General features: G+C 46.6%; 3 protein-coding genes and 1 long non-coding RNA gene across 5 annotated transcripts; 2 read left to right on the top strand and 2 right to left on the bottom strand.

Moving 5' to 3' along the window:
• The first annotated feature begins 32752 nt into the window (after positions 1-32752).
• SLC45A1 (solute carrier family 45 member 1) lies at positions 32753-47744 on the top strand. 2 transcript variants are annotated; one of them, XM_059866846.1, is made up of 10 exons: positions 32753-32796; positions 33809-33885; positions 35976-36388; positions 37406-37498; positions 37948-38172; positions 39185-39924; positions 41123-41276; positions 42727-42903; positions 43543-43748; positions 44795-47744. In XM_059866846.1, the coding sequence occupies exons 3-10, from the start codon at positions 35989-35991 to the stop codon at positions 45074-45076; spliced, it is 2277 nt and encodes a 758-aa protein (XP_059722829.1). In that variant the 5' UTR covers positions 32753-32796; positions 33809-33885; positions 35976-35988; the 3' UTR covers positions 45077-47744. The 2 variants fall into 2 exon arrangements, with proteins under 2 accessions (XP_059722829.1, XP_059722828.1); XM_059866845.1 differs by lacking the exon at positions 32753-32796 and adding an exon at positions 32926-33694.
• A 999-nt stretch (positions 47745-48743) lies between these two features.
• MRPS16 (mitochondrial ribosomal protein S16) lies at positions 48744-49592 on the bottom strand. Its single transcript, XM_059866849.1, has 3 exons — positions 49503-49592; positions 49168-49425; positions 48744-49091 (listed from the first exon to the last, which is right to left on the bottom strand). The coding sequence occupies exons 1-3, from the start codon at positions 49513-49515 to the stop codon at positions 48958-48960; spliced, it is 405 nt and encodes a 134-aa protein (XP_059722832.1). The 5' UTR covers positions 49516-49592; the 3' UTR covers positions 48744-48957.
• Positions 49593-50264: 672 nt separating this feature from the next.
• On the top strand, positions 50265-53851 carry LOC132337871 (uncharacterized). The gene is made up of 2 exons (XR_009489288.1): positions 50265-50341; positions 50937-53851. It is a non-coding gene; the product is annotated as an uncharacterized LOC132337871 (long non-coding RNA).
• TMEM51 (transmembrane protein 51) lies at positions 52973-63374 on the bottom strand. The gene is made up of 3 exons (XM_059866847.1): positions 63306-63374; positions 55306-55753; positions 52973-54117 (listed from the first exon to the last, which is right to left on the bottom strand). The coding sequence occupies exons 2-3, from the start codon at positions 55650-55652 to the stop codon at positions 53706-53708; spliced, it is 759 nt and encodes a 252-aa protein (XP_059722830.1). The 5' UTR covers positions 55653-55753; positions 63306-63374; the 3' UTR covers positions 52973-53705.
• Between the last annotated feature and the right edge of the window lie 1544 nt (positions 63375-64918).

Here is a 64918-nt window from a genome sequence, read left to right as displayed (position 1 = left end):
ATTCAAGATTGTCAGGAGCTGAGGGGAGCAGTAGAGAAGTGTGCTGATGACTTAGGATGTGATTTCAGTGAGAACAGGGAAGAGTGCAGAGAAGCATCCCTGTTGGATGTGCAGCACAGATCAGATGCTGTGTCCAGATTAAGGAGCAAACACTTCAAGATCCTGCTTCTCCAGTCATCCAGGTCAGGTACCTAAAACAAAGCATGCTCTGTCTGCCTGCTGTGTGCATGCTCCTCTTCTCTCTATGGAAATGAAGCAGAGGTGAAAAATGAATTGTTAACACACACCAAACTCTTACTTCTCTGTAGGGTCAAGTCATGGCTGGAGCAAACGTGCATTGAGACTTGGAGTATTACAGATTCTGCTTAAACAGAGTTGAAAATAAGACTGTCTTGTAGACAGCATGGGAAGGAAAAGAAGAGATTAAGACTTGTGAAAAAGGTTTTGTGGATGTTTTGTCTTTTGCATATTCTTGCCTTTATTGCCTAGATGTCTGAACAGGAAAAGGGAATTCACTGTTAACTTGATAGGGCACATTGCATAAGTGTGAATATCAGGGAACAATTTGTGGCCTTTTGTTTGTTGTGTCTGTTTATAATTATCTGCTTTCTCCTTAAAGGGACCTTTGAGCTTTTTCTTCCTTTAGCAAAGAGATTACAAGGCTAGTGGAGTGGAGTATAGGTAATTTTATTTCATTTAAAAAAAAAAATAATCATTGTTAAGCACTCAGTGTGCTTGAAGAGTGGGAGGAAAACCAGAGATTTGGTTTGGGTCATTCTCTATCTGAGTTTACTCCTTAACTTATTTTATCAGAGACATGTTCCCAAAAGCTCAGAGTCTAACCAGACACAGTGATGCAGAGGTGGGCAGTGTTGTTTCGCAAGGCTGTGATTTTCAATGAACAAATATTTCTTGCCTAAAAGGAAGACAAAGTGTAACCTAAACATGAGGCACTTTCTTAGCAATTTTGCATTAAGCTTTTGTCACTAGTACAGGAAGTGCCTGGGGGGAAGACAAGGCTGTTCCTGGACTTTCTCGTTTTGTGCTTCCTGTGGTCAGCTTAAAATACAGTGCCAAATTATGTTTAGAAAGTTTTTAAAGAGGCAAGGTTAGCAAGAAATTACTTTGAACTTTACATAGGTAGTTGAGAATCACCCTCTGTATTTCTGTGTTATTGCTTCCTCAGTGAAACTCCTGGCTTCTTTTTGGGGGCAGGGAGTTCCATTGTAAAGAGCAATCTGATAAACATTATTGTTGGACAGAGCTGTGAAAAATGTGTATTTTAAGATTGGCTTTTTGCAAATATTAAAATGAATATAATATGTGTTATGTTAGAAAGTTGTGCTGTATTAATTTTCTTAAGTCGTGTGTTAAATATAGTTTTATAGTTAAAATGTAACTTTTGTAGTTAAAATAGAAACTATGTATGTGGGATTATTTTTTTAAAGAAAGAAATGAGCTACTTGCACCAGATAGCAGCCACAGGACACCTAAATCTTTCAGAGAAAAAGCATCATGGATGAGGTGTATGAATATGCAACAGGCTGTTGCTTTTAAGGGTTAATCCCCTGTTAACGGGGGTCCTTTTTTCGGCTTATGCTGCCCAGAAAGAGGTACCCGGATTGTCCCCAACTCTTTGTTTTATTGTCTCATATTGTCCTAAATCCTAATTGTCCAAATTTTTATTACTCTAATTATATTACTATTTTTATAACCATTTTATTACTATTAAACTTTTAGAATTTTAAAAACAAGTACTTGGCATTTTTCACAAAGCCTGAAGGCTTTAGTCCAAGGCTGTAGCTAGATCAAACAGGCAGTGCCCTGTGACACTTGTGCCAGCCTTTTCCTAGAGCTGCTGTGGCGTGGCTGTGAGCTGGCAGCTTGCAGAGCTGCCCATACCTTTGAACCTGAGTGCTGGGAATGAAAAGCACAGGGTGGATAGAATTTGTGCTCTTGTGCACCACTTGTATATCCCTGCAGTTCTTGCTTTGGAGTTCGTGCAGGTGATGTGAGAACAGCTGGTGTAACACAGCTGAGGTTGAGTGTGGATGCCAGCCTGGTCAGGGAGAGAGAAGCAGCAATCATTTCTCACAGGGGCTTGTGAGAATTTTGAAGGAGTTGTAAGAATCTGATAACTTGTTGGTATAAACAATCTGCAGGTGATGTTTTTCCACTTTGTCTTTCTGTTTTTCTCAAAGATGGTGTGTGAGAAAGATGTTTTTATTTAACTAGCCAATCAAGCAGAATGTATCGGATCAGTCTATATAAGCCCAAGAATCCTTTGTAATAAAGCTTCTTTTTTTTTCTCTTGCAATTCAGCCTCTCATCCGTTCTTGTGTCATTCTTGGCTCAAGAGTGACATATGGGCACAGAGCTGATGGGATGGGCAGTGCAGAGTGAGCCAGCAGGTGCCTTTCCCAGGTAAAGGTGAGGGCAGTGTGGGTGAGCAGGCTGCGGAGTCCCCGGGGAGTGCAGACCCAGCCAGTCCTGGTCTCTAGCACCGCGCTGTGGTGTGCAGGACTCAGCATGTCAGAGCTGCTCCAGCACTTCTCCTTCCTGCTTATTCATTGTCAGTCCAATGCTTTGGGCTATTTGTTGCTGCAAACCACAAATGCTAAGAGACAGCTCTTCTAAAATCTGTTTCATGTCTGAAAGCTGATTGACAAGATGGTTGGTATTTTCTGTGTCACAATGTGTACTCTAGCTCACGTTGCTTATTTTCTGTTCAGTTTGCCTTGAGTTGCAAGCACACCTATTGAGAGTATGAAGGTACATTTCAAAGCCTAATCTCTCAATGTAGCTGTAATTGTAGCAGCTGCTTTTTAAAACAGGCTTTCTCTGGCAATTCATGCCAAAAATGTAACCAGAGTTGGCTATTATACTTTTAAACACCAGGGTTTCTTAATCTGGTCACAGTTTACTGCCATCATGTTACTTAAGTAAAAGCACATTATGTATAGTAGTGTTGTAGTATGATCCTAGAAAAAAACTCATGATCCAAAAAAACTCATTTCCCTTCAAACCATGACACACAAACTTCAGAATTTGGAGCACTACCTTCTCCTCTTGGTCCTAACCATCTTTTTGCAACCTGAAAAATGCATTGAAAAGTAGTTTTACTGTGATTTCGTCACAGCAGGGGTGAATGGCCCCTCGATGATTTCTGACAGATCAATAAAGCTTTGCCTTCCTGCTGATGGGAAATAATCCCCATATGAAAACAAGTACTGAATGTGAATGTGTTTTGTAGATGTGCCCATGTCCTTCTGGCCTCTTCTGGGAATGCATGAATAATAAAATTAACTTCTCAGCATGCAGCAAAACCATGATTGTGGAACAGCATTTCATTTCCAGATTCCACCTACATGCTATCATGAACCACTTTGTAAAAAGAAGAGGCAATAAAGACTGAACAGGAATAAAGCTCTAGGGAAAATGAAGTTTACTTTTCACTTGCTTAGAGTGTGCACTGCAGTGTATGACTGTAGCATATGGATAGAGATGATATCCTGTTTGGGTGATGTTTACTTTATTAGCAGTATTTGGTATCCAGAAGGAGGTTTAACACTGATATGCCTTTATTAGTATTCAGTTAAATTTCTGAGGGGGAAAAATCAACCCAGATTAAAAACAAGCTAAGGTGCCTGGAAGACCTGTACAGATCTCAGTCTCTTGGCTAACACAGGATTTAAACAGCAGCACCCACAGTGGTTTTTAGAACACACCAGGATATATTGGTATATACCAACACAGTGCTTTAAAATGTTTTGCAGTATTCATTCTTAGGTGTTACCAAATGGTAGATAATATTAATCTTTGTAAGCAATAGTTTTGAGTATTTATGCTTGTAATCATAACAGTGTGGGGGTTTATTTGCTGTCACAACATCAGCTAACTGTTGTTTGCATTCAGTTGTGTGGCAATAAGCTGTTGGAAATATGTCCACCATGTATGTGTAAAAGTAAATATGGCTGGTGAAACTGTGTATGTTTGTCCTCAGTACCCTGAGCCTCACCTCTCTCCTTCTTACAGTATCTTTTTAATCAGCTGACAGCAGAGTTTGTGTAACAAAGCAATCAGTCTCGGAAATAGTTTTGGTCTTGTAGGAATCCTGACAAAAGTCTGTGATGTCCACACAGATGGTCTGGACAGCAAGTCACTTGCTAGTTCTCTGACTCACCCCCATAGATGAACAATTCTATAACTTTTAAATAATTGTTTGTGAATTATGTAAAGGGCTGTAAAGAAGATTTATGGCACTTATTTTCATGCCAGTGCTTTTCCCTGACTCTAATAGGAAATTAGTGAATGGTAGTCAATGGAGAAGAGCACTTTCATCAACATCTGCAGGAGCACTGGGATCTCACAGAGTAGAAGTGGCACAAAACATGACATTTCTTTGCTCTCTTGTTGGATTTTTTTGGCTTTGTGTTACCTTTTCATGCCAGTGTTTCTTTCCTTAATCATTGGACTTATTCACATCTTGATTATTACACTTAGTCCATGATTTTACCTTGTAAGGCTTGTACACTCTCTTATGTCTCAACAGCAGCCTCAGCACAACAGATGAGGTTGCACACCCAGGCTTTGGATCACAGCCTGAATTGCCATGCTGAGTCTTACAGAAAGCTCAAGTGGTGTTCCCAGCACCCTCTTCATTTTAATGGGGTCAGCACTGTGGGATGAACAGATCCCCATGCTCTACAGAGGTGGTTTCCTCAGGCTCTTTGCAAAATATATCTGATGCTTGTTCTGTGCTGCTGCTCCTCTATGCTCTCAAATTGCCCTTCTGAGAAGGTTCAAAAGATGAGGGGCAGTGTCCTAAGAGAGCACAGCTCATTTCTGTCTCTGACGTTCTGCTTTGCCCACTTGTTTGCATGAGAGCATGAGCCACTACCCTTTATTTAGTGTCATCAAACTGTAATGATTCAGCTCTGAAAAGCTGGATTTACAGTCAGCCAAATGAAACACACAAGTACATGTAAGTTTGTAAAGCAGAGGGCTTGTCCTTGTGGTTTTTAGAATAAAATATGCTGGTATGTTCTAAAAACCACTGTGGGTGTTCCTGTTTAAACTCTGTGTTAGCCAAGAGACTGAGATACATGGAATTCTTGAGTAATATGGCAAATACCCAATTTACAAGAAATCCCACTGACAATTTTTTTATTGTGTCATGGTCTTTTCTGAGAAATTATGAGGAGAAATGGAATATCTTTCACTTTGTACATGATCTAATGAGCAAAATTCTAATTCTGCTTGCATTATTTCTGTGACCTGAGGTCAGTACTTCTTTTACATAATAGCAATTTATGAATGCAGTACTGTAATAGCCCTTTCACATCTCAGTTTCAAAATGTAACATGAAGTGATTTGGTGGAATTAGAATGGAGTAATCTTGCTGTAATATTGTTAAAGCACCCTGTATCATATTACCCATTTGCAAGTTTACAGTGGTGGTGTTTCAATCTTCAAACATAGCTTAAAATGCTTCTTTGACCAGGATAGTATGTGATACAAAATAGTTTGTATAGGAAACTACTTTCTTTGCTAATGTAATAGTATTGACTTGGGAGAGAAATTTCTGCTTACTTGACAAAATATATCCATAGTCATACATGAACTTGAAGATTATTTGAAGGCTTCTGACCACTTTGAAGTGAAGAGCCTGGTCTGGCTGATCAGGGCTGATCTGTAAAAACCTAACCTTTGCCTCTCTCCTAGAGAAGTCAGGGCTCTACTGGTATGGGTTGCTGGGAATGATGAAGTTCTTATCCAGTGGTGAGGACAGTACTTGCAGCCAGAATATCTGGCCCAGGAATGTTCCCATCACCTTTACGAGGAAGAGTTTTGAGTCATGTCCAGGGATTTTCTGTGCATCACTGACATATGTGGCTGACTGTTTATAGACTGACCATTTTAAAGAAATCTGTGCTTCTCCAGTCAGATCCTGCTGCCACCTTAGGTCAGTGAGGGATTTTTCAGCTTCTTTAACGAATCTGGGAATCAGATACATGCTTGCCATCTCAGAAGGGGGCACAGTTTGAATGGGGCTCACATGCTTTTAACCAGCAATGGAACAAGTACTGCTTAATTTGTGTAAGCAGCTCCAAAGGTGCAAGGTTTGGATAATTCACATCTGCTCAGTCAGCTGTGGTTGTGATTCTTGTTGTCCACTGTCATCTCCAAACTCCTCCTTGCACTCCCAGGATGGGATTCCCCAGTGTATGCTGGAAATAGAATGAGATTGTGTCTTTGAGGTTATGGTCTTTCAGAAAGATGAAATCTCCCAGACTCTGCAGGCACAGCAGTCTCTTCAGGTCCTGGGGTATTGTTTAATCTATGAACAGCATGTTTAGCTCAGGAAGAAACAAGGCAGGGAGGACTTGCCTGTTCAAATACAGACTTTTGATTTGGAGCTGGTTATCTTGGTTTCCTCGGTAGCCAGTGGAAAGAAACAGGTGTTGCTGGGATGTGACTCATCCCATCCAAAGAAGTGTCCCAACAACCATCTGGCCACTCAGACCATCACAAACAATGTAGTACAAGTTTCATCAGAGCAAGACTTATTCATGCCAGGAGTAAAGAATCCACATTTCCTTTACAGGCTCAGAACATCTTTGCCATTAGTTGAGAATCACATTATGCCTATTTGACCCGTGCATATTTTGCTTCACAATAATAGTTTGATTACTATTGTGATGAGTACTATTGTAATGTGATTTTCATTGTCTAATCTCTGTTTCTTATGTTAATTGAACAGAAAAAGAAATATGCACAGGTTAAGGAAGATTTTGGCTATTTTTAATGGAATAGATGTCCAAGTGTCTGTCCATGTGCAGTCATGCTTCATTAACTGAGTGTGAAACTGTAGGTTTTCCATTCATAGCAAGTCAAGAATAACAGTCTCATTCCTGTTAAACAGTTGTTCTTATTTTACAAAAGCAGCTTCTGGAAGACTGAATTTGAATAGGATCTCCACTACTCCAAGCAAGAGAAATTTTGTGTCACAGGAAACTGCACACTTATGGCTCTATCTCAATTTGAATTGTGCCAAAAAGGATGGTATTCATGGGTAGTCTCAGGAGATTAATCTCTGTTAGCTAGTCTTGGTGAGCAAATCCTGGAAATATTCCTCTTTCAGGACCTTTACAGAATACTTTGACATCTAATGTTTCTTTTAGAATATGAAACCAGACTGGTAGAATTGCTGGAGTGTTAATTTACTACATGGTGTCTGTCTCCTGGAGGAAGAGGGTAAAAAACTGGAAAGCAAAAGTCTCCCACTGGAATCTTGGCTTGAGGTGAATAGATGAATGACAAAATCTTTGTTCTGCAGTAGGGCCTGTCTGACCTTTCCTTTCCTGTTGAGTTGTGAAACAACAAAGTAAACATTTAACTGGATGTGGCAGCCTGAGACAATTGGCCCTATTGTAGAAGGAACTCCAGTCCCTTTACTCTGCATAAATTCTCTTTGCTGGCAATGCTAATAGAGCTGCAGTGGAAGAAAGCCAGGCCTTTCTTTGGGCAAGACCCAAGTTTAAGCAGAAATACAAGTAGCTTAGTCCCTGAAAGTGTCCTGGATGCAGCAGGGCTGCTGAGGATCACCCATGGTCAGAGCACTTTCAAAGGTATTTTGTTTGTAGCGTAGGAAATTAATTTGTAATACTGAAGTCTTCAAAGTCCTGCCATCAGGGTTGTTGGGACTGGTTGGATATGATTCCTTTACTAACAGAACAATGCCAGGATGGAATTGCTGAGATGTATTCCTTGTACAAAAAGGAATAATTTCCAAACTGCTTTCCTCGATTTCATGGCACTGTCATGACACTGCATTCCCAGCTGAGGTGAGCTTCTGAGCATGAATAAACCCATGAGTTCTAAAATGCTGTAAATGAACCTGAGCTTAATGTTCATCCAGCTCACATGTATGTAGTCTGTTTCCTTCTTCCAGGCTTAACAGTTCATACCAGCCTTTAACTGTGCCTTGGGATGATTAGTCCCAAGGTCGGAGTCTGCATAACCTGCTCAGGAAGCCCTTGCTAATACTCATGCACTACCCCTGACCTTGCCTGTTTCCAGTCCATGAGAACATTTTTGTCCTGCCTTCTTGCTGTACATGTAGAAAATAAACGTTGCAAGCTGAAAAGGACAGCCTGGAAATACATTTATTTTAATGGTGGTTGTGCCTATCTGATAAATCTGCTGGCCTGCTCTGTTTATTGTGTGCTTCTTTATTTTAGAGCAGACTGATAACTGAATTACTTTTAAACAGATTAGATGTCAGTAAGCATGGGACACGTTTAATGAACATTAAATGCACTTACCTTTATAAGGAGTTTTACTTTCTCCTCTCAACTGTGCTAGAATGCAGATGCCTGTTTCTTCTGACTTCCTGTAATTAATTTGATTGACTGAATAATATCTGCATTTGGATTATATTTGCTTTCAGAGAATATTGGTCTTATAAAAAAACAAAAAAACCCCCAACCAACCAACCAAAATAAAAACAAACAAAAAAAAACCAACAAAAAAAAAACCACCCCTGTGTATCCGCTGCAGAAAGATCTGCCTTGTATTGATCCTTTGGCCCCCAGAGAGCTTTTTCTTCTCTACAGCACCTGAATATTCTCAGTCTATTCAATCATAAAGTTGTAGAGTACCTCTGTCATATATGCAGATTAAAATATTTCAGGGAAAATGTCAAAAAAGCAACAAAACACATGGACTATACACAGCTGACCACTGAGCCCTGCCATTTTCTGAACAGGACACTGTTAGTTGTTTTGGATTCCCTTCCTTGATCCACTTTCTTTTTCTCTGACTCTGGTTTGGACAGTTTTCATAATGTATTTCCCAAGCTGTTTTCCAGAGGGACTTTTATGACACCCTTTGAATTGCCAAGCCTCTACCATGGGAAGGAATCTTGCCCCTTCTCTGTGAGAAAATTAAGGGTGTTACAACTGACCTTTCCCCAGTTTTTCAGACATGTTGCTCTCTCTTTATTCTTTCTCCATCACCCAATGTAAATGTGTTCCTCTTGGTCACAGAAAAAAATAAAATATACTTTTATACTCCAATATTCATTAAATTGCTGTATCTTCAAGTTCATAACATCACTGTACATCAGTTCTTTGCCAGGTGGGCACCTACAAGCTTCCTAGGAGAGGTCTTGGGGATTTCTTGAAATTTTCCTGAGTTAGACCTGTCACAGTTCTCACATCTTCTGTTTTGTGGAGCTCCATTTGGGTGAGGATGGGCTTGTTGGATTGTAACTCAATTAGGGTTTTTTTAGGTATTTTAAAGTGGGCTGTCCACAACTCTTACAGTGGATGGAAACCATAACACCTGTTCTCCTCTGTGACTTAAATGGACCACAATGTTGTTTAAAGAGAAGAGGAGTCTGAACAGCTGAACCATTTGAGATGTCCAGTATTTAGCAGTTAATGTTACATCCTAAAGCTTGCTGAAAGCACAGACAGGACAAAGGCCCTCCTTTGTGGTTTTCTCCTCTCTAGCAAGGTGATCACTTGCTGAAGCACAATATTGATCAGGACTGGGCATGGAAACACCATCCTGCCTTTGCTTGTGTGGATGAAGGATTGTGGGGAAAGTTGGTATTGCCAATAAATGCCTAAATACTGCACCTTACAAAATCTTCCCTGCCTGATTGCTCTGTTTTTAGGGAACTATCTCTAAACCCAGAGTGTTTTATAAAGTCAGAGGGGGAAAAAAGAAGAAGACTGAATTGGCTTTAGAGGCTATAATGTAGAAGGGGGGTCATCTCACATGGAGATAATGAAAAAATCTCATCCTTTTGTGTCCTTGGGGAAGGAGCTCTTGGCTGTTCTTGCTAGGGTTTACCTGAGTGCAGTGTGACATTGTCTGTGTGTGACCCTCCTGTGTGTTCAGCACTGCAACTCATGTTCAGTGGTTTTGCTCTTTCTCTGGTTCTTTCAGGGAGATAATCTCTCTGCTTTAGACTTTCATCCCCAAAAGATTATTTAACTTCTCCAAATGTAACGGAAGACTGTGCAGATGGGAGGCTTAAAAGCTATTGTTCCTCTCCTTCCCTCCTAGGAAGGTTTCTTGGTGTCCTGTTGGCAAGCAAAACACACTCTGCTTTTTTTATAGAAGCAAAATTTATGGTTCTTCTGGCCTGTTTAAATTCACTCAGTCTTTCTGGAGTTTGTCCAACCTGAAGTTTTCAGACTTGAAACAAAACACAGGCATTGGTTTGTTTAGGTCTATCTCAAGTATGAAAGTTTTAAAGCTTTTTCTCTTTGTTTGTTTGGTTGGTTTTAAATAATGTTGTGTTTCCCTAAAAAGGAGGTTTACAGGACTGACTCCAGGCACTTTTTAAAAAAAAAAAATATATACCATAGCATTAAAAAACTACTTGTAAACAGTCAGGATCTAAGATAAAATATATATAGATATGAACAAAAAGCATTTCCTTTAAGAAAAACATTTAATTCACTAATTCTAAAGGAAATGTATTGAAAAATTTAGGATGATTTGTCACTAGTGCTTCTTACTGTGAGGTGATTGTACAGTCATTTGAAATTTATCAATACTGTCTGGGTTTCTTCCTGAGGATTTTATCCAGCTCACACTTGCCCTTTGCCTCTAGAAGTGACTGTGTAAAACTTCAGGTGTCTGTGGTGTCAGATCACAGCAGAGTATCCCATTAGTCTTCTCCAGATTTAAATTCTAATGATTTCTTTTTCAAGATCCACCTGCCCAACAAGTTTTGTTACTTAAAAAATTCAGCTCTGTAGAGGTTTGACGTGTGTGTAGCTTTTCAAAGAATGCTTTTGGAATCCCAAAACACTGAGGCAGACAAGAGGCAGGTAAAGGTCTTACCTGCACTAGAACCTTGCAGAGTTCCTACAGGGGAGGGAGATTTGGGTCACAGAACTGTGTAGAGGTGGGAAGGAAATGGCAGAGGGCCTGTCCTCTCCTGCACCTCTTCTGGAGAGGACAGAAGGTATATACAAACCCAGAAAATTCAGGTTAATTTTTTACTCCTGTCTTTTTCCCAGTTTTCAGCAATTCAGCCATCAGTGTGTGTATTCAGCTTCTCTGCAGAAACAGCTGCTCTCTGCTGCCCTGAGGAGCTCTGCTCAGCTTTTTGTGGAACTCTGAACAAAGCCATTTCTTTGTTCTGTCTCCCACAGTTGTAAAAAAAGAATAGTAATTTAAACACCCTACAAGAGGTTTATACAAGCCTAAAAAAATGCCTTATGGACAAGAGTATTGTGCTGTTATTTCTTCAGTTGGTTTTTACTGTAATGAAATTTTCACAGCAGCTGCAGTCACACAGGCTCAGGATGGACAGTATTTATCACACTGGGTGTAATTAGACTCAAAACCAGATACAGACTCCAGGTCCACAATGTTACTTTGGGGAAAACCCTGAGTTTTTGGAAAAAACTTTATACTCTTTCTTTCCTCTTCCAAGCTGTACATATGTATCAGGGCTACCTGAATTTTCATGAAAGGGGAGAAAAGAAGGGAATGTTAGTTTCATGTTTCTCTTGTTCACAGGAGAAGATTTTTGCTAGAAATGAGAACTCAGGTTGTGTAGAGTGAATTTTTTTCCTCAGCAAATAGTATTCCTTTGAATAAAATTTCTATGTTATCAGACCACCTATTTAACATTTCTGTATGTCTGTCCTAATAAATAATCATTAAGATGTAATAGTTCTATTTAATTCCTGTGATAAGAGCATTTCTTGGGAAAATAAGGTTAATGACAAAGTAAGATACTTGAGTGTCAGAATTTTGTGTTTCTTGTTTCTCAAAACTGCCTTTTAGATGGGTGTTTGAGTATTTGGTGAGGATGAGTACAATCCCATCTATGAAATTTTTGGCAAATTAAGAAGAAATGTAGTCTTAGATATTCTTATTTTCATATGCATTTTGGAAGACAGGGAGCTGTTGTGCAAGAATGCTCTGAATCAAACTTTGTCAGGTTTGTCTCTCCACACTTTTAGTCAGCTGCTTTGTGGGCAGGTGTGGTAGCTGGTGTGTAATTACACAGGAGTCTGCTGTGACAGGAAGTGGAGAAGAGTTTTATTGCCATGAGCTGAGGACAGCAGAGAACTGTAAATCAGGCAGGAGCTGCAAAATCCATTTTAACGTGGGTTCCAATAATTCAGCTACTCCCAGAGCTGCTTTCTCTGATGGATCAGCAAACTCTGTTTTCCATGAAAATGGCAGCATAAAAGCTGCATGGTGTGTATTCTTTACTTCCTCCTGGGTCCAAAGAGCATCCTTTTCCTGCAAGGACAGATCAGGTAGAAGTCAGTTTACAAAATCAAAATGACAAAAGTGTAGCATCAACAGGACAAATTTAGGTGGTCAGGAGAGATGCCCACTCTCAGTACATGCCCCTCTCTCTGTAGCAATAAAAAAAAAAAAAAAAAAAAGAAGATAAAATTAGAAATAACTTGTGGTTAATGTGCTTCATGAGTTCTGTTTGCAAACACACACACATAGAAGTAGCAAGAGTTTGTCTCACATCCAGTTGTGTCACTTTGAATGACATTCATTCACATTCATTTGGCTCCAAATAATATAGTTTGATTCATGTTCATCCCAAGTGCAAAATTTTGGGATATATAAAATATCTGTGTTAATTCAATATAAAATTGATGGCAACAAAGTGACACTGCAGTCACTTCTCGTTATTGCCCCAGCATTTAACCAGCATTCTTACTGAATATGTAGTGTGTGTTAATTAGCATTAGCTTTTTAAAATATACATAAGAAATATTGTCTCCCACCAGAAAAACAAAAATTGTTTCTCAGAAACCCAGTAATCAAATATTTGATTATTTTTGTGCAAGACAAGTAGTCTCTTATTAGGATTATATGCTCATATTCAATGAAGGTGCAGATTTAATCTATTTTATGATTAAACCCACAAATCCCATTTAATAGTGGATCTCTAGCAATAAGTAGCTATGCTATTTTATGGCTAATATCCAAAATGAGAGTTAATAGTAAGGGCACACTTGTACCTGTCCCACAGTGAAGACTAACTTGAATATTGCCTGTAAGGCAGGAATCAATCACTCTGTGGGGAACATGGCTAAACATTCCTGGAATGGAAAAGTTGTTTAGCAGTGTTTTTGCTAATTATTAGTTAATTTATCTGCTTAGTTTCAGAATAAATGTCTTCAGACTAAAATGTCCATGTCCATTTATTTCAAATTCCTGATGGTCAGTTCTGGTTCCTTTATGTTACAATATTTCTTTGTTGCAAATAATATGTGCACTTGGTTTGAAATGACATTTCAGCAATACATTTCTTTGCTGGTTCTTATTAAAAATATAACTCCACATTAGTATAGCTTTTGAGTTACACAATTTATTTGTATTTTTGGGATCTGGAAATCTTGAGGGGCTTTTTTGTTGTTGTTGTTGTGCTGGCTGGTTTGTGTCTTTTGTGGATCCTGTCCCCCTGAGTGTGCTGACACAGTTTCAGTAGTTTATCCATTGGCCATTGCAAATAGGGCAGAAGGTGAAGCACTGAGGTGCTCTGTAAACTCTGAGTGACATGGTGGAAATCAATGTGGCTGAGTAAAAACCTGTTATCCAACTTGTGAAAGCATGAGTCAGATGGGACTTGAAGGAGGATGTGCTGCACTGGGATTATTCTCCAGTGAGTATTGTGCATATTGTCCAGTTTGCATAGCTCAGGAGGCAGCAGGGGCAGAACCCAGAGGCTCTGTCAGTTATCCAGGAACTGAGGTGTTAGTAGTTTAGTGGTACATATTATATTTATGCATAATATGTTCTGCTCCCAACAGTGGCAGTGATTTGGAGCCATATTTGGTGGTTTAATTAATACGCCAAAGTAGAAACACAATACAAGTTTTAGAGATTAATTCAACATACCCAAATCCCCAAAACCTTCTGCACAAAACCAGACAAACTAAGCACTTTAGTATGAAATATTAATGCTGTGAACTTAGTATGAAAATACAGAAAAATAAGCAGTTACCACATTTGCTGATATATAGCAGTAGCAATAGATGAGTAACTTGTAATGAGCAGCTAATTTCAATAAATTTATTGGTATGTTAGCCTTTTGGTTTTGGAGAGTGAAGGATTTCCTCTTGGAGGAGGGAGGGCACAGGGCTATCTGTTTCAACGTCTTACAAACATATTCCTTTTATTCTTCAGGCAAATACATTAATACCAACTCTGCTGAATGGTTTTAAATTGACATAGGGTTTCCAGAGCAAGACAAAAATGTATGTGGTGTCTGGATTCAGTCCAAAGCATCTTTACTTCTGAACTGGCTCAGGCCAGAGAGACAGGATGTTCCACAGAGCAAAAACCATGTGATTAAAGAACATGAACAAACACAGAGTATATTATTAACAAAACACCAGACTGCATTTCATGTTGGGTTTTCTGGCTGGTGACCCATGGAGTTGACTCAAAAAGTTAACAGAGAGACAAAGGTCCAGTCTGTTCTAACATAACTAATAATCACAAAAGATTCTCTCCTGTCTTAAAGAGCTGTTCACACAGGTCCTGACAGGGGTATAAATACATCCCAGTGAGATTCTGTGCTCAGGAATATGTCTTCAGAGAGTGTTACAGCATCTGCTGCAGAAGGGTTTTATCTTGATTCACCATTCTGTATATGTCTAGAAATTAGGCTCCCTCTTGCCTCCAGGCTCATCATGCTGTCAACAGTATCTTCATTTCTCCCTTGTGTTCTGACTCACACGCCTGTCAGTGCCATCCTGTCTGTCCTACTTTGTGGCCTCTTCCATTTTCAGGATGTGGCTGAATCCTCCACATCCTGATCAGCAGCTGTCTAGGCCACGATCTGTGTGGGCAGGCTTTGAGTCACTCTGTTTTGTGGTGAGGATGCATGTAATTGAGGCATGAGGTGAAGGGTGTATGGTGTTTGAAGGCTTGTGGGGCACTTGAATAGCAGCTGACAAAAAATTTCGATCATAAGCAGGTAGATAAGATGGAGTAGTCTTGGCTGGTCATGTCTGCCCTTACAGAAGATAATTGAAACAAAATTAATATTTTTTGCAGTTGTTGATAGAGTTGGGAGGTTTTGCTCCTTAGCATTTGCATGCCTTTGACCCCAGAACCTGGAGATATCCATGAATCTTCACAGTGTAAGTATTTCACTTGCTGTATTTTCCTGAAGAATCTAAGAAATCTGTTTATCAGAAGTACAAACAGGTTGCCCTGTGCCCCCTCTCCCCAAGAGGAAACCCTTCACTCTCCCAAAGTTTCTTCAGGAAATTCAATCAGTGTTGGAGTGGCTGTCTCCCATCCTGTCCACATTCATGCCTTTTCCTGGGATGCTGCACTTCTACTCTCCTCTGCTAGCAAAGGGCTGAGGTGCCAGTGAGCCCGTGACCGTGTGTGAATCCTGGTGATGTTTTACCAGAGCTGCATTCTGCTCTCTGCACAGTGTGTGGATCCCGGGAAAGGGCACATCAGGCCCATTTTCATTTACTTTTCACAGTACGTGAATTTACATTATTACAAATGGACTTACATATTTCGGGTCTTCCTTCTCGAGGTAACACAAATACTATAATTTTTTTCCATTGGTATTTAACACTTTTAACCAAATGGAGAGCTGTAGCTGCAGTTTAGTTCCTCTTTAGTGTTCCAGGCGCATTATATTAAACATGCATTTTAGCCAGGGGGGGAAGGAGCTGTGGAAGCGGTGGGTGTTAGATCCCTGAGAGGCAAGGCGCTGCTGTTGAAGATGACAGCTTTTCCTGCACTGCCCAGAGCATCGCTGAGGATCTCTCTCCTCCCTCGCAGAGAAGGCAGCTGCCTCCCCGCCCCATCCCCGCTGTTAGTCAGCACATGCACTCCGCTCCGCCGGATCCAGAGCAGAAGATATTGTTAGAAGATATTGTTAAAGCGCTTCCTCGCTCTGCTTTGTTAAGTAATTCTTGGTTGTTAATGCTGAAAGGGAGATTTTTCCCGGGGCGCTCCGGGCAGGAGATTGCTTTGAAAGCAAGGAGAGCTCTGTGGAGCAGCACGTCGCAGGGTTCCGGGGGTGGCCCGGGGTGCTCGCCGAGAGCGGGGGGTGCGAGCCTGACTCACAAAGCCGCAGAACCGGGAGGGCCGGGCCGGCAGCGCCGCTGCTGCCTGAGTCACCCCGGCCCGGCAGGGCAGCGGGGGCCGCTGCAGCCCGCCGGGAACCCTCACGGAGACACAGCTCCGACAGCGGGGCCTGCTACAGGGGACCCTCACGGTGACCCAGCTCCGACAGCGGGGCCTGCTACAGGGGACCCTCACGGAGACACAGCTCCGACAGCGGGGCCTGCTGCAGGGGACCCTCACGGAGACACAGCTCTGACAGCAGGGCCTGCTGCAGGGGACCCTCACGGAGACACAGCTCCGACAGCGGGGCCTGCTACAGGGGACCCTCACGGTGACCCAGCTCCGACAGCGGGGCCTGCTACAGGGGACCCTCACGGAGACACAGCTCTGACAGCAGGGCCTGCTACAGGGGACCCTCACGGAGACACAGCTCCGACAGCGGGGCCTGCTACAGGGGACCCTCACGGAGACACAGCTCTGACAGCAGGGCCAGCCTGCAGAGAACCCTCACAGGGACACAGCTCTGACAGCAGGGCCAGCCTGCAGGGAACCCTCAGTGAGACACAGCTCCCACAGCAGGGCCTGCTGCAGGGACCCCTCACAGGGACACAGCTCCCACAGCCGGGCCAGCCTGTAGAGAACCCTCACAGGGACACAGCTCCAACAGCAGGGCCAGCCTGCAGGGAACCCTCAGAGAGACACAGCTCCAACAGCAGGGCCAGCCTGCAGGGAACCCTCAGAGAGACACAGCTCCCACAGCAGGGCCTGCTGCAGGGACCCCTCACAGGGACACAGCTCCAACAGCAGGGCCAGCCTGCAGGGACCCCTCACAGGGACACAGCTCCCACAGCGGGGCCTGCTGCAGGGAACACTCACAGGGACACAGCTCCCACAGCAGGGCCAGCCTGCAGGGACCCCTCACAGGGACACAACTCTGACAGCAGGGCCAGCCTGCAGGGAACCCTCACAGGGACACAGCTCCCACAGGGGGCCTGCCTTCAGCAGCCTGGGGGTCAGCAATGGGGGGGTGTGAAAAACACCAATCACTTGTTTTTAAAATTTTAAAAGTTTAATAGTAATAAAATGGTTATAAAAATAGTAATATAATTAGAGTGATAAAAATTTGGACAGTTAGGATTAGGACAATATGAGACAACAGAAGCAAAGAGTTACAGACAGTCCGGGTACCTCTTTTTGGGCAAAATAAGCCTGAAAAAGGCCCCACGTTAACAGAGGATTAACCCTTAAAAACAACAACCTGTTGCATATTCATACACCTCATCCATGATGCATAAATTCCATTCAAACACAGGATTCTGTCTGGTCGATGTCAGCTTCTTCCTCTGAATCCTGACGGCATCTTCAGGACTGAGCGAGGCAGGAAGAAGTTCCTTTCTCCTGATAATGGGGCAATAAATTCTCTTTTTCTGAAAGATTTTGGTGTCCTGTAGCTGCTGTCTCGCTGCGAGTCCTTTCTTTAGGAAAAAAAAAATATATATCCTACATAGCATAGTTTCTATTTTAACATTTTGTTATAACCTGAAACTATATTTAACATGCTAGTTTAGAGAATTAATACAGCATTACTTTCTAACACAACACATATAATATTCATTTTATTATTTGTGAAAAGCCAATCATAAAATACACATTTTTCACAGGGGGCCAGCAGCACCAGGGTAGTCACCATCCCTGGAGGTGTTTAGGCGTGACTGGATGTGGCACTCAGTGCCATGGCCTGGGTGCCAAGGTGGTGCTGGGTCATAGCTTGGACTTGATCTCAGAGGTCTTTTCCAATTGTTTCTGTGATTGTCTCTCTGAGAACCAGTATTCAATTGCAGGTAATTGGTAGTGCTCTGGTTTCCCGTGGCTTTCTGCCTATTCATTTGTGTTGGGTCTGCACAACTGCTTTATAAAGGTGGAAATGTGCTTGAAAGCTGATGAGCTTCCGATGCAAAATAAAACTACAGTGCCTGTAGATCTCACACACTAGAACTGTGGGGCTTTCTGGTTCAGGTTTGCATGTAATAGTGAAATTAAAACTTGGCACTACTTTCAGGCTCATTTAGAGAAATTGTCCCTAGGTAATGTAACAATTAAAGGACCAAATTATCCTTCAGTGCTTGCATTCTTCAAAAAAAGGCAAATATTTTAGAATCCTGTAGTAGTCAAGAGGTACCAATGAAGTCAGCTGGCCTAGAAATTATTTTATGTGTCCTTGGTATGGAAATGCATTGAAGTTTCACAACAAAAAGGCAAACATAACTTACTGTGACCTGTTTTCTAGCCTTGGGACAAGATTAAATTTGAACTGGTGACAGGTATCAGAGTATTTGCTTAAGCAAACAGAGTAAAAGTTAAGTCTTTTGGAATGTTCAGTCACCCATTTCTGCATGATTTGCATGATAAAATCTCAAAGAATGGAATAGGAACACTTTTCATATGTAAAGTAACAATCATCAAGTTCTTCCAGAATGTTCTATCCTCATACTGAAATGTTCTGCAGATTTTTCCGTAAGTTAGGTGGAGTAAAAAGGCAAATTTATCATCTTAAAGGCAATTTTCTGATGGTATCCCAAACAGATTAAGCTACAATTGCATTTCCTTAATCCAAACATTTTGAAAGTAAAATTGCTTTTACTTGAAGTTCTGTCACTACTGATGCCACAATATTTTGTTTACTAGCAGAGCAGTTCTAGTCAGAGGCCACAAGTAACATTTTTTTGGTCTTTTTGTCTCTCCTTGCAAATCCTCTGAATTTCTTAATGACACTTAAACTAATTCCTGTTTTTTAATAAATTTTTCTTGGTGTAGACTTAGAGTTGTCTTTAGCCATTTCTTGGCTATTGTCTCCAAGTACTTAAGAGAGGTCTTAGTCCTGGATTGTCCTGTTTGTGCTTCTAAAGATTAGCTTTTTTCTCTGATCTATGAAGCTTCCTTATTTTTCAATTACTTGCAGATAACGAGCCTTGGCAATGAGATCTTCAGATGTCTTGTAGAGCTTCAGGATGCTGATTCAATAATATCCCACTTTTAGTAGTACTTTTAAAATGTCACTCTGAGTTTGTTTTAATGACATGATATGCATTATGTCTTGCATTCCAAAAAAGAAATAACTCTGAGAAATATCCACCTTTTCTGTATTACTGTTGGGACATTTTACCCTATGAATAATGGACAATCTGATTATTACAGATGTTTTCATAGATGGATGCATTTGTTTTTACACTCTGATTGTCTTTGTCTGCTGGAAAGCAGGGGGTTGTTTTGGTTTGGGTTTCTTTTCCAGTTCCTCACTTCCTCTTACTTCTGTTACCTGTTTCCCAAGCTGGTTACGTAGAGTTGCTGCTATTTTTAGCTTCTTTCTGGCTTTCATTAATCTTGAATTTCCAACATTGTCATTATGACATTTGGGATAAATGTTTTCTAATTAAATTCGCCTCTTTTGAACTGCCCTGATTTAAAGGATCTGTCTAAGAAAAGACATATTTTAAATATAATGTCATTGCTAAAGATGCACCTTTTCCTGACACAGATATAGTCAGCAGCTCGAGGTTTGGCTACAAACCTACTTAGTTTCTTGTTTTTCAGGTCAAAGTAACATCCAGTCAGGCTTTGCATGGCATGAGGCAGAAACAGGATTTTCTAGCATGGTGAGTACTTGTAGAATCAACAGGCTGATGATTTCTAATGACCAAGAATTCAGGAGACACTACATCCTAAATACCAGCAGAAGGGGGTCAGTAACCTGCCAAGTAAATTCTGTTTCACCCCTACATGTTTGAGAGGTGGCTTCAGGGAGGAATTTAGGAAAGGCTCATTTTGGAATGACTTAATGTGAGCTCTCATGAGGATGGAAAGGAGCACTACCAGGGGGAAGTTCACAAATGGAGGTTGAAGGAGCTGTTTAAAATTATAATACAGGTAGGGATTTAATGATGATGTTCATGAGAAGACCTTAAGGGATCATGTAGCAGAGGATGTTTTTCCCTTTAGTACTCACTGATTTCAATTGGAAGCTCTTCTCTCTTTCATTACTTTGTTAGATGTAAACTTTCCAGCCTCTTTGCCTTTTTTTTTTCTTTCAGAGAAGACAGACCAGAAGTGTCTCTTTTACCAGATTTTAGTTTGCTGCTTTTCCAGGCCATTGTCATTCAATGGTTCCAGGAATAGCTAGGAAAGATCTTGCAAGGTCACAGAGTTCCTCCATGTTATCTCCTTGGCCCAAGGCAGGATCTAAAAACATTAACATGCTCTCAAGCATCCTGGCAGACAAGCTTAATAGTCTCCAGGAATACAGACTCTCCTATATCCCTAAGCAATTTAAGATTATTTTTAATAGAAATTTTTGCCCACTAACATATAAATGAGAAATAATATAAATAAATAATCTAACGTGATTCCATAAATTGTACAGGGGCACTCAGGTTTTGACATGAACAGCAGAGACACAGGTTTATGAACTTGACTGCTGTATTTATCAAAGAAGGAATGATTAAATTTTGTGTAGTTTGCTGCAATAATTGTTCCAGGCATGTTCCTTGGAACCAAAGCCCTCTGAGATATGGTCTGCTGATGGACAAGAATTACATCCACAGGCCCTCAGTCAGTCCCACTCTGCCCCAGGATGGTCAATAAATGCCACTTCAGTGTCATCCTTTCCACTGGCTTCTTGGGTAAAAAAAACCAAGAGTATAATGTTCAGTGATGCAGCAAATGTTTCAAAGTCCTCCTCAAGGAGGATATTACCCTGCTACCTAAATCAGGCATATTATGGAGTTTCAGAAACGCAAAATGTCCAAGCTAGGATTGAATTGGCTAAGAAAGTTTTGGATTTAAACCTATTGGTGAGGCCTATGATACTGGCTTTACCAGAGTTTTGTGGTCTTTTATTTGTCTGGTGCCTGTTCTGTCCCTAAAACACAAGGAGGAAGGAGCAGAGCAGGAGAGAAAATACAACTTGATGGTGCATTTGGTTTGCTGTAGAGGAATCATTTACCTTTGCATCGCTTACTTGCCTCCTGTCTGGGTTACCATGACCTGCAAGGGAACATTCCTCTTCCACAGCCAAGGCATTCAGGCAGAGTTAATTGAGCAATTAAATTATCAGGTGATGGAAATAAAAAATCTCATCCTCATAGAAGGGTTTAGCAATCTGGCTCCTTTCAGTTTCTGACTTACTATTATGTAATATATGTGTTGCTACCCAGGTGCACTCTGTGCAAAACAGAGAGGGAAGCAGCTGTTCTGACTTGAGCTTTAGAGGACATGACATCCATGACTTCTGTCATCCTACCACAGAAGGTGACAGTTGGGGTTTTTGAGGAGACACTGTGATTGTGGACAGTCCATTTAATAGAACCTCCCTTCCCAACTCATTCTTTCTGTGTAGTCTCCCATCAGGAGTTTGTAGCAGTGGCTGAGATAACAAACACATAATAAACCCTTTCTTTCCAGCTGAGTGTGTTGCACCTGTAAGTATCCATGAAGGGGTGAGAAAAGTTAGTGTCCAGGTGCTGGTGGGTTTATACAGAATTGCAAATGGAAGCAAATTCCATTTTGGAGAAGAGTAACAAAGATAATGATTGTCTTAGTGAAGATCCATTTGGTGTGACAAGTAGAGGCAATCTAAAATGCATCTGTTTTCTGAGAATATTGATGTGATGTTTGGCTTTGCTAGCTGTCTAGCTTGGCAATTCTGGGAGTGACACATGTAATAAAAGCACATCAGAATTCTAGATCTTGCTTCCTGTACAGAGCTACCAGTACACAGATTGTTGGTTTAGCTACAGAATTGATAATGGTAAAAACCACACTTGTCCACAGTGTCTACATGTTTCTGCCCTTTTGAAACTCTCAAGGGAAATTCTGAGGAGAGATCTAGACTCTGTTGTCCAGTATGCTTTAAAGCTGGGGGAGAGACTAGCCCTGGTCATCTCTTCTGTTGAGGAAAATATGTGTACAAAGTTCCCAGGACCAATATTATGTTAAGACTATGTGCTCCTGTATCTCAGAACTGGCTCTCCAGGCTTTATTTTGATCCATGGAGAGTAAAGGGTATGGCCTAACTGTGGTTCATGGACGAGATTTGGTGGCAGTGTTTCTCTTTTGGCAAATGAGTGGCTTGAGAAGGTGTGCAAAAGTTGCAGCAAGACACTTTTATCAAACCTGTTTATCTCCTATCCAACTTGCCCAGAGACAAAATAGTGACAAAAGAATACTTGTATAAATATACTAATTTTCATCTCTGTCCTTCAGCTGTGAAATCTGATCTCTGGAACTCTCAGTGAAGACATCTACTTGATACTTGCAATGTAAATGAACCTATATTTGAGTACCTTGGGATGTTCACTTTATCTTTGATCAATAAGTTCTCCCATTTTATTGCCTCCATGTAACCTGATCACTTAAGCAAGTCTCCTGGTGCACTTGTATTTTTGTTTAAAAAAAAAACAGCTGTGGGAGGTTGGAAGCATTTGCCCTCTGTGCATGGGAAGTTTGTCAGCCTCTGATCTCCAATTTTGTATATAATGGTCATGGCTCTTGTTGGAGAGACCAATTAACATATCAGAGTATCAGGCTTAATGCAGAAATACCATCCAAAGAGTGTCCAAGTCACCTTCACTGCTGTTTATTTGCTGTAGCAGATAGTTAATCTGTTTGCTACCTGTTCTATTTCTCTTGCTCAAGACCATTAGCAAATGTTTATTTGACAGAATGTTCTGTTCCTCTCCTATTTTTTTTTTTTACCTCCTTTGTCCTAAGAGAATGAAGGCAAATCCCAGAGCAACTCCAGGTTGGAAGTTATCATGTTGCAAGTTGGACTCTAGTCAGAGCAATTTTATTGCTGATGGGAAAGAGTAGAAAACAATGGGCTGCCAAATAGGGAAAGGACCTTTAACTACAGTAAGAAATCAGAAGAGAGGAGATGCTTACAGCACTCAGACTCACCTGAAAACACTCAGCAAATTGCATGGCAAAGGAAATAGGTTATTTACACCTGTAGAAGTAAAAGGCAGACTTGTGAGCAGCCACTGTCCATTGCTGGAAAGAGCACTGCTGCCTGATCCACCATGGCTGCCCTCCTGTTGTTTTGATGGGAGGCTGGGCTTGAAGGATCTCACTCAAAAATATCCAAAGCCCCCAGTATTAGTCTCAGAGGCATTGCTTTCCAATCAATTGAAGACCAATTGTAGACCAATCAATTAATTTTCTTCTAATGCTGTTCATTCAATGTGCACCGAAAGTGTGGCACATGTTACAAATCCCTATCATTCTTCTATGGACATATGATGCCAAGCAAGTGGCAGCTGCCAATGCTGGTTAACACTTGAAAATGACAGAAATCCTGGTTGCTGCTGGCAGAAGGGGAGTGGGAAATGATAGGCTGGCAAATGACAGGCTAGCAAAAGACTTGTCAGAAGCAAACATTTATATGATACATGGTTAGTGCTAGAATGCCACTGTCAGAGGTGGACATTTAGGAGGGAAACAAAATAATGATGAGATGTTAAACCCCCTCATCTCTTTCACTGTGCTCTAGGAAAAGGTAAATTTTACTCATGACCCAACAAATGTTCTCAGATTTAGTTCCTACAGGACAATTGCTGAGCCATATACTCTTGTCCAGTCAGAATCCCCCTGCTTGTTTCTGTGGTTTGGATTCTGGTGTGTTTAAGGGTTGCTTTGGTGTTTTAGGCAGGCATAGGCCCTGAAAGAGACTGACAAGCTTCAAGAGCAGCCTAGGGATGTCCTTTTTCTGTTACTTCATCTCTGTCCTTTTCTCTGCTTTCAGTGCATGCAAGAGGCAAGGAAGGCTGCCTGGCTTTGGGGCAGTCCAGGAAATATGATGGTACCAGTCTGTATCTGTTTACACCATGTGGCTGTTGTGCATCCCAGCATCTCTGTCTCCATGAAGTATCTGATTGTTTGGGATGGAATGTAGACATCTACCTGCAGACATCCAGCTAGTCTCTACCTTGTTGTTAGATATTTTCAGGCAGAATGACAGCCCCTGCCTCGCCTGTCTGACAGGCACTCTGTATGGGTGGAAGAGGCTAAATTAAAACCAGCAGAAGTGGACTTTCCTGTTTTTCTTGATAACTGGTGTAAAGGAGAGAAGGGAGCAGTCTGTGCACTGCAATTAACATCAGGTGCTATTGCAACTCATCCTGTAATGCGATAGAGATACAATCTCAGCAGAAAATTGAATGCTGCGCTGAGTCAGAAACACAGCAGTGCTGGGTTTTGAAGAAAGTAATTAGCCCCAGGGATCCAGTGGTTTCTCATTTCCCCTGTGGCAAACAAACACAGGGAAGTGGGACAGTATTTCCCATAGGCTTCCAAAGTCAATTTAGACAAGGTACAGAGCCAATTTATAAATCAGAGTTTAATTGAATACTTGGCAAGAGGCAGGCACACCTTCGGCCTTCCTGTCCACCAACCACACCACTCAGTGCCATTCTGCTTTTTTCTGTGAGTTCTCAGAGCCCCATCTCTGTCTGGGCCCTGAGCTGGCCCAAGGCCCTGCTAGAGAACACAGCCAGTGCAGCAATGCTTTGGTAGTGTGTGACAGACCTGTCAGGGTCACTGGTCACCACCCTCACCCATGGCCAGGTGCTCTGACCTGTGCTCACCTCACCACTTCCTCCTGCACAGCAGTGGCCCAACCCTTCCTTGTGCTGCCCTGCACTTGGCCTTCACAAAAGCAATGATCTGAGGTTTTGCAGAACTCACTGATTATGAATTCTGCTTTTTTCTCCAGCAGAAGATGAGAAGCATACAGAAAAAGGACTCTTGGTAGCCAAGAAAATTTTAATCTTACTAAAGGCAGGACGTACTAGGCTGAAAGCTGCAGCTTACAATTAATACAAGAGGCAAATAATCAAGCTGTTCAGGTAACACAGCAGGGATGAGAGTAGTCTTTATTTATGCTCTATCTTTAAATGAGAATTAAGTTTAGAGCTCAAATATATACAGACTTCTTGCTGTGGGTGACTGCAAGTTCCACCATCCAGGATTCTTGCTCCTCCTTTCCTGACATAGCACTTGTCACCTTTCAGTGGTTTGTCACATACAGAATAAAATCTGCACGGCTCTGGGGCATAATCACATCCTTGTCTCTTGTGAAATGCATAGTCAATTTGAGGCACTGCAGGGAAATGAAATGCTGTATTTCAGTGAGTTTGCCACACTGGTTTGTGTGTTCCTGCACCTCTTTCTCTGAAGCTGCACTCAGCAGCCACTACCTCACATGATTTGTATCTTACACGCCAGCAATTAACACTTTTGTTCAACATTTGTCTAGAAGTGCATGGCCAATGTAGCCTAGTCTTTGTGTTGCCTCAGAGGAGAGTTTTTCCCCAGTCTTCTTTAATTCAGTTGATGGAAAGACAAAATATGATAGAGGTCATAATCTGAAATAGAATTACTTTCCTGGTTTTGTGTCTTAAAATATTGATTGCAGGAGTTTGCTTAGGAAGCAAATCTCATCTTTTGGACTCTAAACTGTCGTGTGCTTCTGATCCCAAGCACGTTCTGAATCTTCTGGGTTCTCTAAGTGCCCTCTAGTGACTAATTCTCTGAACCGTGTTGGGTTTTCATTGTCGGTGAGAGACCAGCCATTGAAGGGGTGGGTGATGAGGGCAGGAGCTGCATAAACGTCCTGATATTATTCTGAGGGCAGCACTGGTTTGTTCTGCAGAAGTAAACAGAAGTGTTTGTTGAGCAGTCTGCAGAAAGCTCCGGGCAGCAAAGGAGTGAATGTATATGCTGCTGTTGTGGAAATGTCTGACTCAAATCAAGTACAAACCGCTGGAAGAAAAACTGTTCAGCTGACACTGCACAACACTTGAATGGTTTAGGTGAAGTGTGGCATTAGTGAAATTTTCCTGAATTTTAAATACTGATATTCATATATTCTACAGTAATTCACTATGTTGAATTTATTTTCTCAATGAATTGACAACTCAACAGATCAATGCTGTTAGCATTGCTTTTCATTCTGCAGTGAAGTGCTGGTTCTTATTTCTGGTGATGCTTTAGGTATGGGTTTTTGGTTGTGTTTTTCCTTTTTCAAGGTAAAAATCCAAGTGTCTTTTAAAATGCTTAACTGCATCCATTAATACAGGCAGTGTAGGAGTTCAGTTCAGGAACTGATTTATCTGGGCTATTAAAGTCATATGACAATGTGCTGAGGGCCAGATATGGAGGTGTTGTGCAGACTGGCACATACAAGGTTTCTTTATGCTCTTACATTGTATTAGCTGCCCACCAACTGCTTTACTCCTACTCAGTTGGCAGGTGAGGGATGCTGGGGCGGTGTAATTTACGTGGTAAGCTCTTCTTACCATATAAGCATTAAGAACATTTAATTGAGATGCACCTCACCTTGTTTGAACTTGCTTGTTTTTTTTCTGTCCTACTCTGTATTTGCACTGTGTTCAATACTATAGACCTTAGTGGCATGACTGGGCATTTACAGAAATATAAATTTTGTTCTTCAACTGGTAGCATAAATGTTATGGAAAGCAGAGTTTCATTTGGATTTTACAAAATCTCTCATCTGCCTGGAACAGATGAACAGGGAGAGTTCAAGAGAAGAAGGCAAGCTGGGATTGGGTCTAGAAATGATCTGGAAAAGTGGACTGTGGAAGGAGCAGATACAGTTGGGATTTAGAGGACATGCCAGCCTGTATGATGAACACTTTTATTCATCTGTGTAACTCCAGTGGTAACCAACAACAGGACACGAGGCCATGGAATGAAGGTGAGCCAGGGGAAGTTCAGATTGGACATTAGGAGAAGGTTCTTCACTGACAGGATGGTTGGTCACCAGAACAACCCCAGGAAAGTGATCATGGCACCAAGCCTGTCAGAGCTCAAGGAATATCTTGTTATAAGGTTTAGTTTTAGGTGGACCTGTGATGAGCAGGAAGTTGGACTTGATCATTTAGGGCCAGTTCCATATTCCATGATTCTAACTCTAGCAATTTTTGTCATTAGCTGAACTGATTTTAAATAAGCATAAGACTGTCATGAACTTGCCGTTGATGAAATGTCTTGGTCCCTGATTTGCAAACTTACAGGTGGTCTAGGGTTGATCTGTTTTAAATTATTATAGTGCAAAAGAACAATAGCATGAAGGAAGCTGATCAATGATTTGACTTTTTGTTAACTGCATTGGACAGAATGGGGAATTTACTGCATAAAAGAAAGAGTTGCATCAAGCTTTCTGAGGGATTACAGGAAAATTTTGAGTATTGACCTTGCTTGGAAAAAGACTATTTAAAAGAGGCAGGCCTCATGCTCAGTAGCAAATGTACAGGGCTTTACTCCTAGCTTCTTAAGTAATCATGCTGCTGTCTAGTTCTCAAGAAAAAAGTCTTAGGGAACTAAATAGTTCAATTTGAAGTGACCTCCAACTATCATCTAGTTCAACTGCCTGACCACTTCAAGGCTGACCTTCCCTACCTCCCCCCTTGCCAAAATCAGTGGGCTGGTTTTGTGTGTATGGATACTGGAGCCATATCTGTGAACAAGAGGAGAAAATGCAGCTGCTGACACCTTGTTCTCTAGACATGAGCTGAGATCTTTGGATCTCTACTGTAAGAGTTCCTGACTGTAGCTTATTCCAAGTATGCTTTTGCTAAAATATGGTGACTGCCTAAGCAGAACAGGAAGATGCTACAGACCAGGATACTCTGGTCTCATATACAGTAACAAAGAAGCTGTTGTAAAAAGTCACGAGTGGTTGTTTTTCCTCTAAAACCTTCTGAAAACTTGCCCAAAATTTCATGGGCAATTTATTTAATGTCAGACAAATGTCTTGAATCCATGGCACTAAATCCTACACAGCCTGAAGAACTTAAGACAGTCACTGAGTTCATATACACATAAATATATATTTATCTAAAATACTTAGAAAACACGAGGTGGTGAAAAAGCATATGAGCTGTTTAATATCACTGGCAATGGGTTTGCCAAAGCAGCTGTGGTACTAAGGCTTACTACAGCACACATGACTCAGTCAAGTTCTCTTTCAGTGAGAGCTAACCACTGGCAACAAATAAGAGATCTCAACTTTTTCATAACTTCTGAGTGCTTTCTTCTGTTGGTGGGAAAGAGGGAAGCGCTGAGGAGGGGAAAAGGTGTTTTAAAGGCTTCTTTTACTTCTCATTATCCTCCTCTGACTCTGTTAATAATAAATTTACCTATACCTTTAAATTTGAGCCTGTTTTGCCCTTAGAGTATTTTTCTCTCAGTTCTTATCTCAACTCATAAGTCCTTGATTAATTTTTTTCCCTTTCCTCTGCCCAACTACAGCAGAAGAGAGTGAGTGAACGACCTTTTGTGGGTGCCTGGTGTTTGGCCAGTATCAAGCCACAAGTGTAGGCACAGGTCCCTCTGCAGACACAAAAACTTGGTAACTCATCAGGCCTCTTCTTCCTTGAGTCATTGAGCACAGATTAATCTTAGTTCCAGCATTCATGTGGCCTTTGGGTGCTCTAAAGCAGCAGCCCCCAAGCACCAAACAACTTCCACGGTGAGTCTGCTACAGACTTTGTATCTCTCCCCCTCGAAACATCAAGTCATGTTTGGAAAAGAAGCTTCTAGTTCCAGATGGATCACAGAATGACATTGTGGATCCACTGAACCAAACTGAAAGATGTTTTAAATTCAGTTTAAGACAAAAGGAGAAAAAGAAACACCCAACACCACAGAACTGAAACCCTGCCCTTCAGCAGGAGAACAACATTTTCTCTGTTGGTGTCTTGCAGAGAATTTCACTCGACTGGAGCTAATGTCTGCTTCAGAGGTAAGGATTATGGGGATTTTAAGAGAGGTTTCTAAGAAACAGAGGAATGGTCTGATCTGAGCAAAGCAAATAACGAGGCTGGCAAATGAAACACTGAGCCTAACGTCAAGCTGTAAATGAGCAGAGATGAATATGCTGTTAGAAGCTGCTTTGTGGAAGGACTTAACAAAAGTGTTTAGTGAATGCAAACCTTGCACCCAGAGAAGTTAGGAGGGAACAGTGCAGATTCATAGCAGTAGGTATTCACCACCAAAAGCTGCTCTTTTGAACACTGATGGGTTAAACTAGTACAAAGTAAATGAGTAACTTTACATTTCAACTGCAATTTATGTGCAAACTCACAGAGGAGAGGAGATTTGTGGTTTCTGTTTTGTCTAAAGCCCAAAGGATGCTAATAAATGAATGCACAGCAGGAATTGCTTTTGTTCTCTCCTTTGTTCTTACCCTGGGAAGGACTAGAGTTATTTGTCCCACTGTCCCCAAGTGTGCCAAATGGTGTAAGAGCAGACAATTTTATTTAATTGACCACTGTGCTAAATGGTGTAAGAGTTAATCTGTGTAAGTTTTGAGCAGACAATTTTATTTAATGGACCATGGGATAAGCATGAGTTTAATGTCTCAAATATGTTTAAGAGAAAAATTCACTGTATAAAATGGCATGACTGCCTGCCAGCATTAATGATATCACCCACTCTCCATGGCCAGGTGGAACAAAAAGCCATCCTCATGACAGGGAATGGGACTCTTAAATACTGTTTTCATCTTCCCAGTGTTTGCAGAGCTCTAGGACATGGGTGGTGGTTGGAATGAGGATGGAGGGAGCAGGGGTTGTAGTGCTGTATTCTCACTTGTGGTCACTGCAGGGGTGGCTAAGCCTGGGTCTTCACCAAAGCAGGCAGTCAACAACTGTGGGTGTGTGACAGACACCATGTCCAGCCCATGTAGCTGTCCCTGAGCACCAGAAGCTGGGTGACAAGGAGCTGGTGATCCTACAACTACCTCTGATGGCAATGGCTTCTCCCAGCACTGCTGCCTCTTGCCCACCTGTCTGATTGTTCTGGCAGCAGACCTGCCTGCTCATGTTCTCTCAGCAGCTGTGCCACCTGGCTGGAACTACTTCTGTTCCTGTCCTTCATCCTTTAGGGTTTCAAATCTTCTTCATCTTCCTTTTTTCCCCCTCTTTGTCTTTGTTTTTTCTCCTTTTCTGCTCAGAGCTTGAAGGCTCTTTCCAGTGGCTGTGGCACTGGAGGCAGGTAAATAAAACCTGTGGTTTTGAATGGGAATGTGATTGTTTTCTCCCAGAGCAACTGCAATGATTTTAATCGGTTCCTTATGAATGTGGCTTCTAAAACCAGTTTGTTCTTCAATAGGCAGCAAGTGGAGTAGTGAATATTGTGGATATTGTGGATGAGACCTGGCTGCAGACACAGCATCCTGGTGTGGTGTCCTGGTTTAGGGCAAATTTGGGAGAGAATCTCCAAAAAGGGCTTCTCCAAAACCAAACCCACACAGCCCCTCCCCCAACCAGTTCGGGAAGAATTCCTCGGAGAGAGGTGGAAAGAACCTGTTTATTTGACAAGCACAGCACCCCCCAACACACACAATGAACAATACCGGATGACACCGCTCTTCCACTGCTCTGAAAAAGATGACAAATTCAGAAAGTCTCTCCTGGGGGTGGTCGCTGTTACCAGTCCCTCTGGCGCTGGGGCAGCTGCTGCAGCCACAAGGTGCAAACTCTCTCTCCGTGTTCCAAATCCCAGTCTGGAGCAGTCAGCAGGTCCAAACGGGGTGGGGGAACAGTCCAGAAAGGAATTTGGACTGTTTAGCTAAATTAACTAATGAGAAGGGGGGAAAAAAGCAAGAGCGAGCAAAGCAGAAGCGAAGCAGAAGCAAGAGCAAAAGCAAAAAGCAGGGGCAAGAAGCAAAAAAAGCAGCAACATGCACTGGTGCTATCTGGATGTCCCGCCGAGTGTCTGATAAGAGGCCCAAAACAAAACTCTCACTCTGCCAGTCTTAAAGGCACAGAACATAATATCCAGCATAAATTACACACACACGAATGGGGATAACAGTCACCCTAGGACATGTGGCCACAGCCATGTGGATCAGCACTGAGAAGTGGCATGTGGCAAGGCTGGGTTGGTGGAGACCCAGAAGCTTCATATCTGGGGAGGCAAAAGAAAAAGCTGAGCATAGACAGATGGGGGACATCCCAGCACCAAAATAGCTTCAAATCTGCCAGGAGGACTGGGGATAGAGTGTATGTCAAAATGGGGAACCTGCAGCATCCTCAATAGAAGTCTGCCATGGTGTCTGGCATGGAACACATGTTGTTTGGGACAAACAGGTGTATTTTTGAGATTATTCCATTACTCAAATATGACATCTATGACATTGGACTGACTCTCTCATCTCTGTTTAGTTTATCTTGCACGAGCATTTTGACAGGGGAGAAGGAGATGAAAAGGTGAACTGTATCAAATTGCTGACAACAGCAGTGCAACAATGCCAGTGCAGGACAAGTTTCTTGCTCAGTTTCACCTATTCTGGCACAATCAGGCACATACCTTAGGGTCAGCTTAGGATAAGATACTTGCAGAGAGCCCTGTGTAAGAAAGGAGGGAAGGGAAGAGTTTTGCTGGGACTGCAGATATGCTGTTTGGGTTGTGGGTTTTGAGGAAGAACATTTGAGGATAGATGAGGAACCCAGTCCCACTTTTCATTGAGACAAGTACAAACCCCCTTCTGCCTGGTGACTGTCATGCTGTGAGTCAATAATCCTGAGTGTTGTACACAGGTCCCTTTCATTGCTGTTTAATTACATAAACACTGATGAATACTTGACCAATATCATGGCCAAAATGATGTAAAAAAGTTGAAAACCACAGATGAGGTGGCAGGAAATTTGTGGAATAGGAATGTACAGTGATCTCTTGTGCCTGTCCTTGTTTGCTGCAAGATTATCCCAATTTCTCACAATTTCTTGTCAGGCTTTATATGAGCTTGTCCCCTAGCTGAACCCAGTTTGCCTCAGACAATGCTCTTTGGCATCTTTTCCAAATGTGATTGCACCCTCTATCGCATGAATTAGAGCTGGTTTTCTACAGACAAATACCTTTCATTCCTACTATGACTACTGATTTATGTGCCATCTTCCTGCTACAATAAATTCTACAAGACCTAAATACTAATATATACTAGGAATTCTTGCAGTGTTTTGGTACCCTCTGAAGATAAAATTAAGAATGCTTAATGATTAGGGCTCTGAACTTTAAGTTTTATTTTAAAAGTAGAGCAGACTGCACTACATCATTACATCTTTGTTTGCAAATCATGAGGAAATTTGAAACACAAGCCCAAAATATGGCATTGTAAAATAAAGTTGCCTAATCTCTTTAGCCTAGGAAAGGAAAGACTTAAATAGAGCAGTGCATCATGTTTTACGGCATCTGCTCTACAGGCCTATCAAAAAATATCTCTGTACCCGCTAAAAATCTTACTATCACGATCCGCCCCTCCAGTGCCAATTTGGGAATGAGCGCCCAGCAGCCGCATCTGTCCGGGGCGGGAGCGGCTGCGGCGAGGCCGCGGAGCGGTGGGTGCTGCCGCGAACGGGGGGCGGCTTCCCCCACCGGCCCCTCCCGACCCCGCCGCAGCCTCGGGGCTCTCCGCGGAGGCGGTGCCGGTGCGGGCGGGAGCAGCGCGGGCCCGGGGCCGTTCGGCGGCTCGGGCGGTGCCGGTGCGGGCGGGCGGGAGCAGCGCGGGCCGGGCCGCTCGGGCGGGGGCGGCCGCAGCCGCTGCCGGCGGGCAGCGCGGGGCGGGGCCGGCGGCGTCACGGCGCGGCGCAGTGCGGGCCGGGCGGGCAGGTGAGGCGGCGGGCCGGGCCGGGCGGGGAGCGCGGGGGGCGCTGAGCGCTGGCGGCCGGGGCGGACGCGAGGCCCAGGGCCGTGAGGGGCCTGCCTGGCTCGGGGCCGCGGCGCGGCGCTGCCGGCGCGGCTCCTGCTCGGCCGGCACAAAGGATGGGCAGGCGGCGGCCGGGTCAGCACCAGGGTCAGGGCCGGCCTTCCCCCGCGGCGCCGATGACTGTGGGGTTTTGGGAACTCTCCGGTACCTGACGCAGAAAAACTGGAACCAGATTTGCCAGAAAAGTAGAGTTATTTTCGGCGTAGCGGTGCCAGGAGGAGCGGTAAGGGCGGACAGCCCTGCCTGCCGAGCGCATTGCCTGAGCACACGCGTTTGTGCGGACAGCAGCCGGCATAGCCAGCGTCGCTTTCCAGACTGTGATGTGCAGGTGTTGGTATAGCAGACGTGGAGTGCGAAAAATCCCAAATAACTATTGACACTGAGGGCTAGCCGCCACACTGAGGGAGAGGTTTCCTGCCTTGCCGCTGTTGTGATCACCAGGTAGATTTACCCGAGGGCAGGTTTGAGATGTCTTCCTGTGAACCAGCAGTAAGTTGAGGGAGATGGCAGGTTGAGGTTATAGGCTCAGTTCATAGTTTTACACTGATTTTCTGCTGACCACTGACCATTTTATGCTGACCAGTAATAGCCTTTCATTTTAAGTAATTGCAGGTCACCACGTGTATTTTTGAGCCATGCATGGGGGGTCTTTCCTATATCACTAAAACATTTCCCCTTAGGACTTAGAATGCAGTCACTTTGCAATACACAGTAAAGAGCAGGAAAGTAAAGGAGGATCTAGTATGCAATGAAACTAATAGATGAAGAAAAGGAGCTAACACCCTCTGTGCCAATGGCAAGGTATAATAGTAGTGAAGGGAGCTGCTAGCTCATCCTCTTTGTCATGGCTCTGTGAAAGGGTTGTTAGAACAACTGTCATGAATCTGATTGGGATTTCATTATGTCTTCTTTCAGGTATCTCCTAATTTTTAACAAATTCTCATTGTGAGGAAATTACTTTTTCCTGGAGGCTGATAAAGGTACTCTGCAAAGTAAGTAATCTGCTTGTGAGAGACATGTGTCACAAGAAGTTTTCAGTAATTTGGAGAAACAATGTCTAGGGGAGCACTGGTGCAGATGTCTTCACAAAGTCTCCATACGCCTCTCTTTCTGCTGGTCCTTTGTGGCTAATGAGCTTTCCCAGCAAGATGCAGCTTGCTGTTGGTGCTGTGTGAGGTGAGGGTGGTCAAATGTGCAGCTGGGATTATAAATTGCCTGTTCTTCCCTCTTCCATGATATACACCTCTTCTGAGAAGCAGTCAAGGAAACCCTCGATACAATGTTAGCAATATTTCAGTAGATGCCTTCTCACTCTCATCCTTCCTTATCCTCCTTGGCCCCCCAATGCACTCCGATCTCCTGTGAGGTGCTGGGCAGTCAGTTTTGTATTGTGCAGTGTCTCTGGATGCCTGCATGGAGCTGAGCATTGGTCTGTGTAGAGGCATCACCCCCCATGCTTAACACTGCTTGGGTTAGTGTGATGGTCAACCTGGGCTTGTGGGGTTCTGCTTTTGGTAGTACTTGGGGATCTGCAATAATTGTGGCTTTGTGTAGACTAAGGCCTACAGGAAGGAAGATCAGTGTATGAAAGGTGCCAGACGAAGAAAACATGAGATTTAGGGGAGTGCTGTAGAGCCAAAGAGTAGAAGAGCTGGGAGTTTTTCCCCCAGAGGAACTGTAATCATAGAATAAGAGACTTGTTTTACTCACTAGTGTGCAGGTGTGAGGGTTTGCTGAAGAGGGCTGGGGTGATGTGGAGCTGTTGTGCAGCAGCAGCTTTGGTCTGTGGGCAAGGAGGCATAAGGAAAAGGTCAGACTTCACTCATGAGCTGTTTCCATTTCTGGCAAAAAGAATCAAGAAATCACATGTGGTTCGTTTATGCAGCAGATCTGTTGGCATCTCTCTGATGTGCTATTTTGGAAACCATTTGGCTGTTTTACCCACCACACTGTGCAGGCTTTGGCTACAGCAGTGATTCTGATGAGATCCAAGGAGCCTATTCAGCACTTGGGAGCCATTAAGCACTGAAAGAGGAGTAGCAGTTCTGAGAGTGGCTTGTGGGGCATGAATCTTCTTCTCATGATTCAGTTCCTAAGGATCAGACCCCCTCCTTGGAGATATCTCTGCTGAATTCAGCAATGGAAATAGCAATAAAACCAAACTTGGTCATTGAGAAAAAGGTGTTGCATTAAGCCTTGGCCTCTGCACAGGCAGCAGGAGTGCTAGGATCAGTAGCAAAAGGATTTCTTGCCAAAGTGATTTCATGTTGCAGCAGGGGTCTGGGATCTGCTGCCAGGCCACAGCTTTGCATTATTGTAAACATTGACTGAGAATATGTTTTATTTTTTTAGCTTGAGCGAGTTTGACTCAAGTGAATTCTGCATAAATGTAAACCCTTTTCTGACCCATTGGGAACTTCTGGGAAGTGTGACTGTGAATTGTTTTAAATATTTCAATTTTAATCCCCTGTGATGGTAGGCAAATACCTAGGTAACCTAGACAGTAACTCTGGTGTCTCATCTGTGAAAGGATGCAGGAGATGTGCCCATAAAGCACAAATGCCTTCCATCAAGAGATGGAAAGAAGAGGTTGTAACTAACACAAAGGCCATGCTTCATTTGTGAAATGCTGACAAATGACTTGAACTTCAGTAAAAAAAATTAAGCAAAGTGTGGTGGTGTTTGTAGGGGTTTTAGGATGAGGGAAGAGATGAGAATTTTGACTTTGTTTTAGAAGGTTGATTTATTATTTTATGATATATTAAAAGAAAATGCATATTAAAACTATATTAAAATAATAGAAGAAAGGATTTTATTAGAAAGTTGGTAAAGAAAAGAATGGAATGATAATAAAATTTTGTGACTGTTTAGTTTCAACACAGGTGGTTGTTATTGGTTATCAAGTAAAAACAATTTTACATGCTGGGTAAACAATTTTTTAAATCACATTTTAAAGTAGCAAAACATGGAGAAGCTGAAGCTGCTCAGCTTCTCAAGAGAAAAGGATTTTTCATGAAATATGTCTGTGACAGCAAAGCTTTTCTTACCTCAACCGTTTTCTTCTGAGCTATTTGTCTTCCAGAGCCCTTCCCGTGATGATTGCACCGTCTGCACCGAGCCCTGTCGGCGATGCTGCGCTCCTGTCAGGTGTGGCCTCTCAGGAGGTCTGGAGATCAGCAGTCCCAGGCTACTCTGGGCTGCCCACACGGCACATCAGCCACCGGGCCAACAACTTCAAGAGGCACCCGAAGAGGAGGAAACACATCCGGCCCTCGCCGCCACCGCCGCCCAACACTCCCTGTCCCATGGACCTGGTGGACTTTGGGGATCTCCAGCCTCAGAGGTCTTTCCTGGAACTCCTTTTCAATGGGTGCATTCTCTTTGGGCTTGAATTCAGCTATGCCATGGAAACAGCCTATGTTACCCCTGTGCTGCTCCAGATGGGGCTTCCAGACCAGCTGTATGGAATGGTGTGGTTCATCAGCCCTATATTAGGTAACTTTTCGTGGTGCTATTTCTTCCCTCTTATTTTTTCCACTATGGGTTTTTTTTTTTAATTTTTTGTTAGCAGTACCTCAGCTGAGGTACTCTCTTGTATACTCTCTCATGAGTATACTGTCTCAAGGTTAAGAAGTACTAACCAAAATTTCAGACAAACAAATAGGAGGACAAATCTTGCTGTGCCCTGCCTGAAATAAGACAAACATGCTCAAAATATCTGTTTTTTTAATAGCTTCTCCACCTCTTAAAAGTTGTTTGAGGGTAACCTTTGGTTGCTCTGTTCCTGTACTTAAAAACAAGCATAAGAAGATTGGTGTATCCGTTTGTGTCCCCATGAAAAAAAGCATACAGAGACAGTTTTCAAGGGTGTGTGAAAAAGAGCAGAGTGGGATTGCCTTCTCCTGTTTAACTTTCTGAAACAAATGAGGTGTTCCAATGATGAAAGACCATCGACCACTGGTGATACAGGCATTGAATTACTTGCCTTAGCACAGAGGCAGGGCTGGGAGTGTATCCATTACTATGGATACCACTTGGAAAATTTTGTTCTGCCTGTTCTTGTACTCACAACATGTGCTTTGGAAGAAGAGATAGGCCCCTCCTAACAGGCTGGCAGAGATTAATACAGGCATCTTTCCTACTTACATATTTGCTTCCTGCTGTTTTCCAAGCTAATCCTGCAGGGGATCTCACATCTAATATGGGATAAATGAGATAGCTTGTAAGGAACAGAGGGCTTAAGAATGTGTAACTTGTACTCTGACTCTTCACTGGTGTCAAACTCTGTGTTGCTGATGCAGGGTGAAGTGCCCTGCAGTGAGCAGCAGCACATTCTGAGTCCCTGTGCTGAGGCAGTGCCAGGCAGTGTGCTGTGTGTGTCCCTGGGTGACTGGGGATGTCACTGCACTGTGGTGTCCTGCCTTAACTGCCTTTTAGGGCATGCCTGCTTTAACTCCTCGGTGAAACAGGCTTGTAGAAGAATCCTGTCCATTGGTGATTCCTTTTTTCTAGGGTTTTTGCTACAGCCTTTGCTGGGAGCCTGGAGTGACAGATGCACATCAAGATTTGGGAGGAGAAGACCTTTCATTCTGGTTTTAGCAGTAGGTGTGTCTTTTAGAAATGATGGGCATAACACTTAAAAACATTGTGCATCTCTCTTCTGTGACATCCCTTGTGGCACTCAGCTGAACAAAATGCTCCTGAGGTGTTGGGTGTTGTGGGTCTGAAGAAGATGGTGAGTGACACAGCTGATGCTTTGGCAGCTGGAGATCCACACATAAAAGCTGCTCAGAGTCTGAAAGGATGTTTTGAGGGTCAAGATTGTGGATGTTTTTGGCCAAAGTAAACTCAGGACATTTGTTGGGCTTGACTAGTGGAAAAGGATTATGTGTATCCTATAAGCCTATAACACTAATTTCCCAGGCTGCATTGATATGAACAAGAGCAGTAGTGCTTGCTGCAAGGCTGTGCAGGTAGAATGATGCTTTTGGAGTCTGGAGCTCTGCAGGCTTGCTTACAAACAGTGACTGATTTTGTTTTGGTTTTGTTCCCAGGAGCATTGCTTGGGCTCTCACTTATGCTGAATGGCAAAGATATAGGGAGTGCCTTGTCTGACACTGAGAATAACCACAAATGGGGCATCATCCTGACGGTCTGTGGTGTTGTCCTCATGGACTTCAGTGCAGATTCAGCAGACAATCCCAGCCATGCCTACATGATGGATGTGTGCAGCCCAGTGGATCAAGACAGGGGCCTCAACATCCATGCTTTGTTAGCAGGTATGTCTTCTTGGTGCTTCCTGGGAGATGTGAGCCCTGAGTGAACAAGCCCTGCTGTGAGAAAGCAGGGTGTAAACACTGCTCTTTTCCTGAATAACCATAATGACCAAATACTGAGAGGTATCACTAATTAACTGTAAAAATAAAAAAATCATCTGCTTATTGCAAAAGGCTTTTGCAACTACCTCACCTCAAACAAGATACAGTCTTGGGCTATTCATCTGAAGGTCCCTCACATATTTTGTAAGACCTATGGAAACAAAATTATCCCTTGAGGGAGGAGGTTTGGCTTCCTGCAGGTGTGGAATATGTGTCTTGTGGTTGCTGTGTTGGAAGCGAAAGTGCATACTGGGTGCTGTTGATCCCTCACTGCTGTCATCTTCAATTGCTGTGCTGCCCTGTTCTGGGAGACTATTCCACACTCTTGAATGTGTTTGTGAGTAAGAAAGGAGAGTGTTGAAAGACTTTCACCCTGTGAATGGAGAGAAAGGTGCTCTCTAAACTTCCCTGTTCATCAGTAGTAACACAGTGGCAGTTTTGCACACTGTCAACACAGTGCTGAGTAATGAGCTTGCTACACTTCTGAAGTGATTGGATCTGTCTTAGTTAGATCTGCATTCCTCATATGAGGAAAATGGATTTTCACTTTCAGGAAAACAGTCTTAGCTGAGTGATTGCAGAGCCTTGTCACAAGGCTGGTGGACACTTCTGTTTACGGACTGAAATAGCTAAAGGTAAGGTGTTTTGTTCTTGGCAAAGAAAGATTATAATTTTAAATTATTTGTATCATCACTTTCACAGCACTTTCTCTCTCTTTCTGTACCATCTTGGTACATCCAGACTGTCCTTGTGGCACAGCTGTGTTTATTAGTGCATTTGAAGTGAAAAGGGATCAAATGGTAAAACAGAAATGTCAGATTCTACTCATGATTCATTGTACAAGTGTTGCTGTGCTGCTGCTGACTTGTGGGACTGGATAGGGAAGATAATCTTAGCTCTGTTTTTCCACCAGGTCTTGGAGGTGGCTTTGGTTATGTTGTTGGAGGAATACACTGGGATAAAACCAGTTTTGGAAAAGCTGTAGGAGGGCAACTTCGTGTCATCTATGTCTTCACCTCAATTGTACTGACTATTGCTACTGTGCTGACTCTAGTTAGCATCCCAGAGAGACCCTTAAAGTCCTCTAACAGGAAGAAAAAGGTGATGAAAAGTCCAAGTCTTCCTCTCCCTCCTTCTCCACCTTTCTTCTTTGAGGACAATGTAAATGAAAACTCTTCTTCTCATAACTCAGCTCACTTACATGCAAGTTTTACGAGTCCTGTTTCCCCCATGAGCCCACTCACGCCAAAATACGGGAGTTTTATCAGCAGAGACAATTCTTTGACAGGACTTAATGAGTTTGCATCATCCTTTGGGACTTCAAATATTGACAGTGTGCTTATAGACTGTTTTACAGGCGGGCATAATAGTTACATGACACTTCCAGCTAGTTTGTCCAGGCAGCCTGTCAGTGTCAGCTTTCCTCGGGTGCCTGATGGCTGTTACCATGGAGCAAACGGAATTCTGGAGCAAGGGGAAAGCAGCTTAACATCAGGGGCTGATAGTGATGTGCTGAGAGTGGGCTCACTGGATGCAATAAAGCCACGGTCATCAGGGATCTTGAAAAGACCTCAGACCTTGGCCATTCCAGATGCTGTAACAGGACACTGCCCAGAGAATAACAGAAGAAGAAATGTAACCTTCAGCCAACAGGTAAGAGCAGGAAATCAATGATATGACCATGTAAACATGAGTGTTATTAATCTCTTCATATAGTTTTAAATATGGTGCACAAATTGTTCATTAAAGACTCTTGTGGCAGCTTCCTCACAAAAGTCATTATGGGAACAGCCCACCTGCTATGACTCTATATCAGTAAAGCAGTGGGTAGAGTGTGAATTATGGCTGACAGTCTGTCAGCTGCCTTTGTTAAGATGGCAGAAATGGGAATGTCTCACTCTTAACTGGGCCAGTTGTGAGAGTTAGGTCAGTATTTTTAGTCCTGCTTCACTACCAAGGGAGCTACCACATGAACGTAGAAAAGGTCACATTTTTATTGAGCCTGTATCTTCCCTTTCCACAGAAAGACCTGCAAAATAGGGCCAGGGATAGGATTCTCCCATGAGCTTCTCCTTATGGCAGTCATTACATCTGGCTCCATCAGGGAGGTGAGCTTTCCCTTACTGAGGGATAAGACTCTGACCTCACCTCCCACTGTTGGTGATAACTTGGAATGTCTGAGACCTCTGCATGCTGGCCCATTTTTTTATGATCTGGGATGAGGTAAACAGTCCTCTGTTGTTTTTTTTTGGTTTTGGTTTTTTTTTTTTTTGTTTGTTTTTTTTTTTTTTTGTTGCTTGGTTTGGGAATTTTTTATTTTATTTTAATTTTTGGGGGTGATGGTTTTTTGTTTGTTTTGTTTGTTGTTGCTGTACTTTTGACCCAGTTTGTAAGAGCAGAATTTGTTAGGGCCAGGATTTTAGATACTGGGCACACTGAGGTTGAGCATTGAGGTTAGCAAGCAGTGATAATGTGATTCAATTAAACTCATCCTCTTCTTCCTCAGTGTCTCTAAAATTTCAGGGTCCACATTCACCTGAAAGTGGGTACAGCTCCTATAAATGCAGTGGAATTTATGCATTTCTGCTGTGCCTGTGCATCTGAATGTGGTTACCAAGTCCCCTAGTGAAGGGAAGAGAGTGGTTCAAGCATACTGAAAGCTTCAGTGCAGTGCTGCCATTTGTCACTTGGTCCAGTCTAATACACACCTTAATCTCCAAGTCAGCGTAGTCCAGCAGCAGAGTTTAACTTTCAGATGATCAGATAGGTGTGCAATATTGCATTCATCTGCTTACAGGATGTTTGTGCTTCCCTTGCTGTGCTTGTTGACCTGGCAGTTCTTCTGGTGCAGGTTGCTAATATCCTGCTGAACGGGGTGAAGTACGAGAGCGAGCTGAACGAATCGGGCGAGACCTCGGAGCAGCCCCTGTCTGTGAAGCTGCTTTGCTCAACCATCTGCCACATGCCCAAGGCTCTCCGTAACCTCTGCATCAACCACTTCCTAGGTACTCCCAAAGCACCCTCCTGCCTTCACCAGGGAGTATTGTACTTGCAAGGCACCCCTGAGGAAGGCAGGAATGATGCATCTGACTCCGTGTTCTCAGAAGGCTGATTTATTACTTTATTATACTATAGTATATTAAAGAATACTATACTGTACTGTACTATACTATACTAAAGAATACAGAAGGGATACTTACAGAATGCTAAAAGATAATAATGAAAACTCGTGACTCTTTCCAGAGTCCCAATTGGCCAAAGAGTCAAAACAATCACCTGTGGGTAAACAATCTCCAAACACATTCCACACAAGCAAAACACAGGAGAAGCAAATGAGATTAAGAGCTGTTTTCCTTTTCTTTGAGGCTTCTCAGCTTCCCAGGAGAAAAATCCTGGGTGAAGAGATATTTTCAGAGAATGTGAATGCCCCAAGGGAGGACTCTACCTTGGGTGAACCTTTTTCAGTATTTTATCTATTGCTGCAATGGCTGTTAATAGAGACAACTTGATTTCTTCCATATAGATACTAATGAGGTATCTTCTTAGAACAATTAGAAAGGGAAAAATCCCCAAAACATCCCGGCAAAGCAGTAAAGCCTGTGTTCCTAGAAAGGGAACAACAACAGCCTAAATCAGCACATCCTAAGGGGAATGTTCACACCAAGCAGAAAGATGAGATTAGTTGTATTTCCATGCTTTCACCCTGAGACTGGCATTTACTTTCCTCCCTTTGGCTGCTCATGTCCAGGGGTCCCAGAAGAGGCCAAGAGGAGGTGTGGAACATGGCATTGCAGGAGTGCCTGTAGCCAGTACAGTATTACCTTAACTCTTAACCAGTGTGTGGCTGGTGTTTAGGAAGGGCTTGCAGTCATTCCAGTTTACACTAAATTGGACAGAAGGGACCAGGTAATTAATACTCATCGGCTGTGAAAGGAATTAGGGGATTGTCTACATCAATGGCCTGGGTGCCAATTTGTGAGCAGAGTTTTTAACTGTGTCAGAGGCACTCTGGAGGCTGCAGCCATGACATAAGAAGCACTCCTTCCAGTCCTACGTGGGAGGATAACAGCAACCTGAAATTACTATGGGATGAGCCACTCTGTTAAACTGAGTGCTGTGTCCTGTCAGAACCTGAAGACAGCTCAGACTGCTGTCATCTATTTTTCTGTCTTGCTGAACCAGTATTTTGTGGCCTTTAGTCAGCCTCGAGGTTTCCACTTAGGAATTCAAATGGTAAATCTTGGTCTTTAAAAGCCTGAATGTCTTTAACAAACATTGCAGCATTATGCACGGGGAGCAGCGGTCTCAGCTACATGTGGCTGGATGTTATGTAACACTCAGCTTGCACAACCTGTCCTAGGGTGTGATTGTAATATAGCTGATAACATCCATGTAAGCTTACAAGGGGAAACTGATATTCTGAAATCCTAATAAGTTACTTTTCTCTTCTTTCAGGGTGGCTTTCATTTGAGGGGATGTTACTCTTTTATACTGACTTCATGGGAGAAGTAGTGTTCCAAGGGAACCCAAAAGCACCTCACAACTCAGATGAGTATCAGAAGTACAACACTGGGGTCACCATGGGCTGCTGGGGAATGTGCATCTATGCATTCAGTGCTGCTTTCTATTCAGGTACTTGGTACATCTATCTGAACTTCTGCTTTGAGAAAAGATACATTTCTTAAAAGTGGTGATTCTGCAACAAGTAGGGCAGTGTTTATGTTGCACACAGCCTACTACATGGCACAAGTGCTGTAGCAGAGTGGTTTTTTTCACCCCATTACCTCTGCTACTTAGCTTGACCTGCACTGACAGCAGGTGAGGTCAGAAACCCAGGTGAAGACACATCTCTCTTAGGATGTGGTTCCTTTCACCAAAATGGCATTTTCAAAGTACATGGAATGCAGAGATACATGCAGTCACCATGGGCACAATTCTGGTGCAGCACCACCAAGGCAGAGCACTCAGGTATCATGTGCCACCCCAGCACTTTGTCATGTGTGTCATGCCTCTGCCTGCCCACCCCCAGCAGTTCCCATTTACCCCTCTGGGACAGGGGCAGTGCCAGGCCTCAGCTCTGCCATGCCCTCTGTGCAGACAGGGCATCAATGCTGCATCATGGAAGCCAGATTTGGAAGGGGTCCTTGGCACTCACGTGCAAGCCACCAATTCCTCAGGGGCGTCGTGGCTGCCACTGAGATGTGGCTGCCTAAGCAAGGGTGGCAGTGGGGAGGGCTGCAGGTCACCCAAAGCTGTCCCATTTCCTTGCAGCCGTGCTGGAGAAGCTGGAGGAGCGCTTTAGCACACGGACCCTGTACTTTGTGGCATATTTGGCCTTTGGGCTGGGCACGGGCCTGGCCACGCTCTCCAGGAACGTCTACGTGCTGCTGTCCCTGTGCGCGACCTACGGCATCCTGTTCGCCACGCTCTGCACGCTGCCCTACTCCCTGCTCTGCGACTACTACCAGAGCCGAGAGGTGAGCCCCGGGCTGGGGAGGGCCGGGAGCCCCAGGACACCCCTGACGCTGTGCCTGTGTCCCCTGGACACCCCTGACGCTGTGCCTGTGTCCCCTGGGCCACCCCTGACCCTGTGCCTGTGTCCCCTGGGCCACCCCTGAGCCTTTGCCTGTGTCCCCTGGGCCACCCCTGAGCCTGTGCCTGTGTCCCCTGGGCCACCCCTGAGCCTGTGCCTGTGTCCCCTGGGACACCCCTTACTCTGTGGCTGTGTCCCCTGGACACCCCTGACTCTTTGCCTGTGTCCCCTGGGACACCCCTGACTCCTTGCCTGTGTCCCCTGGGACACCCCTGACCCTGTGCCTGTGTCCCCTGGACACCCCTGACCCTGTGCCTGTGTCCCCTGGACACCCCTGACTCCTTGCCTGTGTCCCCTGGGACACCCCTGACCCTGTGCCTGTGTCCCCTGGGACATCCCTGAGCCTGTGCCTGTGTCCCCTGGGACACCCCTTACTCTGTGGCTGTGTCCCCTGGGCCACCCCTGAGCCTTTGCCTGTGTCCCCTGGGACACCACTTACTCTGTACCTGTGTCCCCTGGGACACCCCTGAGCCTTTGCCTGTGTCCCCTGGGACACCCCTTACTCTGTACCTGTGTCCCCTGGGACACCCCTGACTCTTTGCCTGTGTCCCCTGGGACACCCCTGACTCTTTGCCTGTGTCCCCTGGGACACCCCTGACCCTGTGGCTGTGTCCCCTGGGACATCCCTGAGACTGTGCCTGTGTCCCCTGGGACACCCCTTACTCTGTGCCTGTGTCCCCTGGGACACCCCTGACCCTGTGGCTGTGTCCCCTGGGCCACCCCTGACCCTGTGGCTGTGTCCCCTGGGACTCCCCCTGATTCTGTGACACCCCTTTCCCTACTCTGTGGCTGTGTCCCCTGGGCCACCTGTGACCCTGTGCCTCTGTCCCCTGGGACCCTCCTTACTCTGTGCCTGTGTCCCCTGGGACCCTCCTTACTCTGTGCCTGTGTCCCCGGGACACCCCTGACCCTGTGCCCGTGTCCCCGCAGTTTGTCGGCTCGCAGGCGGAGGGCACTCGGCGTGGCATGGGCGTTGACATCTCGCTGCTGAGCTGCCAGTACTTCCTGGCACAGATCCTCGTGGCCCTGGCCATGGGGCCGCTGACAGCGGCCGTGGGCAGTGCCAGCAGTGCCATGTACTTCTCCAGCCTGGTGTCCTTCCTGGGCTGCCTCTTCTCCTCCCTCTGTGTCACCTACGAGCTGCTGCCCACCGAGGAGCTGCCGCCCGTGGAGGAGCAGCGCCCGCTCCTGCCCCGCACACGCAACCAATAAACGGGAGAAGCTGCCTCGGCCTCTGCTGCCTCCTTGTCTCACCCTTGGCCTCCCAATCGCCACAGGCCGGACTGTGCCCCCTGGGATGGCAGCAGGGGGCTTGGCACACGGAAAGAAAGGTCTGTGCTGGCTTTGCTGGGCTTTCCCCTGCTGGAGGGAAGGTGAGGGGTGAGGCAGCGGCGCCTGGCACTGCTCGTGTGCTTCCCCCGAGGTGGCAGAGGGCTGTCTGTGCTCCTGGGGCCTCGTGGTGCTGTTACCCGGGGTGGCTGCCACTGTCCTGCACGAGGCAGACCTGCAAGTCCGGGGCCTGGGCAGGACAAGCTCCCTCTGTCGCTGCTGGGCTGCACGCACTGCTGCAGAGATTGCCACCGCGGGGATGGTGACAGGCCAGTCTGGGGGCAGAAGGTGCCACCTCCTGGCCAGGCAGAGCAGCCCCGGTCGCCAAGGGCAGAGGTGATTCCTGGGAGGCCTTTGGGAGCTGCGGGTCCAACCTGCAGCCTCTGCCCGTGGAAGGCCTGGCTCTGGAGGGTGCTTTTCAAAACTTTGGGAAGGCTGAGAGCAGCTGGTCTTGCTTGGGTGGTGTAGGTCCTCTGTCAGGTGTCAGTTCAGGCCAGGAGTTAATTTTAAGTCATTAATAAAACTATTTCTGGGTGCACAGAGCTCCCACCAGCAGAACTGCTACAAGACACCTCTGTGGGCTGCCAGCACTGTGGCCTGGCTCCCACACCCCTCTCTGGGGGTCCTGGCTGTGGTCCTTGGTGATGTTTGCCAATATGTGCATATTTCCTTCCTCATTAGAGTTTTAATTAAGACTACAGGAGTTTGTGATGACTTAGCAGGAGGATTTGTCCATAATCCAATTCAGCAGTTGTCCCCAGCTCTGGGGAGAAAGGTCTTTTCCCATCAACCTCTCTTGGGCAGGTTACTCTCAAGAACTTTACTCATAAGAAAAATCATTTGTATGGAAGCGTGCATCACATCATTCTTGTTTCTACAATTTTACCTTGGGACATTCTGAAGCCTGGGGATCGGGGCTAAGTGCTTGTCAATTATGGCTGCATTTTCTACATCTCAGTGAAACCAGTAAAAGGGCTTTGGGTTTCATGACCTGAGAGATTTCTTAATTATTCTGATTTTAGAAGGTGGTGTGTGAGAATTTTTACAAGTTCTAGTTAAGGCCAGGAGTTAATTTTAAGTCATTAATAAAACTGTTTCTAAAGCCCCTGTCAGTCTGCCTCTGTATGTGGGTAGGCAGCCAAGTTCTGCCAAGGCTGGTGGGCATTTTGGTGTTCACATGTGCTGTGCATGGCATCCCTGTAGAGATTATATTTGGTTCCTAGATCCAGAAGAAGGGTTTTCTCTGGAGAGTCACTCCTTTTAAATGGGTTGTACTTCACTAAGTTGGTTCTGATCTATGATGCCAAGGTGAAACAATACCTGTAATCTTGAGTTGTTGTGGCTTACTGTAATCCAGCTGAAAGAATAATACATAACTTGTAAGAAACCCTCATTTTTATCATCTGCTCCCAGTTTTTCTATTTTAGAAGCAAGTATTGACTTAGAGGAATACTGCTGAAATGGTGAAGTCAAGCACTCAGAGATAAAGGACTGTTAGCTGTGAGACTGATCAGTACATTCACCTTTCATTTCTTTCTTTGGGCTCACACGGTGCCACATCTGCAGGAATATCTGTGCCATTCCCTTCATTAGGGACAGCTGTCCCCAAGAATGTTCAGGACAAAGCTGGGACAAACAGCATGAGAAACAATGGCATTTGGCACTTCTGACAATCTAAACACTTGACTTTGGAGAATTATTATTTTCTTGTTAGTCTGCTTTGTAATCTTAATTTCTCTTCTTTCTCAAACTTTTAGACTCAAGAATTATTTTATTTTTTGTTTGGTCCCACTAGCTAATGTGGTATTAGTTGTTAAAGTTTTTTTTCTCCTCTTAAGTTTTGTAGCCAGCATTATTGCACTAAATGGATTGTGAGCACTTTACTTTTCCAGGGAGCTGGAGTTGCAGATCATTTTGTTGTAAGTGAAAAATCTTCAAAAAATTCATAAAATCAGTGTATTTGATTATAATGTTTGTCTCCATTTCCCTCTGTAAATAATATCAACTACATTTATGTAGTTATAAAACTATTGCTATGCCTGTATGCCTTCCCAATGGACTCTGTATTACAGTTTTCTATTTTATGGGACATGGACTTTATTTTGCAAATGTATTTATGTAGAGGTACATACACAGGACTTCTAAGTCAACATCAGGGTGTGTTCATTTGGGGCTTTGAGCAATACTAGTGGTGTCTGGGAAAAAACCAGAGCCTGTCACCATCATGCAGAGTTAAAAGTTGCACCGAACCCTTAGGAATAACTCTAAAAAGAGGCATTGCTTACTTGCTTATTCTTTTCCTTTGTCAGACATTTTGTATTTTACAGAAATGACTGTATATGGTCACTGGTGAACTCTGAGCTGCAACGTGGTGTTTCCCTTCTGGAATCCAAAGGCTTCAAATATTCTGTCTAAATTTGCAAGTTCCTGATTAAAAAAAAAGATGCATGAGTTTAGGCAGGAACGTGATTTTACACTGTGCTGTTTTTCAGTGATGCCTTTAAAGTTAATTTTGATCAAGTCCACATCATTAAAGGTTGCTTCATGGCAATTATTTGTGATGTTTGTAAATGTATTTATTACACTTGTACAGAAGCAGGGAAAACGGGGAGAGGGATGGAGAAAAGACCTAACTGGTTTTCACATGTTTGTAATTAAGCTACCTGTAACCATCTCAGCATGTCTGCAGCTCACTCAGAAAAACCTCATGATTTCAGAACTTCTGCTGTTCTTCAGTTGGAAAAATAAATCTTTTCAAGAATAAAATTTATATATATAAATATAGTATGTATCTAGTATATATAAGGTATATTGGGAAGTATTTAAGTGCTCTCTAGACAATTTATTTCCTACAAATGAGTCATTAAGCACCTTGCACTCTATAGGAGATACACTTTATTAAAAAAAGAATATGTGTAAAAGGTTCTTAATGTGCTCTCCCTCCCTCAGAGGTTGGTTACACTAACAGCTTTATTGAGATGCAACACTGGAAACTTGTCTTTGCCTGACATTTGTAGAATCATTTAAGTATTGCACAAAGGAAAGCCCAAAAAGCTCAGGGGTCCATCTAAGGTAGGAGAGACTCTGGTGGGTTTTTTGTCTCTTGGAACAGGGTCACATATGGGATTAAATAGTAGGACTTGTAACTCACTCCCCCAGTCCCTCTTTACACGAGAAAGAAATGTTTCTCTTTTGCTTTTAAATGAACAAGCAGGCCCAGAACCTCTCTGGAGAAAGTAAACAGAAAACCAGCTGCACTTGTGTTAGCATCTGTCTGTGCCAGGCCTGCCCTGAACCACTGCACTGCTCTGTTACAGTAACTCACAGCCAGGAGTCACAACTCTGACAAGGGGAGCAGGCCAAAGGCAGCTGGCCGAGGATGTGCCCCTGCTGCAGGCAGAGCACCTGGAAACAATGGCACACCTGGGGAACTCCCTCCTGGAATGCTGCTGTAGCTGCATTAGAGCAGCAAAGCCTCTTCTATGCACCACACGTGGCAACGGTGAGCTGTGGCTGAGAGGAGTCCGGAGAAAGCAGCAGATGGACGGTGCAGAGTGCAGAGGTAACATTTTAATGGGGTCAGATGCACTGATAAGACAGCAGAGTCCTCGGGCCCGGAAAGGCCGGGGCAGTCCCGGGTGAGAGCAGTCCGGGGCCGGTGCAGTCCCGGCCCGGAGCAGCCCCGGGTGAGAGCAGTCCGGGGCCGGTGCAGTCCCGGCCCGGTGCAGCCCCGGGCCGCTCGGGACCCTCCCGGCCGGGCCGTGTCAGGGCGCGGTGCCGGGCTCGGCCGAGCCGTCCGCAGGGGCAGCCTCGGGCTGCTGCTCGCGCTGTCGCCGCCGGCGCAGCCTCTCGGCGCCGGTCACCGTCATGGGGTGGAGCGGCAGGAACCCCGCCAGCCCTGCCCGGTGAGACGCGGTGAGAGCGGGACCGAGGGCGGCCCGCCCGCCCCCATCCCTGCTCCGCCCCAGGCCTACCCAGGAGCTTCTCGGCGGGCCGGGAGAGCTGCGCGCCGCAGCCCAGCCAGTAGCGCAGCCGCTCCAGGTTGAGCCCCGCCACCTTCTCGCCGTGCGCGTTGGGCAGCGGGTCCAGGCAGCCGAGCTGCTCCAGGTACTTCCCGTCGCGGGCGCGCCGGCTGTTGGCCGCCACGATGCGGAAGAACGGCCGGTTGGTGCAGCCCCCCAGCGCGAAGCGGATCACGACGTGGCCGCCGCGGCCCCTCAGGAGGCGGCTCCCTGCGGAGAGAGCGCGGGGCGGTCACGGCCGAGCCAGGCCGGGCCAAGCGGGGCCGCTCCGGGCCCGCCGTACTCACCGAGCTGCACCATGGCGGCGGCACGGCCCGCGCGCGGCGCGCAGAGATGACGTAAGGGGCAGGAAGCGCAGGGCGAGGCCCGCGCGGTGGCTGCCGGGAGTTGGAGTCTGAGGGGATGACGTCATTGAGGGCCCCCCCCCAGCGTCACCGCGATGCTGCGGTGGCGCTGGGGGGGAGCAGGGGCTCCCCAAAAAGGGAGGGAACGGCCCCAAAGTGCCTGAAAATTCACAGGGTCGGTGTGCGTGTGTGTAAAATACTGAAACTGCAGTGTTTGTTTTTATATCTGTTGAGAAATAACGGTACTTTGTATAAAAATTGATTGAAAAACAACCCCCCCGTATCTGCCGTATCATATACAGGATTTTAGAATATGAGAAATCCCGAATGTAGAATTATAGGGCTTTCAGATGGAAATGTAGCGTGAGATGTGCCTTGAAGAGGCCAGGAGAGGTGGGGTACAGGAGAACTCAGAAATCTCTGGAATGTGCTCGGTGCTCTGGGACTGGAATGAACCCAAACACCGAGATCTGGGGGTTTGGTTAGGATTAGGGCTTGGGTTAAGGGTTAAAGTTTGGGGATTTTAGTTAGGGATTAGGGTTTGGGGTTAGTTTTAAGTTTTATGGTTGGAGTTAGGATTTTTGATTGGGGTTATGGTTGTGCTTGTGATATGTTCTGTAGTTTTTTATGACCCGGTGTTGGTCAGGAATTGTATAGCTTTGGTTTTTTTAATTTTAATTTTAAAAAATTTTATTCTGTATTTTGCAGACAATGAATTTTGCCCTCACATACTGCTTGTGGAGTGTTTTAGCAGGAGCAAGAACCTCTTGCCCCTGGCTCAGGTAAGAGCTTTATTATTTTGCCTTTTATTAAAACTCTTCTGTTTCCAACACTACCTCAGAAGCCATCCTGCTGATTTTGTGCCATTCCAGGTAGCTGAGCTATCTGGGGTGTGATGGGTTCTCTGAGAGCTCATAAGACTTGGCTTGAGGAGGAAGCTCCTGTTATGAAGTGCACTTCCAGGATTCTGGACTGGGTTAGGGACCACTATTGGTTTTAATCTTATGGAATATTAGAGAGGAACAAAAAAAAAAAAAAAAAAAAAGAGTCTTGGGATCTCTCACTGAAGTGTTACTACACCCTGGAATGGAAATCATCTCAGTCAGGCTGGAGCTCCTGAGTTTCTCAGGTTTCCTTCACCACTGTGAACTCTTCTCATCTGCCTCTTTCTTCCAGGAGAAAAAAAACCCAATAACAAACAAACAAAACCTCAAACCAAACCAAAACACACAAAAAAAAACCCCAAAAAGCTGTTTTAGGTAGTTTAGCTGCTTTAGGAAGTGCCACTCAAGGCATTCTGGGTTCTTCTCTTAGTCCAAACCATTCTCACCCTTCAAACCTTTTAGACACTTGTGAGTTATTCTTGCTCCTTTACAGGGTTGAAATGGCTTCCTTTGGATCAGTGCAGTTGTAGCAGCCTCTGGCACGTCTGTATCAGTAGATTTATTCCAAGTATTGCACATTTGGGATGCTTCCATTTTGACCCAGAGAAAATATCCCCCCCGAGCATGAGATGATGTAACAGGGGTTTGAAATGGCAAAATGAGGGAGTAAATGACAGTGAAAAAGGCTCCTTTCCTCTTTTTCTTTTTTTATTTGCTTGTTTGCCTCACTCATCCCACTTTCACAGAAAAACATGTCTATCCTTATCTGCTCTGCCTTTTTGTCTCTCCTCTGTGCCTTTCTCATGATCCCTCTTTGTTTTTTTATTCTCTGTTACTCTGGCTGAAACCTGGCTCAAGCCTTTCTGCAGGGTGTTCATCTGCAAAACACAGATTGATCCACGCTCCTGATCCATCACTGCCTCTGCTGCAGCCCCTTCAGAGAGGGAACTCTGGCACCTCCAGGTCCTGGTTTGGGGGGATTGCTCTTCAGCATCTTCAACCAGCAATTGTCTCTTCAAATAACCCCATCTTACACGTGCTTTGGCTGGTCCTGCTGGAAAGGGAGGGAGGGAGGAAAGGAAAGAAGGGAAGGAAGAGAAGGAAAGGAAGGAAAGGAAGGAAGGCATCTCCTCCTGTAGGTCTCTCATCACCACATCCTTCCCCTGTGACTCTTTCCAAGCCAGAGAGGTTTTTCCTTCTCCATCTGCAGCAGCTTCTCACCCTGCTGGCAGATCCAGGTTCCACTGGTCACTCTGCAGCCACAGAAGCTCCAGACCTTTAGTAAGTGGATTGGGAGGAAACATAAAGTGCAAATAAAGGGAAAGGTTATTTTCCAGATCTACCTTAGCCAGTGCATCTCTGTCCCGTGCTTTTCCTTTTCCCTACCAAACTGCCCGAGTTTCTTCAGCAGAGGGAGCTCCAGCTTTACGTTTGCTCTGCCTCGCCTTTCCCGAGGATTGCCCTGAGGAGGTGGGAGGGAATTCCTGCTTCTGGAGCCTTCCCTGGGCAGCAGCACCCACCCACTTCTGCTGGGTACCTTTCCCTGGGCAGCAGAACCCACCCACCTTTTCCCGGGCACCCCCAGCCCTACCCGGGCAGCCCCACCCAGCACCAGCTCGCAGGACGCTCCCGGTGCCGAAGCTCAGGATGTGCCCCGGCCTCACCCTGACCTGGCAGCTGCTGACAAAGGTGCCCTGGGGGGAGCTAAGTCCTGAAGGATGAAGCTGTTGTCTGAGGTGGAGAATTCCAGGGCTGCATGGCGATCTGCTCCCCCTGCAGACTGGGAGCAGGCGAGGGACAGGCAGGGAACGCTGCTGGCGGTGGCTCCAGGTTCATCCCTGCTTTGCCAAGCCCCTTTCCTGGCTGTCAATCCCAGCACAAACTGGTACCTCCACACTTTGCACGGAGGGCTCCAGCACATCCCTTTCCCTTCCCTCCATCCCCCTCCCCTTTTAGGATGCTCAGCTGCCTCAGCCCCACCTGCAGGATGATGTCAGCCCCTCTGTGGCTCCCGATGGTCCTGGTGTAGGATTCAAGCTGGAAACACCCTGAGCACTTTGGAAAGGCTCACCTTGCTCGGCCTCCTCACCTGCAAGGCTTGCACCAAGAAACCAACTTCTCATTCAGGAACCTCCCACCCAACACATCCTCAACCAACTCACACACCAGAATTGCACAAAATGACCCCAAAAGCGGCCGTGTCCCAGCTGGCAGTGTGGCTGCAGTAGCCTTGGAAACCTTGGCCATGCTGCTGCCTGCCTGGGTGAGTTTTTCCTGTTTGCTTTGTTTAGTTTAGGGTTTTTCCTCTTCTTTTTCCAAGCAACTATCCTGGCAGCACAACAAACTCTGTGCTGGAGATGGGGATGCCCATGGAGCAGCATCTATTGATGGATCACAAACCTTGGGAGGAACCAACCATGCACGAGTACACAACACACACACAATGTACAAAACACACACAAAATGTACAAAATACACACACAAAATGTACACAAAACACACACAATGTACAAAACACACAAGCAAACACAACGTACAAAACATTTATTCAGACCAGCCTGCCTGCACAGGATGCTCAGCAGTGGTTTCAGCCCTGGCTCTGGCACACGCAGCTCCCAACCCCCAGAGTCACCCATTTGCCTCGAATGGAGCACAAAACACAACAGGGAAAGCAGCAGAGGCAAGAAATCCATCCTCTCCCTGAGGAGCAGGAGGCCCCTTTCAGCTGCTTCCCACCAGCCAGCAGAGACCTTGGCAGGAGTCAGGGCTGGCTCTGGGCCACCAGCCCAGCCCAGCTGGGAGCCAGGGAAAGCCCTCGTGCTTCTCTGGCAATGCGCTTCCCCTTCCTCAGAAAGAAAAGACACCCGAAAAAAGAAACATTTCACTTTTCCACTTGGAAAATCCTTCTGCAACATCAGTTTGGTGGCTTGGAAAAGTCTTGCTGGAAGAGAGGGGGAGAGGAGATGAGAGGATGCACTGGGTGGTCTCATTTCAAACACCACAAGTGACACTTTTGGCATGTCCAGCCTTCATTTACTTCACAGCAGCAGAACTTGTGGTGTTCAGGTTTCTTTCCCCACAGTCTTTTGTAAAACCCAGTCCCAGGGAAAATGAGTCCCGTCCTTGTGCCACAGCACGTCCTCCACGTGGCAGCTTCCAGGGAGCCCTGGCTGCTTGTGCACCCACACACCAACCCCCTCTTGGCACGGTGGGTTTTAAAAAACCCTCAACCAAGCAGCATCACAGATTCCTCATTTTTTTTTTAAGGCATTTGCTGGCCCACTGGCATTTTCTCCTGGATCTCCTCATACTTGGGCGGAGGGGTGAGGGGCTCTATGGTGATAGGCACGCTGCTGTTGCCCTGTGCCAGGTTTAGCCTGATGTCCTTCAGGTGCAGCTTCTCTGACTTGATCCTGCGCACCTTGAGGGGCTTGAGGCGCTTGCTGAGGCGGGAGCTGTGCCGGCTGGGCGGCCTCTCGGGGCCGGGCTCCGCGCCCGCCGCCCCCGGGGCCGCGCCGCTCTCCTCCAGCCCGGCCAGGGACTCGTAGGAGGGCAGGGACACGCTGAGCCTGTTGCTCCTGTCCGAGTCTCTGGGCTCGGAGTAGCCCGTGTTCATCACCTCCTCGTAGCTGGGCACGTAATATTGGGAAGAGACGTCTTCATCCTCTTCTTGGCTGGAGGGGAAAGAGTTAAGTCCGGGCAGCGTGTCATTTGTCATTTCAGCTTCAACTGGGAAGGGGATGGAGAGGGAAGAATAGAACCACCCCACCCCACCAGAAATAGTTTATGCCCTTCTCCATTATATGTCAGTTTCCTTTTGCTTGACAGAATAAATAGTGACCCCACCTAAGTTCAGAGAGATTTTATTTTCTTGTGACTTATGGCCATATTTGATCATCACTTTCTCTGCCCACAGACCCTTTTGTACTGCCCAGCAGTGATTTCTTCCCTCGAGAGAACATCAGTTTCTCTCCTCCACTCACAAAAATCAGTCAAAATACATTAGAAAAGGACATCACCCCTCTGTCCTGCTGATGTCTTATGGGTTGGGTACCTTGGGTTTTTCTGCAAAGAGATTCAACTCTACTCTATGCCACCATCTATGCGCAGGTACCTGCACACAATACTTGCCATTTCTTCGGCATTCTGAAGTTAACTTTCCAATTAAACACGAAAAACCAGTTTTCTCTGAGGATCTGCAGACCCTGACAAGAGCCAGCAGAGCCATTGTCATCTCCTGTCCCCTTGCACCCCACATTGTCTCAGTGCTCCCCTGCCTCTCTCTGTCAGGGAGCACTTCCCCTGTGCCTGTGTTTGTCCAGACTGTGCCTGCTGTGGCAGCAGCCTTTGCTCTGCCCCACAAAACTCCCTGAACAAACAGCTGAGTCCTGCAGACTTTCACCGGGTCTAAACTCCAAGGCCAGTCTCCAAGGCTGTTTGGCACCTTGGCTGCGCCCAGCGAGGCAGAGTCAGCCCCTCTCCTGCCCCTCTGGCTGCTCTCCTGGCCTGTGGCAGGAGCCTCCTGCTCTCTGTGTCACCCAGGATCCTGCCCAGTGTTCCCTCAGCTCGCTCCCGTGTGCCAGCCCAGCCAGGAGTGGCACCTCTCCCAAGGCTGCCCCGGCCTCAGCTCTGCCTAGACCCCACCTCACACACCAACAGGGCTCCCTTCCACTCACAGCTGCATAAATGCAGCTGGGCTCATTCCTTTCCCATCTCCAGGACATACCAAAACCCTTAACTGTGGTATTTGCTTCTTTATTTCCGCACACGCTGCCTTCCTCCAGATCCTCCTGAGTAACAACAGCCCTTGGCTTCATTCCCACACCCGATCCCTCTCCCTCTGTCCCCAAACTCCTCCTCACCTGTCCTCCTGCTGCGAGGGCTCCGCCGACACCTGGCGCTGCACGTGAGCGATGGCGAGCTCCTCGCTCTGCCTCTTCTTGTCGCGGACGTTGAGGCAGAGGGAGAGCAGGAGCAGCAGCAGCCCGGCCCCCACCAGCACGTAGGCCACCGAGAAGGTTTTGCTCTTGAGGATGCCGCCGGAGCCGCGGTCGGGCTTGCTGCTGTTGCCGGCCTGGCTGCCGGGCTTGTCGGGGGGGCCGAAGCCGGGCACGAGGTTCCACACGGCCATGATGATGCCCAGCACCAGCATGCCCAGCCCGATGGCCGTCAGGGCGTAGTGGGACCCGTTGGCCCGGGACTGGGCCATGGCTGCTGGGGGCTGCGCCCACGTCACCGCATGGCTCGGGGCACGGGGGCTGCAGCCCTGCTGGCATGCGTGCGGCCCCCGGCCCGGGCGGGCAGAGAGCTCTGGGGACACAGGGAAGCTGTGGTGAGCGTACGGCACACAGCAAAGGCTCTGCAGCCACCTCGACACCAGTTTATCCACCTGACACTGGAATCTCAAGCTCCTCAAGCTGAGGAGTTCATGTCAGGATAGAGCAGGGTAGATCCTTCCTGGATCCTTCCTCATGCCCATCCTTCACTACTTTCTCAGCTGTAATATCCACCAACCTTTGAAAGCAATCAAATCACTGATGTTTGCTAAGGGCTTAGGTTGCCTGTCCTTAGGAGTGTGATAACTGACAGCTTCACAGCACCAAAAGAAGGCCATCAAAATCGATTTCAAGAACTGTTGTCAATGCAAACCAACCTGGAAGTGCTCAGAAGCACACCTCTAGCTGAACAGCTTCCCCTCTTCCCCTGTTTGGGAGGGAGCAGGGCTCCTCACGGCGCGGGCTGCCTGCCCTGGAACGCCTTCCTGCCCAGAGAACAGAAACCAAAACTGCTTCCCTCCCAGCCAGCTCGAACCTGTGGTTTCCCCTGGCTGCTGCTGGCAAGGGCTGCTGGGATGGTGAGTCTTTGGTAGGGCCCCTGGCTCACTCCAGGCCAGCTCTCACCCTCCCTGGAGCAGCACACACTGGTGCTGAGTTTCCCAGCTGCATCCCTCAGGGATGTCGAGCATGAACACTCCTGACCAGCCAGGCCATGGGTGGAAACTCCTCCTCTGACTGTTTTCCAAGTCACCAGGACCAAATGGGCTTGATTTCCAAAAATAAACACACAGAGACACATTTCCTGCCCACTCGCCTCCCTGGCCTCGGGTCCAGTGACCCATGGGTGGGCAGCTTGCATCCTCACAGCAGAACTGCCCCATCTCCAGCCCAGTGAGCTGTGCAGGTTTATGGATGTGCCATGTCAGGGATCCCTCCTTCCCTCTCTGGCTTCTTTATGACAGGTTAGGCTCGAGGTGGCTGTGGTCTGTGCTGTCAGTGGTGCTATATCCATACACCCCCTCACACCCTTCAGCTCAACCCTCCTGAGCTCAAAAGTTTCATGTTTGCTTGTTTAGCTTGAATGCACGCCCAGTTTGCAGGGTCAAGGGCCAGAATAAAACAGCACTCCCAGAAAACAGAGCGGCTGCAGCAGGAAAAGACATGCACGCAAGCCTGGAGAGGAGGAATCTGCAGAGGAACTTCCCTGCCCACTGCCTGTGCTCCAGCACGGCTGTGGAGACTCCCAGAGGGGTGTCCCAGCCCCTCTGCACAATCCCTGGCCCCACATGGCTCTGGGCAGGGTAAAGTCTTATTCCCCATGGTTTTCTGGGGTTCAGGGACACCCAGAAGCTGCCGATCCCAGCCCAGTGAGAGCTGCCAAAGGCAGGCAGGGACAAGCCTGTCGTTCTCTGCCTTGCCAGCTCCAGCCCAGGCTGCTGCTCTGTGTGCTCCTGGGGGAAGGTATCCACTGAGCCCAGCTTTAATTCCATCCTAGTGAGCAGCTGTTGAGGATGTGGACAGCACTGCACCCAAAATGTCCTCACCTGCATCCCAAGAGCCATCCTCCCACCCAAGTGCTTCCAAGCCTGCCACTGGTGGTACCAGCACTGCCCTCTGCCCTCCCACACAAAGGTTTTGCTCTCTGCTTGTGCCCTGTGGAGTTTTTCCCTCACCTGATGATCCAGCTGAGCTCCCATCCTTGCCACAAACACATCAGCCAGCCAAAACTTCACTTGAGAACAGCTGTGAACACTGCATGGGTGCAGTGCAGTTTTCCTTGGGGCAGGAAAACTGCACTGCACCCATGCTGGGCACAGAACACACACATGGCTGGTCACATCTACCCCTGGTGTCTAAAGCTCTGTGCCTGCTCACAGCCTCTGTGCCTCCCCTCAGGCACCTCAGTCCTGGAAGTGGGCAGGATTTCAGCTCCTACGTCAGCCCTGTGCTTGGAAGTTTTTTACAGATCCATTGCAGTGCTACCCATCAGCCCAGCAATCAGATTAAAGCAGGAGACTTGCTATTCCAGTCTCTTTCTCCATTGAATTAGCTGCTCTCCTGGCTTCCCAGAGCTGTTCCTATCGCTGCCCCAACAGTACCCTGACGTCAGTATCCCGGGAAGGGAGCTGCTGCTGTCTCTGCCTCAGCTCCAGCACTGTCTGGAAGCTCATCCCAGCATCACAGAATGGTTTGGGTTGGAGGGACCTTAAAGCTCATCTCATCCCACCCCCTGCCATGGGCAGGGACAGCTTCCACTACCTCAGGTTGCTCCAAGCTCCATCTAACCTGGCCTTGAATATTCCTAGGGATGGGGCAGCCACAGCTTCTCTGGGCAACCTGTGCCAGGGCCACACCACCTCACAGTGAAGAATTTCTTCCTAAATATCCGGTTCAAATTATCCCTCTGACTTTAGTATCATCTCCCCTTGTCCTTTCACAATAGGCCCTGTAAAAAGTTTGTCCCCATATCAGGTGGGTGAGCAATGCCTGAGTTTTTCAGCCCCTAGGGCCCCCTTCTCCTCTGCCTGCAAACCAGACCCTCTCCATCCCATTCCCTGCCTGCCCCTGCCCTGCCCTGGCAATGATTTACACCAGGATCTCCAAACCATTAAACTCCTCCAGCAGGGCTGCAAAGCCTGGGGGCACCCACACCTCCTCCGGGCTTCCCGCACCTCTGCCCTACTCCTGCAGCTCCAGAGCCCTTCCGGGATGCTCTTGCGACATCTCCAAGTGTTAATCGGGCACGGGAAGGCTCGGGATAAGCCCGTTCTCAGCACCACATGCCCCGAAGGCTTTGGCACGGGCGGCCAGGTGGAGCAGCAGCAGGAACAGCTTCCCTCCGTGGGACACAGACCCCCCGACAGGGTCAGCCCGGATCGTGTTCCTCATCCCGGTGCCCCGGGAGGAGCTGTGGCCCTGCTGGGTGACTCACGAGGAAGCCCGACACCCCCTGCTGCCCTCACAGCACCCACGCTCCTCTGCCCTCCACAACCTTTGGATTTTTCCCTGCCATGACATCACCTTCCCACTCACGCTCCAGCAGCAACACCTTTGTCACAGGATCACAGGAGGTGAGTCTGCAGTCCAGGGAACAGGTCGAACCCCCATGCACTCACCAGACATGGGATGAGCTCCACGGCTTCCTCACCCCCCAGAGCGACACAGCCCCTCAGAGCTGCCTCCAAAAAACAAGGTGTGACTCCATCACCAGTCACACAACTAATCTGGAAAATTCTGGGGGAAAATAAACCTGCTCTCCAACCATCCGAAGACTCCAGTCTCCTCTCTGTTAGATTACAGGGCTCCCCCTTCATCTTCATGCTTCCAACCAGAGAACCTGCTCATTAACCTCCTTCCCTGCTAATTGGGAAGGCACATCCTGGCCAGGCACATCCTCAGGAGCTTGTTCCTGCAATGGCCACAGCCCCGTGCATTACACAGGGGTTCAACCCACCAGGAACACAAAACTCCATGTGGGGGTCTAAAAAGCAACAGGTCAGGACCTGGGAGGTATTTTCATAGAGTCTCAGAATGTTTGGGTTTGGAAGGGATCTTAAAGACCATCTACTTCCAGCTCCCTGCCATGGTTTCTCTCTTTTTGTCCCTTCTTGCTGCCCCTGTTACCCCTGCCCCAGGAACAGGGATGTTTCTGGCCAGCTGCAGCCAGGGGATGCAGGGAATAGCCAGAGAAATCCAGCTGAGTCACGAAAAGAAGCACTGCTGCTGATTTAGCCAATTTCTGATCTTTTGGATGAAGCCCAACCCATTTCAGAGCATCTCACCAGGGAATAGGAATCTGGAGAGACAGCCCCACGCAGACTATCAGGGCTTTTCCACATTTTGCTTACACTTCCTGCCTAGAGCACAAAAGAAAACATCCACATCTCCATTGCCCATAGCATTCCCCACAGACATTTAAGAGTTATTTTACCCTCTTTCTTAAATTTAATTTTTAACAACCCCTCCTCATTTGTACCTTGTAGGCAGCACTGGGGGAACAGTGATGTTTTCCTCAAACCTTGCCCAAGGCTCTCCTACTCCAGAGGGAGCCCAGGGCCCCCAGCTCTGCCAGTTCCTGCAAAACAAGGGCAAAGCCCATTCCCAGGCTCAGAGTGCTGCAATCCACCCGGCTGGCTGTGGCCTCCACAGCAGAACAACAGTGCCAGGGCCCCCAAAACACCCCATTTCCACAAAGCCGTGCCTGACCATTCCCAAGCCATAAGCACCTGCCTCTGCTGTGTCCCTGGGAATTGTGGGCACAGTTGCCAAGGGTTTCTGAAGTGGCACGGATCACACAGGGCACGGTAGCCAACTCCAGAGCTGTAATCATGACTGTGCAGCAGCCACCACCTTGGCCTTTGCCACTGAGATACAAGAAACTGCCTTCCAGACTCCTTCTCCCCATAATTCCATTATACCCATCCAAGCAGTGCCTGCTGCAGTGGCAATGGACAGGGACAGAGAGTCCTTTTACGTTTGTGTTTCAGGACATTGCCATTTGTTCCTGGGGACAATGCTGCCGTGGCCACCGAGGCCACGCTGGCACGGCTCTCGGCAGGTCAGCGAGCCCTGGCTGTGTCCTGGTTGCTGTGTAAACACTGTCCTGGGGCTTTTCCTGCTCCAGCCTCTGGGACTGGCACTGGGACCAACTGCCACACTAATGCTTCCAGGCCCAGCTCTGTTAAACCAGGGAGGGGGGCTTGGGGTGATGCCTCAGGTTTTTAGCTTTTAATATTTTTCATATATTTCATATAAAATATATTTAATAGTTTTCATATATTTTGCATATATTTCCACCCGGCCAGCCAGGTGGATTTGTAGCTTTATAGATTATTACTGCATGGCTGTAACTCCCAGTACTTTTCCTATCTTTCTTCTCTACATTTAGGAACAATAAGCTAACCTCAGAAACAATTTCCCAAAATACTGTTTAGTCTGATTCCAAAAAGAGAATGGACTACAAGGATGTCCTGTTTTCCAAACAGAATCTGGACCATACAAAACAGAAGTGGAGCAAAAAAAAAAGCCTCTGGACTGCTTCCAGTGTGGCAGGACCCTGGAATTATGACCTAATCAACTAACCTTTTAATTGGAGAGTATATGATAAGTATACTAACCGACTAACCTTATAAAAATTGTAGAATTACCATACCATGTGTGATTTTTGCCATATTGTATACCTGAAAGCTTTCAAGTAAAGGTTTGCTTTTGCATCCACTCTAACGCTGTTGGGAAGATCTGTTCTATTTTCCAGGCTACAGGGGTGCTCACCTCTCTCCAGGGAGCTGAATTCCTTGTGCACCTAGGTCTGGGAAAGCATGCCTGCTTGGGAAAATCCCAGCACTTTGACTCTTTCTCCTTCCTGCTTCCCTTTGGACACCCCTTTGCACCTCTGAGTTTGGAATTTGGGTTTTTTTTAATTCTAATCTGCTGTTTCAGCTGAGATAAAGCCATTCCTCCCCAGCCTCCCCCTGGTTTTTGTTCTGGGACCTCTCCCCAGATAACACCCAGACAAACACACCCTCCTCCAGAGCCTTCCAGTACGGGGAGACATTATCCATCTGCCCTTCTGATGTCCTCTGAAGCAGAACCCAGCTTTCTTGCTTCCTCCCAGCCCCTCTGGAGTGTTTTAAGTACCTCTGGAGCCCCTGGATGGTTATGTCCCCTTCCTGCAAGCCACTAACCTGCCACTTCTCACTGGCTGCCATCGGCCTTGCCAGCACCACCTTCCTCATCCTCTGCCTGCACTTCCAGCAACACGTTTTTCCCCAACACAGCATTACCTCTTCCCATGCTTTTCCAACCAAAGAAAACCCACTGTGGACAGCCAAGGAGCCCCCAGGGCAGGAAGGCAGCAAGCAGTGATGCTGGAGGGCACAGAGCCAGCCTGGGGACACGGAGCAGGCTGGGCAGCAAGCAACAAGGAGCAGCCAGGCTCAGAGCAGCCGTGTTCCACAAGGTGGGCGCAGGTATTTTGATATGGATGGACGTTTGCTGGGGATTACATTGCTCCAAGCCACCTGCACGGCTCATACAGGATATTTAGCTGCTTCTACAGAGCCCTGACATCAGTTTCTGCCTGTGAAATACACTGGGAATGAGAAAAGCTGGAGCAGCACGGGGAGGCAGACACATACCTGGGCTGCTGGAGGGATCCCTCCTCCCAGGCTCCAGGCAGGAGGGCACGCAGACAGCCCTGCCCAGCCCTGGCCCTCTGGCATCTCCTACAGCACCGCCACGGCGCCAGGCACCGGCACTCAGCTCTCTCCAGGGCACCGGTGGCCAAACATTCCTCCTTCCCCAGCCACTTCCCTTCCCAAGGGTTTTCCAAGCCGTGTAATTACACAGCTAAAATCAAAGGTGTTTCACATACTTCCGAGTCACCCGAGCCCAGGGCTGGGCTCACCAGCCCCACACCCACATGTTCTTTGCTAGCACCTGGGAGGTTTCCCTTTCTGCCTCTCATGCCAGGACATCCAGGGCTATGGACAGCTGCAGGATGCTTGGATTTGTTGTAGAGGGATGTGTTGTGGCAGCATCCCATCTGGCAGTGGCCTAGGTCTGCTCCAGAGAGGCTTTAAGGAGCTGGAAAGCCATGACCACACCTCCAGGTGCAGCTTCACCTCACCAGGCTCCATCCACCACACAGAGCCAAGGGTAACCCATCTCACACAGGACAAGCTCATGGAGCTGCTGGATTCTGCTCACACATCCACACTTCCCAACAACCCCAGCTATGCTGTGCTCAGCGACGCTCGTCCCCACCAAAAATCCAAAAACCCAGCACCAACATCAGCAGCCACTCTGGGACACGCTCGGGAGACACCTGCGGGTTTGCCGAGCCCCTCAAAGCTCCAGGCCGTTCCTTCATGGGCGGCAATGGCACCATAGGAAGGGCGAGCCCCGGTGACCGGCGCTGGGCTCACGGACCGCCCGGCCCCCACCTGGCCTGAGGGAATGTCCTTCTCCTTGGCTTTGTTTGCTCTCCCGACAGCCCGGCTCGCACACCGCTCCTGCACCTTCCCGGGACGGGCATCGCCACCGCGGGCTCGGGACCCGCGTGCCGCTCCTGCCACCCGTGGGCCTGGGTTCGGCGGGGGACATTCCCTGGCGCCCTCCCTGCTGCTGATCCTCCCTCAGAGTGCCAGCTGATGGGTCCCGAAACCACAGCCACTCTTGCCCCCACTCTCAGCACGGCCAGCCCGGTGCCCGTCAGGGCTGACGAGGTGCCCCAAGCCCAAGTGTCCCCAGGGGGCGACCCCAAGGCCCCGCCGCCCCCAAACGCCGCCGCTCCCGCTCCCTCACGCGCGTCCCCGCTCTGGGGCTGTTTGCTCCTGCTCTGAGGGGTGTTTCCCCCGATTTGCAGGTGTTTTCCCGAGCTTTGCAGGTGTTTTCCCGAGCTTTGGAAGTGATTCCAGCTCAGCCCAAGCCGGACTCGGCTCCGACTCCCCTCCGATCCCGTTCTTGTTCCCGGTCCCGTTCCCGGTGGGACTGAGCCCAGCCCGCCCCGCTCCCGCTTCCCAGAGCTCCGAAGGGTCCCAGAACAGAGGGTCCCGTCCCCTCCCGGCTCCCCCGACCCCACGTACCTCCGGCAGCAGCTCGGTGGGTCCTGCGGGGCCGCTCCGCCCTCCCCGGCCCGGCCTCCGGGGCGGCGCTTCCCGGGACCGGCCCCGCCGCTCCCGCCCCGGGCACCGGGGTCCGTTCCGGGAAACAGAGGAGGGGCGGAACTGAGACTTCCAAAACCACTAGGGAGGCTCCCCACAAACCACCAGGGAGACCCCCAGAACCAGGCGTGGGTCACACTGGGGATGCCGATCGCGTCCCCCCTCGGAGCACTTGCAGCCCCTGCTTGATGCATCCCAGCCCCGCATCTCTGCTTTCAAGGATCCCGGAATGGTGTGGGTTGGAAAGGATCTTAAACCCCATCTCGTTTCACCCTGCCATGTCCAGGGACACATTCCACTCTACCAGGCTGCTCCACACCTCATCCAACCTGGCCTTAGACACTTTTGAGGATGGGGCAGCCACACAGCTTCTCTGGGTAACCTGAGCTAGGGCCTCACCATCCTCCCATGGAAAAACCTATTCCCAACACCTAATGAAAGTTTTAGTTTTTATTCTACAGTTTAGAACCCATCTTGCAATGGACCTGCTTTGTAAAACTCTTGCAGCAATGAACAATGGAGCTTTCACTCCATCAGTTCCAAGCTTTGTGTGCAGAAGCAGAAGCCCCATTCTGAGGAACTCCAACCACTCAGGCTCATCACTGCATTCAACAGAGCAAAGCCAAGCTTGCACACACAGGGAGCCTGGAAAGCTCTTTTTATCAGTGTGCTGCCCTCTATAAACATTCCCAGTTAACCACTCGTGCACTGGGAAGAGCTGTTTCAGGCACAGCCCTCACCATGGCTCCTGGCCACACGCCTTGGCCTCATAGCCAGACATTCCCATGGTTTCCAGACTGAACCACGGGAGCAGAGCTGGGCTCTGGCAAACTTCAGTGCAACTAACGCTGTGTCCAGTGTCACCTCTCCTTGGCTGCCAGCCCAGCAGCAATGAGGATGTGTTGTTCCAGGCTCTTCTCACACCCAGCTGTAATAATAAACACCACCAAGGACTCAAATCCTGTTAGAGATGATACTCAGGGTGGGTTTTTTCCTGATCCAAGCAAAAAAAAAAACTGCATCACTATGCTGCTGGACCAGCCACTGCAGTTTTTCCTGTCCCTTAAGCTCTGCAAGACCTTGTGGAGGCAAAAGCCATCGTGAACCAAATGAAACTTGTCACATCACCTGGCGTGACTCAGCTCCACAGCCCTGCCTTGGGGCCACTGGTGTTCAGGATGCTTGGGAAAGCCCCGCTGCTTCCCTGCATCTCTCCCTACCAGCACAATCCCACATGGAGCTGATGGTATTTTCCACTGACTCACCTGCCCGTGATACCTCCCCCCTCTAATCAAAGGGCAATTCCAAGAGCTGTACTATAAAAAGAAATAATTATTAAACATAACTGCATTTTTTTCCCCCTTGGATGGATTGTTTTGCATTTTTCCGCTTGGCCCCTGGCTCAGGCAAATTCGCCCCACTCCAGGTGGATTTCCCGCTCTCCTTCTCCACCTCCCTGTGTCAAACACAAATCCGACGTCCCAAGCAGCTCTGGCAGTCAGGAGACATAACAGGGAATTGTTTTCTCTGTAAGA

This window comes from Haemorhous mexicanus, chromosome 23 (genome assembly GCF_027477595.1).
Source record: "Haemorhous mexicanus isolate bHaeMex1 chromosome 23, bHaeMex1.pri, whole genome shotgun sequence".
Classification (NCBI taxonomy): Eukaryota; Metazoa; Chordata; class Aves; order Passeriformes; family Fringillidae; genus Haemorhous; species Haemorhous mexicanus.
Note: the sequence above shows the minus strand (reverse complement) of the source record. Positions and strands in the feature narration are given on the sequence as shown.

Excerpts from the sequence above, each read along its gene's own strand:
- SLC45A1 (XM_059866846.1), top strand. The coding sequence starts at position 35,989 with ATGATTGCACCGTCTGCACCGAGCCCTGTCGGCGATGCTGCGCTCCTG. Across the intron at positions 36,389-37,405 it reads GTTCATCAGCCCTATATTAG|GGTTTTTGCTACAGCCTTTG; the intron begins GTAACTTTTCGT and ends CCTTTTTTCTAG. Across the intron at positions 42,904-43,542 it reads CAGTGCTGCTTTCTATTCAG|CCGTGCTGGAGAAGCTGGAG; the intron begins GTACTTGGTACA and ends ATTTCCTTGCAG.
- MRPS16 (XM_059866849.1), bottom strand. Across the intron at positions 49,092-49,167 it reads GCCCGCCGAGAAGCTCCTGG|GGCTGGCGGGGTTCCTGCCG; the intron begins GTAGGCCTGGGG and ends CTCACCGGGCAG.
- TMEM51 (XM_059866847.1), bottom strand. The coding sequence starts at position 55,652 with ATGGCCCAGTCCCGGGCCAACGGGTCCCACTACGCCCTGACGGCCATC. Across the intron at positions 54,118-55,305 it reads CCCTCGCAGCAGGAGGACAG|CCAAGAAGAGGATGAAGACG; the intron begins GTGAGGAGGAGT and ends TTTCCCCTCCAG.